The sequence below is a fragment of the Nicotiana sylvestris genome, chromosome 7 (assembly GCF_000393655.2).
Source record: "Nicotiana sylvestris chromosome 7, ASM39365v2, whole genome shotgun sequence".
Classification (NCBI taxonomy): Eukaryota; Viridiplantae; Streptophyta; class Magnoliopsida; order Solanales; family Solanaceae; genus Nicotiana; species Nicotiana sylvestris.
Genome location: NC_091063.1, coordinates 152749064 through 152821152, shown reverse-complemented (window position 1 = coordinate 152821152; position 72089 = coordinate 152749064). Strand labels below are relative to the sequence as shown.

General features: G+C 36.9%; 2 protein-coding genes across 10 annotated transcripts; both read left to right on the top strand.

The window, feature by feature from the left end:
- The first annotated feature begins 24534 nt into the window (after positions 1–24534).
- LOC104246728 (probable disease resistance protein RXW24L) lies at positions 24535–49272 on the top strand. Of its 9 annotated transcripts, none has more exons than XR_011400971.1 (7): positions 24535–26883; positions 28248–28679; positions 31129–31191; positions 31307–31364; positions 31543–31696; positions 33745–33769; positions 34013–34186. XR_011400971.1 is itself a non-coding variant. In XM_009802607.2 (2 exons), exon 1 carries the CDS (start codon positions 24620–24622, stop codon positions 26867–26869), a length of 2250 nt encoding a protein of 749 aa, XP_009800909.1. In that variant the 5' UTR covers positions 24535–24619; the 3' UTR covers positions 26870–26883; positions 28248–31036. The 9 variants fall into 9 exon arrangements, 1 of the variants encoding a protein (XP_009800909.1); XR_011400970.1 differs by having other exon boundaries at positions 33650–33769; XR_011400969.1 differs by lacking the exon at positions 33745–33769.
- On the top strand, positions 28504–38565 carry LOC138873971 (uncharacterized). The gene is made up of 4 exons (XM_070152467.1): positions 28504–28679; positions 31307–31364; positions 33745–33769; positions 37919–38565. The coding sequence occupies exons 1-4, from the start codon at positions 28504–28506 to the stop codon at positions 38563–38565; spliced, it is 906 nt and encodes a 301-aa protein (XP_070008568.1).
- Positions 49273–72089: the final 22817 nt, after the last annotated feature.

Genomic DNA, 72089 nt, shown 5'->3' with positions numbered 1-72089 from the left:
TCACTGTAGATGCATTTGTAGAGCCAACAATGGTGCTTCTGGCCAATGTGTAAAGGTCGTTCTCCAGCTTGCCTTTCAGCATGACTAAAGAAACTTTAGTCACCTTTATAGTTCCTGCTTCGCTCATGTACCTGTAGCCTTGTTCATCCAAAGTACTCAGGGACATCCAATTCTTCTTCAGATCAGGAACATGATGGACTTGTGTAATAGTCCTCACGACTTCATCATGGCAGCGAACCCGAACTGAGCCAATGCCAACTATTGCACAAGTTGCATTATTGCCCATTACTACGGTTCCTCCACTTTTCTCATAGTTGCTAAACTAGTATTTTCGGAACATCATATGCAGAGTTTAACACCCATTTATTTCCATAACTACTATTTGTGAGCACATGATTTTTGCCCTAAAAAATGATTAGTCCCAAAATCCCAAACAAAAAATTTTCCTTTATTTTTTACAATTTTTTGTGCATTTTGGTGTCATTTTCTGATAAGTGTTGCATTCTATTTGTGCATGTTAATTCTATAAAGTACAAAAATATGCATTTTGCGTTTAGGTTTTAGTATCAATTAAGGGTTAATTGTGTTAAAAAAACAAAATATGAAAATCACAAAAATTAGTCACTTTCGCATTTTAATGATTTTTACTATGAATTTGTCATGAAATAGTTCTTAAAATTTTTTAGGCATTAGTCAGTTTAGGTTTGAAGTATATTAGGATTTTTATTTTAATTGTTGCAATTCTATAAAATCAGAAAATATAATTACAAAATTACAAAGTGGAAAATAAATAGATAAAATGAAATAAAAAAAACAAGGAAGGAAATTGAGTGAGAGGCAAAGGGCTGGCAAATTTTGGGCCAATTTAAAAGAATTTTTAGGCCCAAACGCCTTAAACCCATTCCAAATCAGCCCAGCCCAAGTCCCCAACCCGGTCCCCCTCCTAGTAAGTCCAAACGACGTCGTTTCCCCATCATCTAACCACAACCGTTGGATCTCATCAATCCAACGGTCCGGATCTAACTAGGTTACCTATATATAAATGTCCGAAACTTCCCCTCCTACCCCCATTTGCCTCGTCTTCCTCACCCCACCCCTCCTCTCAAAACCTAATCCGCGCCGCCCTAAATCCCTCGCCGGCGGTGAACGCAACCTACGCCGTTCACCCCTAGATTAACACCACAGATCCTCATCACTCTCCTCTTTCCATTGCACCCACTGGTTCCCCTCGAATAAGGTCGGAGCTCGTCGAATCTTCGATTGAAGTTTCCAGTCAAATCGAAGGTTCATCCAAATCAGCCCAAAATCACACCACACAACCCCCGGCCCTCCCTCAACACCATCCATGTTTATTTTCCTTCAAATCACTATGAAACGGTTCGAATCTTAGATCTGAGAATCTCTGGCCAAAACCCTAAACCAAATCTTTGTGATTTCGAACCGTAGTATCCTTAACCATGTGTTCTCTTGTAAGAACACATGGTTAGGGATGTTACGCGTCAAAAATCTGAAAGGATTTAGACGTTTCTGACTGGCCGGAGTTCCTTGTGCCTCTGTGAGTTTTACTGTTTCCTTTTTACTCGCATGTTTGAAGTTTTATTTACAGTTTTTGTTTCGTTAATTTTTCTGATAATTTTACGATTTATTTGTATTAGTTTAGTTCTGTCAATTGTTGATTAGTTCTGAGTTGATATTTGTTTGAATGATTGTGAGTTTACGAGTTAAGAATTAATGTCAGTTCATTTAATGTTGTTCATGTTAGCTTAAGCTTAGTTTGATTTCATTTAGTTTGATTGAGTTAATATAATTGAACAATTGGGTTTGGTCAGTTGATTAATTGTTTTCTGAGTGCTAGTTAATCATTCTCAGTTAGTTTTAGATTGGATTAGGGTATTGGTTATAGCTGTTAAGGATGAGGGTAGGTTCAGTAACTTTGAGGGGCTTTCAGGGGTAATCTGGGTATGGAAAAAGGTAGTTCTGATAGGAATAGTAATATCAAGGTATATAGAAGGGCAGTATAGGTATTGTATGGGTAGAGGAATACCCGAGGGCCTTCTAGAATGGGGTACAAGTGTAGATTTTAATAATTGTAATGCATTTACTTGTTTAGCAAGTTAAGAATAGAGGGACCAAACTGAAAATAGGGAGGGACTGATTAGAAAATCAGAATCTGATCTATTCTCTTTGGGGTTGCCTATAAAAGGGCATGAAATGCCTTGGGAAAGGGGGCTGCTTCTGCTTCTGCCTTTCAGCTCTAAGCTCAAAACCCCCCACCAAAAACTCTCCTCCCTGCTTTCAATTTCAGCTGACATTTTAATTCCAAGTCTATTCAGAAAACAAAACATCAAAAAATGAAGCAATCAAAAACAATCTTATAGTTTCATTATTAGTTGGATTTCAGCTGGGTTTTGGGTTTAACAGTATCGCAGAGGAGTTTGGGTGCAGCTGTGAGGGTTAAGAGTATATTTGAAGTATGTGTTGAATTGATCTGTGGAGGCTGCCTGTATTTCTGATTTTCAAAAGTATTTTCTGGCCTGTCTTGTGGTATATATTGCTGAGTTTGCTGCTATTGTTGTTGCAAGTAGCTAACTCCTCTCCTTCTCTCTATTTACATTTCAATTTCCAGGTACTTGTTCTGTAGCTCTCAAGTCTATGGAATTGAAGTAAACATGTTGTCTGAAGTTGATCTCTGAATTCTTCATGTTTTTGTTTGACTTAATGTATAAAACAATTAGCTTACTCATGTCATTTGGGTACTAGACTAATCCTGGTTTGTATAAATTGGACTGATGAACTGTCAAGCATGAGTTTGTTCATTTTGATTAGTAAGTGGGCACTTGGGTATTTAGATTCATGTATGTAATCAAGGTTGTGGACTGTTTAGACTGTGCATTTCATGTTTATGCAATTGTAGTTTTCAGTTTGTTAAGTTCCACAGTCTGCTGAAGTTAAATCTGCAAAGTTGTAATTGATTTTGAGTTCAATACACATGACTGCTTTTAATTTTGGTCTAATATGAATTGTACATTCAACAGCTTCATACTGGGCCAGTTTTGGGCCTGGCGTATTAACAGGTAGCCCAGATTTTGGTTAGGTGATAAATCGAATTAGGGCCTAGGTGCATTAAAGTTTAAGAATTTAGTTAAATGAAAAGGTGCCCCAAGGGCTCGATCCCTGGGCTGTACAATGGCTTGTCAATAAGTTAAAAGTCTGGCCTGCGTTAGGCCTGGTGCTTAGAGCTCCAGAAGTCTGCGCCTGCAGCATATGCAATGACAGGATTTGGACCTTATGGGCTTAGAGCCCATTTTCTCAGCATTTCTGCCTGAATGTTCAAATTCAAAGTTAACGAAATATTGGCCTTAACCAATTAGGATCCTTAAGTAATTAATAGCATAATTATCTCACTGTTTAGATTTGGAAAGGTTGTTTAGCGAATTTCACCACCTTCCTCAAAATAACAATACGTTAGAATCTTTAGGCGCGATTTTAATTAAAGTACCTTCTTAAACTCGGGTGCGCATTGATGCGACCCAAATCCAAATCTCGATGAAGTCAAAATGTGTTGGCAATTACGGGCGCATTGATTGCGACGGGGTTCGAAAAGCGTTTTCGCGACATCGTAATTCTTAAAAAAAATAATAATAATAAAAGCGGTTTACAAATAAAAACACATAAGTTAACATGTATTAAAATCAGATAAAATCAAATACAACAGTTAAGCGACCGTGCTAGAACCACGGAGCCCGGGAATGCCTAACACCTTCTCCCGGGTTAACAGAATTCCTTACTCGGATTTCTGGTTCGCGGACTGTTAACAGAGTCATATTTTTCCTCGATTCGGGATTCAACCGGTGACTTGGGACACCATTAATCTCCCAAGTGGCGACTCTAAATAATTAATAATTAAATCTCATTCCGATTGTCCTTTAAATGGAAAAACTCCTTTACACTTTTCCGGGGGTGTAGGTGTAAAAAAAAGGTGTGACACTATTATTATTACACGATGTTGTTAGTACATAATCATTATCAAAATCACGTACCTGTTCAACTGTAGATGCACTCGCCTTTTCCTTGGACTTTGGCATTGGGCAATCTCGTTCAAAGTGCCTCTTCTTGTTACAACCCCAACACTCTGTATTCTTCTTGTTCACACGAGACATTGATATGTGCTTTGATTTGCTCTTTCCCTATTGGCTAGTCCGGCCTCTCACAAAGAGCCCACTTGCCTGGTCATCTCTATCTCCTTCAATGTGCCTCCGCACATCACTAGAGTTAAGTGCCTGCCGCACTTGCTCAAGCTTGATAGGCTCCTTGCTATACATCATTGAATTCTCAATATCACGATATCCTGAAGTCAATGAAAATAGCAAAGCACATGCAAGCGTCTCCTCCTCCCTTTTTAATTCCTGCAATCTGTAAGTCCATGACAAGTTTATTGAACGCATCTAAATGATCTTGTAACGAAGTACCTGACCCCATCTTAAATGTGTGAAGACGCCGTTGTAACAACATCCTTGTTGTCACTGATCGGTCTTGGTATAGCCCTTCTAGCTTTTCCCATAACTGTTTGGCCGTCTCTTCGGTACCCGTACTCACTTCACAAAGCACGTTAGGTGCAAGGGATAGTTGGATTGCACTCAATGCATCCCCTTCAATCTTCTCCTTGTCGGGAGCTGATATATCCTTAGGATACTTTCCGTCAATAGCATGGATTGAACCTTCCCTCCGCAGTAACGCCATCATCTGGATCTTCCAGATATTGAAGTTGTTGCGTCCACTGAATCTATCAATTTCAAACTTCATGGAACTCATCTTTGCTTGTTCTTCCTCCTTGGATCGTTAAAGAATCATGTTGCTCTGATACCAATTGTTAGCGAAAACGTAAAAGAAAGAACACAAGATTTAACGTGGTTCGGATCAAAATAATCCTACATCCACCAGAGAACAGTTGCCTTTTTTATTATTAACAAAGGAAGGGGAGAGTTCCCAAGTACACTTAAGAGAATTTCTCTCTTAACTCTCTACTCACTACAATGTATTGTATTATTTTTGGGATGGTTTCTACAAATGAAGGAGTGCATCTATTTATAGAGGTAAAGACCTCCTCTTGATGTCATTGGTGACATCAAACTACCTCCTCTTGATGTCATGGGTGACATCAAAGGAGGAAGCTTCCTCCTAGCATCCACACCAACTCTTTCCACCAACTCTTCCAATTGGCATGTCATTGTTGACTAAACATAAACCAATACTTTCAAGAACTTTTTATTTCCACCAAAAAAGGGTCTATGCTCTTTGTATATGCTTCTTAATGTTAGTTGATGATAACGTACTCTCTCATGCATCAATTGTGCTTATAAAAAGTGAGACCTCTCTCATGAATTAGTGATAATTTTATTTTCCCAGAAAAGAAAGTTACAACAGGCGTGGTACTCATTTGGATAAGAATTAGTCATCAATTCTCAAATATTATTGGTTGTCCACTATCTTTGAAAAAATCAAGAATTACAACTTCCTGCTCCTTCAATCCCACTAAATTACAACACTTGTGTTTTATGAAAGATTTGCACACAGTAGTAAACCAGACACATAATCTGATCCACAACCATTACATTATATGAGATTAAAGAAGATCATAACGTGTATACAAACACCACTAGCAAAATTTAGTAATAAAACGTCGCAGTATATATAATTTTCCCTTGTGCTTGAGTTTTGACATTCATATAGTATTTTGCCAAAATAAAATACAATATAATACAAAATGTTGCGCATGTGCTTGCACATGCTTATCTTGTCTATTTAGTATATATTTAAGTGTAAAAATTGCATGAGGCGCCCTATTTGGTCGCCCCCTTTTTAACTTATACTAGTCTTGTATTTTCGTTTGCATCCGTACTCATTTTTTTGTTAAAAGTATTTTAAAAAGATGATTTTGTTCTTCTTTAATAAAAAATTATTGACAAACTATAGGACAAAAACTTAAGCATGTTTAGGCTGAAGTTTTAGCAAATTAACTAAAAAACTTCAGCTTGTTTAGAGTGAAGTATCAGATAAAACTCAAGATAATATTGCAGACTGTGTTACAAAACTTCAGCATATTGGTATGAAGTTTTAACAAATGAACTAAATAACTTCAGTATCCATTAGCAAATACTCTTTAGAAAATACTGCAAGACAAAAACTTAAGCATGTTTAGTCTGAAGTTTCAGCAAATATGTTTAGTCTGAAGTTTTAGCAAATGAACTAAAAAACTTAAGCATGTTTAGTATGAAGTTTTAGCAAATGAACTAATAAGCATGTTTAGTCTGAAGTTTTAGCAATGAACTAAATAACTTCAGCATGTTTAGACTGAAGTTTCAGATAAAACTCATGACAAACTGTAAATTGCAGGATATATAACTTCAGCATGCATTAGCATGAAGTTTTAGCTTCAACAAGAAACAACTTCATGCTATATTAGCATGAAGTTTTAGCTTCAACAAGAAACAACTTCATGCTACATTAGCATGAAGTTTTAGCTTCAATGTGAAACAACATCATGCAATTGTGATTCTGAAGATGAATCTGGATACGTTTCTAATTTTTTGATAAAGCTGCTGAGAGGAGAGGAGGAGATCTTTTTTCACGAATGAGGTTGCAGATCACGCGATTAATGCGTGATGCAGGTTTTATATCTTTTGTCAGGTACGGATTTTTCGCCAACTGGCTACCAAATCAATAATTTTAAAAAATATGGTACATGTTAAAAGGTTTCAGAAATATAGGGTATGGTTGCGAATCCCTCTATATAAGTGTGAAGCCACAAAGTAAAAGGTAAAAGAACAAATTGTCCATTAAAAGTTGAATGACCTTTCTATCCTTCAATCAAGCATTAATATAACTTTTTGTACAAAAATGTAATTATTCATTCTAATAATATTCCATTAGATATAAATATTATATAATAAACTAGTAAATTTACTCGCGGTTCGTGCGATTAAAAAAAAATAAAAAAATATCAATCTTGATTAATCAAATAGTTTTTTCATGATTTTTCAAGGAACTATTATAATCGGCAAAACTACATTAACATTTAATAATTAAAAATCTTTTACACTACCCGTGTATATCAATTAAAACTCTCAATTTTACTCACTTGAAAGTGAAGGCCCAAAATTCATGTCAAGTCTGAAGCTTCATCCAAATGAAGTGATTCCTCCATATTTTTGTACTTTTAAAAAAAATATATATATGTATATGTATATAATTTATACATGAGAAACAAAAATACTGTAAATAACAAATTAAAAAATAAGAATTAGAAAATATGCATTGTATTATACTAATGAAATTTTGTTTGAGGAATCAGAAGGAAAGACTGGGTTGAGAATTTGCGAAGAAACTTAAAGAGGGTAGGCAAGGAAGAAAGAGATAACGACGCTAAAAGAAAAATAGCTCCAATTTTTGTCTTCTTACTGTTATGGGTGTACATGGATCAGGTTAGTTTGGTTTTTATTAAAACCAAACCAAACCAACTATATCAGTTTGGATTGGTTCGGTTTTGTCGGGTTTTTCGTGTTTTTCTGTTACATGAATATTATTTCCATCTTACTTTGTTAAAATTATAGATAAAGCTTTGATAAGTGAATATATGTTTAGTAAATATGGAAAAAAATTGACAAACATATGATCTATTAAAATATTCTAATGAGAGAATTGTTTTAGTAACACATGATAGTTATTTTCTTAGTTGTCTAACAATAATTTTTCGTTAATTTACGCTTTCAAGGTTAATACATGAGAGGATCCTAAATATTTCTATATTTTCTAAAGATTATTTACTATAAAAGTCTTAAAAATATAAATAAAATTTATATATTTATATGTCGGTTTGGTTCAGATTTTTTTTACTCAATACGAAACCAAATCAAACCAAATCTAGTCAGGTTTTTTAATCGGTTTGGTTTGATTTTTCGATTTGGTGCGGTTTTCCGGTTCGGTTTGAACACCCCTACATACAGTAAAAGACGAAAGATGAAAAAGGCACCCAACAAAAAGATTATAACAAAAACTTGTACATATAGTGAAAAGTTCCCTAGTTAAACTGATTTGTTCAAATTTAGTCTTTGGTGCTTCGGTTGCTATTGATGATTCTTCTTCCTCTCCAAATATTGCTTCACTATTCTCAGTCCCAGCCTCTGCAGGAGCAAAAGCTGCGTGGTGTTATTGATGATGTTTCTTCCAAAGGGTCGGGTTCTTGATAGACTTGTGAAGATCCTAATTAGTATATATAATTTATCATCAAATATATTTGTGTATAAATTGATTCATCGACTTATAACTTACTTAGATGCATCGTTGAATATTAAAAACAAAACGTCTGACCTATATCTTTTTAACAAACTTGGACAGCTGGCTGTCCCTCATTGGCTTCTGTACTTTGTGCTAACCAAATTAGGTCAGCTGCCCCTATTCTAGAACATTCCAACATGGTCTTATCTCATTCATACTTACCCACTCTTCAAACAAATCCCTTATATTTTTTTACTGTTCAATTAACCCCTACATGTTCTTAATGACTTACAAACTATGGCAAACAAAAACAAATAAGCAAATATCAATAGATGAATCAAACAGCAAGCAAAGCTAAAAGTGTGAACATCTGGAAACTTAAAATAAATCTAAAATGACCCAATTTCATGATGAATTTCAGAAATCTAATTCAACAGCTAATGACAAACTAACTCAAACAATAGCAAAATATTACACAACAGATTGAATCTAGGAGACTGGCATAGAACAATCAAATCAAATACGAAATAACCTACATAACCTAAAGCGTGCAACTAAACAACAATTATGAAAAGAACATGAAAAAAAGAAACAGAACAGGAAAAAAAATATCATGAGAAATCTAGCCTAAATAGTTAAGAATCCAAATTAATCTAAGCAAGTAGATAATAAAATTAATTTAAAAAAATAAAAGAAAAAACAGAAAGCAAAACAAAACAAAAAAAATAAAGAGGAGGGTACTGTTTTTTTTTAAATCGGAATGAACATGTCGCCTGAAGCAAGTCAATGAGTAATGAGGGTGACGAGCTTTGCTGGGCATCAATGGCCTTGGTTGGAAGTCGGCGACTCTCGAAACGAACCAAGACCAGCGCAAATCAATCGTTCTTATCAAGAACAATTGCTTAACGCGAGTCTCGAGTCAAATCGTGCCTTGGAAGCATAGAAACCAGAGTTAGAACGAATTAGGGTTTTTTTAGAATTTTGGATTTGAAATTAAGGAAAATGGGTGAGGATTCAAAGGAAACTAGTGGCAGATTTGTGCTAAAGGGGGTATGAGGATTATAGGATAAGAATTTGGGGTTATTTGCTCAACTTAGGGTTTAGGGTGTGATTTTTAGATTTGAAATTGGGGGATTTGGGGTGATGATTTGGGACAAACTAATGAGGGATTAGTATTTGGGAGGGGCTTAGGATTAAATGGTGTGAATTTGAGGTGATTTAGAGGTGCTCCGCCGCCGTAAATGATTTTCGGGCGGTAGAGAAGGCGGAGCCGGTGAGGAGATTTACAGGGCAGCTAGCGTTTCTGTTTAGAGAGATGAAGAGGAGTGTGGGGAGGATCTGAGGGGTTTCGGGGGGGTTTGGACAGTTATATGGGATGTGGGTATTAAGTTCCCAACTGTTTGATCAAAGGAGATCAACAGCTGGGATTTGACTAAGGGAAACTGGGTCGTTTCGGGTAAGGCTGAGGTTGGACCGGGTATGGGGAAATTGGGCTGGGCGGAACTAAGGCAAAAATGAGAATTGAAGTTGGGCTAGTTAACAAATAAGCCCAATGTATCAAGACCAAGTCTTTTTTCCATTTTTTTTCTTTTTATTTATTTTCTTTTTCCTTTTCTTTAATTAATTAAAATCCTAAATTAAATCTTAAATTAATATAATTTACAAAATTAAACTAATTATCTAATTATAATATTTACAAAATTAGTTGATCCTAAATTAAAGAAAAGAAAATTACTAAATTAGCATTAAAAGATAAAATGTAAAATGAAAAATATTTTTTGTGATTTTCATTTTTATAAAGCAATTAATTAACTAATTAATCTTAAAATATGAATACAAAATCTAAATGCAATGCATGATATTTTTTCATGATTTTAACAGAATTAGACGTGCACAAAAATGCAAACAATTAACAAAATTCTACAAAAATCCTATATAATTGCAAACAATTTGGGAAAAATCTATTTCTTTAATTTGTAGGAGTATTTCACATAGGGCAAAAATCACGTGCTCACACCCATATTAAGTCGATCACTTCTTTTTCCTAACCTTTTCGAAGGCTTGTGCTTCAACCCATTTAGAAAAATAGTCAGTCATAAATAATATGAACTTAGCTTTACCTGGGGCCGATGGCATAGGACCGACGATGTCCATTCCTCATTTCATGAATGGTCATAGGATAGGACCGAGTGAAGTTGTTCACCGGGCTGGTGGATCATCGGTGTGAACCTTTGACATTTGTCGCATCTTCGAACGAACTCCTTAGAGTCTTTTTCCATGCTATCCAAATAGTATCCCGCTCTGATGACCTTTCGAACTAGTGACTTGGTGCCAGAATGGTTTCCACAAGTGCCTTTGTGGATTTCCCGTAGAACATAATCAGTATGTCCTGGTCCCAAGCATACCGCCGATGGACCATCGAACGTTCTCCTGTATAATATTTTGTCTTTGTTTAACGTGAATCGAGCGGTTTTAGTTCGTAAGATCCTCGATTCTTTGGGATCCGATGGTAGCTTCTCGTTCTTCAAGTATTCGATGTATTTGTTCCTCCAGTCCCAGGTTAAGCTTGTAGAATTAATTTTAGCACGCCCTTCCTCGATCACAGACCTCGAGAGTTGGATGACAGTCCCCGAGCTGATCTCATCTTCTTCGACCGATGACCCCAAATTGGCAAATGCGTCGGCCTCGGCATTTTTCTCTTGAGGCACGTGTTTTAGAGCCCACTTTTTAAAACTGTGTAAGATTATGTGCAATTTGTCTAAGTACCTTTGCATCCGATCCTCTCAAACTTCGAAAGTTTTGTTTACCTAGTTTACCACTAGTAGAGAGTCACACTTAGCTTCGATTACTTCCGCCCCCAAGCTTTTAGCTAGCTCGAGACCTGCAATCATGGCCTCATACTCGGCCTCATTGTTAGTCAATTTGGCAATTTTAATAGATTGTCTAATATTGTTTCCGTAGGTGATTTCAAAACAATACCGAGCCCAGACCCTTTCACATTCGAGGCACCATCCGTGAAGAGGGTCCATACCCCCGATGAAGTACCTGATCTAAGTAGAAGTTCCTTTTCCACTTCAGGTACGAGGGTTGGTATAAAATCGACAACAAAGTCTACTAAAATTTGAGACTTAATGGACGTTCAGGGTTGATATTCGATATCATACCCGCCAAGTTCGACGGACCACTTGGCCAATCGACCCGATAATTCGGGCTTGTGTAAAACATTTTGGAGTTGATAAGTGGTGATCACACATATGGGATGACACTAAAAATATGTCTTTAGTTTTCTAGATGCGCTTATTAATGCAAGTGCTAATTTCTCTAAGTGTTGATACCTAGTTTCAGCATCTCCTAAGGTCCGACTTACGTAACAAACAGGAAATTGCGTACCTTGTTCTTCTCGAACTAACACACCACTTACCGCTATCTCGGATAATGCCAAGTATAGGTACAACTTCTCATCTGTCTTGGCAAGTATGGAGCAAAGGTGGGCTCGATAGGTATCGTTTCAATTCCTTTAATGCTTGTTGACATACCGGGGTCCACATAAAATTATTTTTCTTTTTGAGTAAGGAAAATAACCTGTGGCTTTGGTCTAATAACCTCGAAATGAATCAGCCTAGGGCAGCTATCCGTCCGGTTAGCCTCTGAGCGGCTTTCATGTTGTCCACGATGGTGATGTCCTCAATGGCCTTAATCTTATCGGGGTTGATCTCGATTCCCCGATTTGACACCATAAGTCCGAGGAATTTGCCCGACCCGACCCCAAAAGCACACTTTTCGAGGTTAATCTTCATGTTAAACTTCCTCAAGATTTCGAATGTCTCCTGCAAATGGGTTAAATGGTCCTCTACGCGCAGGGACTTAACTAACATATCATCAATGTAAACTTCCATTGATTTACCTATCTGTTCTTCGAACATCTTGTTAACTAGGCATTGATATGTAGCTCCCGCATTTTTTAGTTCGAAGGGCATTACATTATAACAGTAGGTCCTAGACTTAGAGATAAAATAAGTCTTTTCCTGATCCTTCGGGTCCATTTGGATCTGATTGTACCTAGAATACGCATCGAGAAAGATAAGTATCCCGTGGCTGGCTATGGCATCGATCAAATGATCGATGTTAGGCAAGGGAAAAGAGTCTTCTGGACACGCTTTATTCAAGTCCTTATAGTCTATACACATTCTAAGTTCCCCCTTTTTTGGGGACCACGCTACGTTAGCTAACCATTCGGGATACTTTACTTCCCGAATGGACCCTATTTTAAGAAGCTTGGTTACCTCATCTTTTATGAAGGTGTGCTTTACCTCGGACTGAGGCCTTCTCTTTTGATTTACCAGTCTAAACTTGGGATCCAGGCTCAGCCAGTGAGTCGTTATCTCGGGTGGAATTCCTGTCATGTCTAAATGGGACCATGTAAAGCAGTCCATGTTATCAATTAGAAATTGAATAAGTGTTTTCCTGAGCTTGGGGGTAAACCACGTTCCTAGGTATACCTTTCGTTCGGGTAGATACTCGATCAGTATCACCTATTCCAGCTCCTCGACCATTGACTTAGTTGCATCCGATTCTTATGAAAGTTCGAGAAGTGAGAAAATCCTCTTCTTCTTCTTCGATTACCTATTTATCCGATTCGATCGAGGCTGGGAACAGTGATTGCTATTTGGCCACTTGTTTATCTTTGGTGCTCGACTTTTCTGAGGTCGAAGGTGCTGATATCGGTGTCACCTCATTGACTGCAAATATTTCCCTTGTAGCATGTTGTTCCCTATCACACCACCCACTGTTGGGAACTTCATCATTTAGTGAAGGGTTGATGGTACTTCCCTCATGTTGTAGATCTATGGCCTTCCGAGCAGTGCATTATACCTCATATCGCCTTCGATGACATGAAATTTAGTGTCTTGGATGGTCCCAGCCACGTTCACTGATAGGATTATCTTCCCCTTTGTCATTTCACTAGCCATGTTGAAGTCGTTTAGGACTCGAGATGAGTTACAATCTGGTCTAGTAAGCCGAGTTGTTCTACGACCCTCGATCTGATTATGTTTGCCGAACTACTTGGATCCACTAGAGAACGTTTAACTTGAATTTTATTTAATAAAATAGAAATTACCGGGGCGTCATTGTGTGGTTGAGAGATGCCCTCTGCTTCTTCGTCACTGAACGATAGAGTGTATTTGGGCATATAGTCTCGAGTCCGTTTTTCTCTGGTGATCGACACCTTGGTACGTTTGAATATAGTTACTTGTAGGATGTCGACCCCGCCGACGATCATGTGAATAACATGTTGAGGTTCTTCTTGCTCATTCTTTCTGTTGACGTCTCTTTTCCTGAAGTGATTTTTGGCTCGATCACTAAGGAACTCTCAAAGGTCACTCTCGTTGAATAATCGAGCTACCTCCTCTCTCAACTGTCTGCAGTCTTTGGTCCTATGGCCATGGGAACAATGATACTTACACATTAAGTTTGGGTTCCTTTGAGAGGGATCTGTCTGTATAGGCCTGGGCCACCTGGTGTCTTTGATCCTTCCGATGGCCGTTACAATCCCCGATGCATCGACACTAAAATTGTACTCCGATAATCAAGGCCCTTCTATGGGATCTGCATATTTGTCGAAGCCAGTTTTACTCATTAGTCCCCGAGAATTCTGCCCTCGATTACTCTTCCGACCGTTTGAAGCAGAGTTACGTCTTGAACCATTATTCCTTCAATCTAAAACATACGGTTGATACCGATATTTATTCGGCCTCGATTATCTATCAATATCTCTCTGATTTTTACTTGTCGACCGATTTGGATGTACTGAACCCGAAGGAGCTCCTAATTGGTCATCCTTGACCCTAACTTTGATTGATATCGGTTGGGAACATCTGCTCAAGTCACAGTCGGGTACTCGATCAAGTTCTGTTTCAATTGGCATGATGCGATGGAACTCCACTCATTTAATCCTTGGGTGAAAGCTTGAATAGCCCAATCATCAGTGACTGGTGGTAATTCCATACATTCCATTTGGAATCGAGATACGAACTCTTTTAGAATCTCGTTATCCCTTTGCTTTACTTTAAAGAGGCCTGATTTTCTCGTTGCAACCTTTATGGCACCAACGTGTGCTTTTACAAATGAATCCGCCAATATGGAGAACGAATCAATGGAGTTCGGTGGCAAGTTTTGATACCAAATCATAGCTCCCTTCGAGAGGGTCTCCCTGAATTTCTTTAGCAATACAGACTCGGTTTCGTCATCCTCCAAATCATTACCTTTTATGGCACACGTATAAGAAGTAACATGCTCATTGAGGTCCGAGGTCCCGTTGTATTTAGGTATATCAGGCATTCAGAACTTCTTTGGGATGGGCTTCAGAGACGCACTTTAGGGGAATGGTTTTTGCACAAACTTCTTGGAGTCCATTCCCTTTAAGATCGATGGTGCCCCCAGTATCTAACAACTCGAGAGTTATAGCTTTCCACCTTCTTGTCGTTGGTCTCGATTTTCTTTTCTCCCGATTCTATTCTCTTAGTAAGCTCCTCGAGCATTCTCATCATAGCAGGGCTAACTGTTGAGGTATTATCACCCGATCTTTCGGGCACTGGCTCGGTACGACGAGTAACCTCTTGTTCGACCCTATTCGGTGCCTTGTGCTGATTTTACAACTGAGCAATGGTGTTTTGTTGGGCTTGAAACATTTCAAATATAACTTGGAGACTAACACCTTCGTCTCCTCTACCCTGCGTTCCTCGACCGTCAGTTCGACCATCTCTGCGTACACTTCCCTCGAGGTCTGCGCCCAAATCCGCATTCAAGGCAACATGAGAACTAACATCAATCGGGTTGACACTCCTCTGAGGTCATTCTGTGGAACCTCGATTCCTGGGGCGATAACATTCATTTTTTCTCCGTGAAGTCCGAGACCGTTGTCGCCATGTGTAGTTGTGTTTTGTGAGTTTGACATGATCTTAACTTGAAAACAAAATTATTGACAAGAAACAAGTGTAAATAGTATGTTATACCAGGATTAGCACTGAACAATCACTATTATCCTTAGCCCCATAGTGGGCGCCAAACTATTTGCCTCGAAATACGAGTAATAATTAAACTTGTAATGTGGTTATAAGGATACATGGTCTAATTAAATTCCAATTGATAAATATCTAAATAAGTAAAGGAATTAAATGATTGTAATAGATCAAACAAGGGTCGTTTGCAAGTTATCGACCTCGGCTTGGAATAGTTTCGAGATGGAACGTTAAGATCCAGAAGAGCAATAAGAATAATAAGAACAATAAGAATAATATGGACAATAAGAACAGTAGAGAATTAAGAGCGAGTAAAAGAGCAGAGTGTTTGTAGTTCTCAGTAATTGCGTCTATGATTCATCTGTGTCTGCCAACTCCGATATTCTCGCAGAGATTGGTGGTCGATTGCGGATATCTCGTTATTTCATTACTTTAGTGTCGATTTAGTCTGATCTCGATCCCTTAGTCTTCGTGTTCTTCGATCCCGAACTTGCTTCGATATGGGCTCACTCTCGATGAAGACCTTCGAGCCCGTAAAATCGGGTGTGGTCGATTTTAACCGTATACAAAATATAATCATTAGGCTTGAGAATACACTTTGACTTCTACGTGGCATTGTTATTGCCACAGTCATATCCTTTTAGTTTCGTTGTCAGTGCTTGTTCCTTTATTCTGTATTTGATACAAATTCAATTACTTGTAGTAGTCCTGGTTTATTCCAACTACAACACAAGAGACGTAAATTCTGAGAGGATATGAGGCTAATTTCGAGTCTGAATTGAATAAGGGAATGTTTAGCCACCTTATTGCATCTGATCCCACATCGAAATAACCTCTTTTCAGTCGTCTTTTAATACTTATATAAATATAGCCTCATGCACTCATATTATGGGCCTCAATTTGCAGCGCTCTCGAGTAGTTTCAAGTCCGCTTACAGCGTTCACCCCTGAAGGTATTTTCTTCTCTTGTATTTTTTTTTCTTTTTGGCTTTTTGTAGGTCAAGCAAGAAGGATGTATACTTGTTTAATGATATGATTCATGCATGAAGAAGACAATCTTAGGGTGTGAGAGGAAGAGTATTCATCTTTACCCAAATATCGGAGAGATTACTCTCAAGGTAGAGAGGTAGAGGGTAACCTAAGAAGTATTAGGGAGAAGTGATCAGACAGGACATGGCGTGACTTAGGATTACTGAAGACATGGCCCTTGACAGAGAATTATGGAGGTCGAGCATTAAGGTTGTAGGTTAGGGAAAAGTGTGAATATTTCAACAGCACAATAGAGTGAGACTAGCCAGTTAGGAGTTAGACTAGGAATGTCATTGGTAGTCTATTGATGCAGGGCTTTACCTTCTAGTTTTACTATACCAGCCATCTATTTCGTATTTCGTATTCTGTATTTCATATCTCTTATATTGTTGTTACTTTATTATGCATTTTATGATACTAATATATCGGCTCCTATTGTGTTTTTTTTAGCCGATGGTCTCCTGAAAACAGCCTCTCTACCCTTCGGGGTAGGGGTAAGGTCTGCGTACATATTACCCTCGCCAGACCCCACTTGTGGGATTATACTGGGTCGTTGTTGTTGTTGTTGTTGTACTCTCAGAGATTACTCCCAATGTGGCCCGACTATCGGAGAGATTACTCTTAAGGTGACTCGACTATTAGAGAGATTACTCTCAATGTAGCCCGACTATTGGAGAGATTACTCTCAAAGCGACATGAATATCGTAGAGATTACTCTCAAAGTAACCCGACTATCGGAGAGGTTAACATATTCACCTTAAGAATAGATCCTTTTAAGGACAAACCCACAAAGAGACCAACTTAAGGTGTAAAGGGACTTAAATGTCCACCTCAAGATTGGAAAATTATTGTTCCTTTTAAGGACAAACCCACGAAGAGGCAAACTTAAGGTGCAAAGGGACTTAAATGTCCACCTTAAGATTGGAAAATTATTGTTCCTTTTAAGGAGAAATCCATGAACATGCCAACTTAAGGTCCAAAGGGACTTATATGTCTACCTTAAGATTGGAAAATTATAAAGCTTCAACTCGAACACTTCGTGGACTTGATGACATCGAGTTGAACACTTGGAAAACTTTGAAGATTTGGCGGACCATGCAGACTTCAACTTGAAATGTGGTTTGACTTTTATAATTCAACTTGAAAAATTAGCAGACTTGACGACTTCAACTTGAAGATTTTGAGGGCTTAAACAATTCAACTTTAAGACTGGCAAATTTGAAGACTTCAATTTAAAGACCAATAGACTTGAAGACTTCAACTTGGAGACTTAAAGGGCTTAAATATTTCAACTTGAAGAATGGCGAACATGAAGACTTCAACTTGAAGACCGACGAACTTGAAGATTTCAACTTGGAGACTTCAACTTGAAGACCGACGAACTTGAGGACTTCAACTTGGAAACTTGGAGGGCTTAATTATTTGAACTTAAATAGTGGCGGATGTGAAGACTTCAATATGAAGACCGACGGACTTGAAGATTTCAACTTGAAGACCGACGGACTTTAACTTGGAGACTTGGAGGGCTTAAATATTTCAACTTGAAGAGCAACAAACTTGAAGACTGGAGGACTTAAAGATTTGGTGAACATGAAGACATAGCGAATCCCTGAACTTTAGTGCAAATACTCGGTAGCCTCCTAAAAGACTATAATCTCCCCATTGAAAACATTGGTTTATCATGGAGTCTTGCCCCCTTAAGTCATATGAGATCCAAAATTCAATAGAAGAATGATATATCAGCCCGACTTTCAAGTGCTGGTTGAATGAATTACTTCCATCATACTTCATTTGGACAAAGATTGGGCAATATGTATCTTTTGAACTTATGTGACTGAACTTAGAATGAAATTATAAGCTGCCTATGTGCCTCGGTGAAGAGGATCAAGTCATATCGTAGTTCAAAATTGGTGTTTTTTTTAATTTTTTAATATCCTAAATTTTTCCTAGGCCGCCTCCTTCGAGGTTTTCGACCTAGCAGACTTTTGTTTTCGGGCCAGACATAGTTTATACTCTTGCTGGCCAGGAGTAACATGCAGTATATGCTCTTGCATTAATGAGCGTAGTAACTTGCAGTTTAAGCTCGTATTTTAGGGAGCTTTGTGACTTGTAGATTTTGCTCAAACTTGAAGAGCTTCATGACATGCAGTTTAGGCTCGTACATCGAGGAGCATTACAACTTGAAGATTTAGCTTACAATTTGAAGTACATCTCGAATTTCAAGAGCTTCATTACTTGAAGATTTAGCTCACAGTTGAAGAGCTTTGTAGCTTGAATAGTTTGCTTGAATTTTAAGAGCTTTACATCTTGAAAACTTTGCTCAAATTTTAAAAGCCTTACATTTTAAAGTTTGGCTCTAATTTTAAAAGTTTTGCGACTTGAAGTCTTTGCTCGATTTTGAAGAGCTTTCGACTTGAGTCTTTTCTCGAATTTGAAGAGATTTTCAACTTGAAGACTTTGCTCGATTTTTAAGAGCTTTACATCTTAAATTTTTAGTTCAAAATTGGGGAGCTTCGTGACATATAATACAGAATCATGTGCCAAGGAGTATTACAACTTGCAGTTTAGGGTCGTGCGTTGGGGAGCATTATAACTTGTAGTTTAGGCTCGTGCATTAAAGAGCATTCCAACATGCATGAACTCTTCAGCTTTATCTTCGGACGAATACTTGCCCCATTCTCAGCATCATCTGCTTCTATTTCATCATGAGACTCAAAGCCAGGAAACCTTTGATCTCCATTTGCAGCCATACTCAATTCCATATCATGTGCACGAGTTGCTAGTTCTTCAAATATTGTGGGCTTTATGCCTTGTAACATATAGCGAAGACTCCAATGCATGAGTTGAATGCATATTTTGATGCCAGAAGTCTCGCTAAGGTGATCTTTGCAGTTGAGGATTAAGCTCCCCCAGCAGTTGATGAAGTCAATAATTGGCTCATCCTTTCCTTGATGAGTGTTTTTAAGATCAATCATGCTTAAGATGTGTCTTGTGCTATAGAAGCGATTGAGAAACTCTTGCTCTAACTACTCCCAACTATCTGTGTACCAATTGAATGCATTACCTTTGAGAGAACGAACGAACAAATTGTTTGACAAGATGATCACCATAAGTCTCAGCGTTGTTGCATGTCTCGATGAAATGCGCCACATGTTGCTTGGGATTTCCTTTTCCATCAAAATGTTGAAGCTTTGGAGGTTGATATCCAGTAGGCATCTTCAAGCTATCAATCCATTGTGTGTATGACTTTGCATATGCGATGGAAATTTAATCGGAGGATCAATTTTATCTTCAATCGTCCCCATAATGAAGTCTTTCAATTGATCAACATCAATTAGACCTTCTCAAGAAACTTGGATCTCTTTGACCACGATCGTTTGCCTCGTAGCGGATTCTCCCCCTTCTTTATCTTCGGAAAGCTCCACAAGTGCTTGATTGATTTTACTTTTGCTAAGCTCTCAATCTCACTTGATAACTTTTAGAGGCGAGTATCTCGATCCTCCATATATTTGGTCAACTTCTCAAGTGCTTTGGTCAAATTTGCAAGTTGTTCTTCCATGGTCGAATTGTTAAATCTTGTTCTTGAACTTGAAAAAGAAGATATGAGAGGTAGAGATTGTCCCACTGGGCGTGCCAGAATTTGTAGAAAATAAATTTACGTCGAGAAAATAAAATCAAGACCAAAAAATTCAACAATCGTAGTATTTTATTTCAGATATTTGAGTGTTACAATCTCTATGAACCTTCTGATTCTACTTTACAACAGTAAATAAAAGAGCCTTCGAGTTTAATCTTGAATTTTATTTATTTTAATCCAAGTGTTTGAGGTCTGATCTTGATCTTGACGTATTTTTAATATAAGGGCTTGCAGCTTGTTCTTGAATCTTTATCTTGAACTTTTAATCCTTAGAACACTTGAATGCTTGTAGCTTTTAGAGAAATCTGCGGCGTTTGATCCACGAGCTCTCTCTTGCTTCTTGTTATAACTTCTGGTGTCTTTTCTGAGTTATGAAGACCCCTATTTATAGTTGTGGGAGGGAAGAGTTATGATAAGAACAAACTCTATCCGACCAATCAAATTGAAATGTGACAAGGCGGCATTTGGTTGGCCAGAACATGTCACTTGCACATGTGTCGCGGTTTCATTGGCCTTTTAATGTGACTTGGCATGCCTTGTTATTTTGACACGTGGCATGATCTTATTGGCTCTTCCGCTTGACTTGGCGTGCCACGTCATTTGACATGTGGCACCAAACTGGGCCTCTAGGAAGATGACATTTTGGGCCTAATGAAGCGGATTCATCACTTTTAGCCCAATTAAATGGGTTAGCCCAACACATTTGGACGTATTTATTAAATCGATATTTATTGAATTTGAATAATTAATCCAAATATATTAGTCCATAATATTTATTTGGACCGAAATATATTTAATTCAAATTAAATCCAAATTTCTTATGGGTTTAAATTCAATAAAATTGTAATTGCCTACACTGCTCAGATGTGTTTTTCAAATTAATTAACCAAACGCAAATTGATTCTCACCAAAAGTATTTTTGAGAACAACACTTCTCAAAATAAGTTGGCATGTTTGGCCAAGCTTCTAAATTCAGCTTATTTTGAGAAGTGTTTTTCTTAAAAGGTTTTAATAGGCAAAATACCTAAAGCTAAACATCTAATAACAAAATTATTTTGATTTGATAAATAAATATCATACAAACTATTTTCCTATTTATATAGCCAATTTCCTCAAGGCTTAATAGCACGATACTCCTTAGTGAAATGTTGTTCGTCTTTTTTACTCTTTTTAAAAATAAAGTTTACACTAGACAAAATAGTCATTTGATTATTACTCTTATATTTAAGAATAGTCATTTAATTATATTTTAAATATTTTAAAAAGTCATTTAGTTATTTTTTTAATATTTAAGACTTGGCTTTTCAATGCCTTACTATTCTAAAATTCCTACACTTTTCAATTCACAATATGTTTCGACCACTTTATAGTCCTTTTAGGTTTAGGAAACTTTTTAAATTAATAAATTTTTGACATATTAATTTTTTATAAAAATATGTTAGGATATTGTAACGACCCGTTCAGTTGTTCCGAGAGTTTTAGCCCAGTATCCCCCATTTCTACTTCTTTATGCGTTATTCAGCTTTATTTTGTTGCATCGGGTTGGTTGGTTTGGGTCTGGAGTGGCTTTGGAGTGGAATGAGACACTTAGTCGAAGGTTAAGTTGGAAAAGTCAACATGATGTTGACTTATGAGTAAACGATATCGGAACTCGAATTGGGGTTTTTATGGTTCTGGTAGCTCCGTTAGGTGATTTTGGACTTAGGAGCGTGTTCGGAATGTAATTTGGAGATCCGTGGTAGAATTAGGCTTGAATTGGCGAAATTGGAAATTTGGCGATTTCCGATCAGCAGTGGAAAATTAGGTATCGGGATCGGAATGGAATTTCGAAAGTTGGAGTAGGTTATAGAGTCATATGTGTTGTATGTGCAAAATTAGGGGTTATTCGGACGAGGTTTGGTAGGTTTCGGCGTCGTTTGGGGAGATTTGGAAGTTTAGGAATTCTTAGGCTTGAATCCGAGGTTGATTTGATGTTTTGATGTTGTTTTGAGTGTTCTGAAGGCTCGACTTAGTTCATATATTGTTATGTGACTTGTTGGTATTGTTGGTGGAGGTCCAGAAGGTCTCGAGTATGTTTTGGATGGTTCACGGGTTTTTTGGTGTTGAAGAGCTGTTGGTTTGGGAACTGCTGGTGTTTTCCGTACCTGCGTAAGGGGGAGCGCAGGTGTCGAGGTCGCAGGTGTGGATATGGGTCGCAAATGCGGAAGTTGGGAGGTTGGGCTTCGAGCACAGGTGCGGAGTTTTGGTCGCACTTGCGAGCCCGCATGTGCGAAGGAGGATGAGGTGCGATGTCTAAGCGGATAAGTGATTTCCGTAGGTGCGAGAAAATAGGTCGCAGGTGCGAGATGCCTGGGCAGGAGGTATAAAAGGAACTCTTCGCGAATTTTCGCTAATATGTGGTGATTTTACTATTTATTTTAGTCTCTTTTATTTATATTTTGCGTCCTTTAATTATAATAGATAATTATAATATATATATATATATATATGTATATAGAGAGAGATAGAGAGAAAGGGGGGAAGCCCCAAATCTAAAAGTTGAAAGATCAAATTACCCTTTTAATAATATATATTTATATTTATTTTTAATAACAATAATCAATTAAAACTGAAAATATTTTGTATTGTGCATTTTCTAAATAGGTGTGTTCTAAATGGTGACACAACCATAGCGAAAATGAGGTAAATAGCGGATATTTTATTTGGGTCTCCTTTCAATTGTGGAAGAGTTTATTAATTACACTTTCCTAGATAATTTCTTTAGGACAAAAATCTACCTGCAGTTGAAAAAAAATACTTTACCGAAAATTTTCTAAATGACAAAGCGATATGTGTACAGTTTTGATGGCTTGTACCAATTACTATGTTAGAAATTATATTGATGATGTATGTTGACTGTGATTTCTTTGTCTTGGAGTCCTTCTGGAAAGGCTTCTTCAGAAATCACTTTATCTCTGCCATGTTAGGAAACCCATTGTTGACTCTGGCTCATGACCAATATTACAACACATTGAACTAACAACTTCTACTTTATTTGCTCTACCCATTCGTTAATTTCCTATTCTGTGTTATTTTTGTCAAAATTCAATTTCTTTATGTTCGGATAAATATTAATTACTTGACCGAAAAAAGAAGATAAATATTAATTATGTGATGATCTCATGATATAATATTGTGTTTTACAATGCGTGTTTTGGTTAGGAATAACATATATTTAAGGTTATAGTTGTTTTCCTCGGAGAAATTCAAAATAGTGTATATATATATATATACAACAACAACGACAACGACCCAGTATAATCTCACAAGTGGGGTCTGAGGAGGGTAATATGTTTTCAGGAGACCCTCGGCTCAAGAAAGCAACAAGAAATGATATATATATATATATATATATATATATACTATTTTGAATTTCTATGCCAACGATGTACATGGACCGGATTGATTCTGTTTTTATCAAAACCAAACCAAACCAACTATATCGGTTTGGATTGGTTCGGTTTTGTCGGGTTTTTCGGGTTTTTTTTGTTACATGAATATTATTTCAATCTTACTTTGTTAAAATTATAGATAAAGCTTTGATAAGTAATTATATGTTTAGTAAATATGGAAAAAATTGACAAACATATGATCTATTAAAATATTCTAATGGAAGAATTTTTTTAGTAACACATGATAGTTATTTTCTTAGCCCGTCTAACAATAATTTTCCGTTAATTTACGCTTTCAAGGTTAATACATAAGAGGATACCCAAATATTTCTACATTTTCTAAAGAAAATTCACTATAAAGTCTTAAAAATATAAATAAAATTTATATATTTATATGTCGGTTTAGTTCGGATTATTTTACTCAATACCAAACCAAGTCAAACCAAACCTAATCAGGTTTTTTAATCGGTTCGGTTTGATTTTTCGGTTCGGTTTGAATACCCCTACCAACATATATTTAAGGTTACAATTTTGGCACATATAGTATTTTATATTCAATCTTATTCACATTATATATGTTATATACATAAAATCATGTCGATTTTATTTTTAAATTGCGGAAATGAACTTCAAAGGATTAAAATTTTTGGATAACTTCTTCAACTTAACATTTTTATGTTATTTAATGTGAATAATATAATGCTCTCTCCAAAAGATTAAGATTTAATATTTTTTGTTCATGAGTTAATGCTATTAATTTGATGCATTTGTGTATATATGAAATCAAATATGCATTAATGCGTTATCATTATTTTCACTTTCTTTCGTTCATTGTTTGCTCTTTTATTTTTTTGGCAAATTAAAGAGCATACTACAACATGATCGAAATAGACCTCGTTCACGGGGTACTTGAACGATTTTTTTGTCTTTCATAATAGTTGATATGTTCTTCAATATCTTATCTATACTCATAAAATTATCTTTATTTTTGTTGATTTAGTGCATATTATTTTATTTGTTTATTTAAATAGTTTATATGTTTAAATAATCAAAATATTAATAAGTTTTAAATAATTTAGAAAATATATAATATTAAAAGCGCGTTAACGCGCCACCTAAACCGACGAAAAATAGGACTGCCCCGGGCCCTTCCCCACATATAATCAATCTTAGCCCTAGTTTGTTTGTTTGTTTCAATGCTCTTTACTTTTTTATTATCAGAAAAGAAAGATGGGTTACGGTAGTGTGTTGTTGCTGTTGGAAAATCTTGAGCGGATGCTGAATGAAGTGAAATTTTTAGAGGGAACGGTGGAGGAGTTCAAGTCGGAACTGTTGCAAACCAAAGGGTTGGTGAAAGATGCTAAAGTGGGTGACGAGAGGGTTATTGAAATTGTGGATGAATTCCGAAAAATCCTTGTTGAAACTGAAGATGTAATCGATACTTACGCTGTTGATGTCGGAGGATCATCAGGTATCTTAAAATGCGTAAATTGTATCTCTACTGTATATGGCCGCCGGAAGTTGGAGTCCCAACTGGTGTTTATCATGGAGCAGATCCATTATTTCAATGAAAAGTTGGCAAATTGCTGCAGTGTTAGGCAGGCCCTGATCCCAGTGAGCAATCATACTGATTCCAATTGCAGTGATTACCGTTTTGCTTACCCGTTTAACAAGGATGTTCTTGTTGGCTTGGAAGAAAAGAAAAGGACGCTGCAATCCCTTTTCCAGTATGGATTTAAGGAATCCCCAGTTATCGCTATTTGCGGTATGGGAGGGATCGGCAAAACAACTCTTGCATGGGCGATGTACGATGAGCTATTTTTTTTTGGCCAAAGATTTGATGCTTTCGCTTACATTGTTCTGCCCCATGATTTCCATATCGATATGGATTTCCTCTTGCGCGATATCCTTACACGGCTTAACCGCTCGAGTAAAAAACAACAAGTGTTAGAGTGCAAAGGTCGAATAGAGTTAGCCCATAAAGTTTACGAGTCTCTAGAGTCAAATAAATGCTTCCTTGTTCTGGAGGATATGTGGTCAATGGATGCTTGGGTTAACCTGAGTGCATATTTACCAACTGCCAAATCGGCTAGTAGAATACTGGTCACCACTCGTAATGGAGATGTGGCAAAGAGCATTGCTGAGAAGGGGGTCTCTTTTGAGATGAAGAGATTATCTGCCGATGAATGTTGGGAGGTCCTTTTGAAGAGACAGCCTTCCTTCCTAAATTTTTTTAAAGCCAACCAAGTTTTGGAAGAAATCGCCAAGGCTGTGGTCAGCAAGTGCTTTGGCTTACCATTAGCAGTTGTCTGTGCTGGTAGCGTCTTGGCCAGGGAGCACTCCGTTGCTCATTGGAAGTCTGTGCTTCAAAATTTTGACTCATATCTATACCTCGAGAAAGATACCTTAGTATTTTCCAAGATACCAAAGACCTTGCTCTTGACCTACCATTACTTGCCCTACCATTTGCAGAGTTGCTTTCTTTATTTGGGCCTATTCCCAAAAGGAGTAGACATAGAAGCAGAAAAGTTATTCAATCTCTGGGTAGCTGAGGGCTTTGTAGCATCAGAAAATGGAGAAAGTGAAACAACATTGATTGACAGAGCAGAGCATTATCTGTATCAATTGGTAGCCAGAAACTTGATTTGCATGCAAGAAGAGGAGGGCATGGAGAGAGTAGTTCGAAATTGCCCTATTAATGACCTGCTGCGGGAGCACTGCTTATTGAAGGGAAAGGAAGAGAACGTTTTTGAAGTGCTTCATCTAGCATATGGACCGCGAAAGGATTCTTATGGTACAACAAGAAGACTTTCCGTGTTCCTTGACGAGTGTGAAGCTGGAAATGATGTTTGCTTGCAGCAGAAAGTATCCAGTAAAGTTCGATCTCTCTTATTTCTGAATCCTTACCCAAATCGACATGCTTTATCGTGGCCTCGATCCTTTAGTCTCAAGAATTTCAGATTGCTTAGAGTCTTGGACTTCGAGGATATTAGATTTCAGGGGAAAGGGCTTCCTGAAGGAATTGAAAAACTTACTAATCTGAAATACCTAAGTCTAAGAAACTGTTATGTGAAGGAGTTGCCATCATTTATTGGCGAATTGTCAAACTTGCGGACTCTTGATTTACGGGTAAATGATGTGATGACCATACCTAATGTCTTGTGGAAGCTGAAAAAACTTAGGCATCTGTACCTTCCATATTCTTTTCAAGTCTGCGGAGTTGATAAATTGCGATTGGAGAGTATGTTACTGGAGACTCTGAAGAATTATCGTTCGTATTATTGTGATGCCAAAGATCTCTTCAACCTGCACAATCTTTGCAATCTTCGCTACCTGGGAGCATCAGTTACAGAGATGCGACTTCATATTATTGTGATGCCAAAGATCTCCTCAAACTGCACAATCTTCGCTACCTGGGAGCATCAGTTACAGAGAGGCAAGGGCGGCTCTAGGGTAAGGCAGGTGAAGCCCTTGCCGTAGTGCTACGAGCCAAGGTAGCCTTCACTAGCTATACGTGCATAATATGGCTATCAATTGAAGACTACATGTAATGAGTCTATAGTTATAATAAGTGATAGATTAAAGGTATTTAGGTCTTGTTAGCTGTATACCCTCCCTAGTATAAATAGCACTTAAGGCTTTCATTTTAAGGTTAGACTATTTTATTAAGTGATTGCTTCTGATGGTTTGAGTTTGAGCTGGTTTTCTGGGTGTGGAAAAGAGGGAGAAAATAAGAAGGAAAAAGGTAGCCCGTTGAGGATTTGATTTGTTCGTCAAAGTTCCTATTTTTAGTAGGTGTAAAAACTTAATAGTTTATCCACACCATATAAATACGGGTACTTTTATTTTTGAGTTTTTAAAAATGTTATACTAATGCCAAATAAATTTGGTATGTTTCGATTTTCATTTTATACTTTAAGATTAAACTAATTTAGAATTATGTTTCGATTTTCATTTTATACTTTAAGATTAAACTAATTTAGAATAATAATTCAAGTTTGTAATCATGCGCCATCAAACTGTGATTTTTCAGATTTAATGATTAAATCCAGTAAGAAATCAAAATAATCTAAAAGAGGACGATGACGACATCATCAACAACAACAACCCAGTATAATCCCACTTAGTGGGGTCTGGGGAGGGTAGTGTGTACGCAGACCTTACCCCTACCCTGGGGTAGAGTGGCTGTTTCCAAATAAACCCCCGGCATCCTTCCCTCCAAGAACTTCCCACCTTGTTCTTGGGGAGACTCGAACTCACAACCTCTCGGTTGGAATTGGGGGTTGCTTACCATCGGAGCAACCCCTCACTGTTGTTGTTGTTGTTGTTGTTGTTGTTGTTGTTGTTGTTGTTGTTGTTGTTGTTGGTGGTGGTGGTGGTATATCTCACTGTTATTTTGGCTAGGGTAGATGAGTAAACGTGGAATATAAAGTACTCGTGTTCTTGCTATGGTTACTTTATGTTTGGGGAACAACGTTTAGTCTGTCCTATTGAGATAAAAAATAAAAAATTCTTCGCTGGATTACTGTGCTTTCAGTATCGTCATGCTTGCTGAATTTGTCGCATTAATAATTGGAATTGGAGCTTTGACATACCTGCACTCTGCTATCATTTAGGAATATTCTTCTTTGTCTTTGCACCCTATGCTCATCGCTCCGTCCTTTTCTGTTGACACAATCTCCTTTTATGTAAATATGATAATTCCAAAGACTAAGACAGTGGTTTGTCTTCTTTCTTTGCTTGATTGTTTTTGTAGTATTTTATGCATTTCTCGTATTATTTTAGAACTTAAAAGCTGACGGTTATATGTTAGATAGGTATCCTTTCTGAAACTGACTTATTTATCTCTCTTGTTCAGGTACAGTCATGAAACAAATTTTGCAGCTTGGTTGCTAGACTAGGAGTAGTGAAAGAAGAGGACTATCAATCTCTAGTGTCAAGGGTTTTTGTCATGTACTTGGAGGTGATGCAGAAGTTGCAATTAACATATAGCCTACAGCCTGCTGGGTCCCATGGAGTTTGGGGACTAGATGATTATCATTTTTTACCTTATATATTAGGGTCATCAGAGTTGATTGATCACAAGTACATGAAACCAAAGTCTATTCATACCGATGATATCTTGCATAAGGTCAGGGTCTGTTTGCAGAGTATTCTCCAATGTTGATGACATTAGTGGTGTCCCCAACTGGAACAAGGTTAACAGTGGCTTGCTTAAGATATACAAGGTCGAGGTGTTGAAGAAGGTCCCAACCATGCAGCATTTTCTCTTTGGCTCCATTATCAAATGGTATAAGTTGTTCTCACCATCTTTTATAAGCTTTCATAGATATGTGTGCATTTAGCAGAAGTATATCTATTTTGCATGATGATTTTCCTATTGCGGTTTGTTAGTCCTTGAATTGGTCAAACCTTCTTCAATTAGAGAGAGATAATTACCTCACACGATCTTGTCATGTCTTACTTGCACTAGTTGGTAGTAACACTATTGGGAGCCTCTAGTACTCATGAAAGATAACCGGTCACTCTTTGTCATAGTGGTTGAGGGAGTTTCCTCCACAACACTAGGTCAAGAGTTAAAGGCTGGTAAAGTCGCAAACAAAAAAAATTACTCGTGAAAGAAAATGATAGAAAGTTTGCATTTGGTGAAGTTTTAGGATAGAGTCATTCCTTTGGCACTTGGAAGGCTACATTTGTCATAGACCGGCATGCAATCCATACTGTTGCTGAATATTCAGCCCTCGACTAACTGAAAAAGGTGACTGATTGGCTGAATCATTGAAGCTGTTAATATGAAAGAAAATCTGTGCTGAAGGAGTTATAGATGCTTGATAGTTGTTTGAAACTTGAAAGAAGCAATGCAGGAAAAGATTCAATGGGCATGATGACAGTGACAAACCTTGGAACAAAGGGAGGAAGCCTTATTCGTGTCTTCTAGTCCCTTCGATCCAAGGGTCATTCTTAAAAAACAGTAGACAACCTATTGGGTGTAACCGTGTATCAAAATTGGTACTTTGACAAGGGGAATAGCCTAGTGGACAGGGCCATCCACCTCAATCATGGGCTTGGAGGTTCGAGTCACCAAGGAAGCAAAGTGAGAAAAAACAACTCTTTGGCTCCTGGGTGTTGAGGGATTTACCATAAACCAAAAAGAAAAACGGAGTATCGAGATGGTACATTTGGACTCCATGACCATATCATAGTCTACTTAGAAGACGCTGGTTGAGCCATTCTCATTTTTGTAGATTTTCTGTCACCAACTTAGTGTGACGTTATTGTAATGGTACTTGACATTCAAACAAATGATTCCGTTGTTAGCTAGAGTATCTTACCGATTATACAACTGAAATATCAAAAGTTTCACTTCGTTCCGTAGAATCCTCAAATTTCCTGTCAATAGGACCCTGGAGTTAAACAAGATAGCGCTAATCTTGATACACACTACAGCAAAAATGAATTTTACCGACTATTATTTAGCGGCAATAAACTTATTGCCGATATAGTATTCCTAAAATTGAGATATTAGCGGTAGATCGATATTTACCGGGAAAAGGTGCTCTTTTAGCGGCAATGAATGGAATGGCCACCAAATTCAATAATTAAATGCAATTTTCATTATTTCATCTTTCCCACCCATTTTTTTTCACAACTATCACCCATTACCTCCAAATATTTTCCCTGTAAATGGAATGGATTCAATTAAAGAAAAATCTTAGACAGAAGAAATAAGCAAAAGGGATTTTATCTCTCTCAGTCACTCCGCTGCCAATCCCATCTTTCTCCATCATCTCCGACCACCATCCCAAGGTAACCCAACTCATCTCTCTCACTATCTCAGTCACACACGCACAAAATCTTAATCTCTCCCTCTTTCCCTCTCTCTACTTCTTTTATATTATGGGTTGATGAGATAAGATTTGATGGAGTATGTAAAGATTCATGGAGAAGGGAATCGAAATACACTTTAGAGGATTTTATGGTTGATGAGATATGAAAAAGTTTCTAGGTTAATGAGCTAATGTGACATTTTGTTTTCTAGAAAATTTATTTTTATAAAGGTCTAATTTTTTAGGCTTGATGGGTTCCAAAATTTAGAGAAAGGAGATGAATCTGGAATCATGAAGGGTGTTTCAAATGATGTTTTCCATTAATTCGATAAAATGAATTAAAATAAAAGGTAATTTAGAGATAAAGCTTTCGAAACAATAGGTTTCCTGAATTCTAAGGTTCTATGGTAAGTTAAGATATCTAATTTTAATTTGCAAGGTAACCTGATTACAGATTTCGTAAACAGCAGAGATTTGAAGGCATTAGTCACAAGGTCTAGTATGAAAATGTATTAGTTTACTAAAATCAGGGAATTGCAACTTTTGTTCATATTTTAAATTTTTTCATGAATTTGCTCAGCAGAGGATGGTGGATATTTTATCCGACATGTTTCAAATTAGAACACCTTGACTAATGCTCTTGGAACATCTCTAGTCACTATGACCCGGTAAATAACTTGAATATTGTATCACCCAAAATCATGTATTGATGTTAGCATCTCTAATAGAATTAAAATTCACAATGCAGGTTTTGTTTTGTCGGTTACAGTGCCTTCTTTTATAATTGCGTCTGGGTACCATACATTTAATTACTTCAAAATATTTTCTTCTAACTTTGTAATCTTAAAAGGCTTTCGGCTTCTATTCTGTAGAGTGATAACTAATTTTGTGGCTCATGTTTTCTTTCCATAGTAATGACTTCTTGTTGCTCTTTCTCAATGAGACAACATCATATTCATCTGGGCAATTCTAAAGGTAACCACTTAAATTTTTAATATTTGCTGCTTGGCTTTTTTATCGTATAAGAATTACATTTTCCCCTTAACCTCTTTGTTATGGTGGCCTATTTTTTCTTCATAATATTTCTTAGGCAAAGAGAATGCTTGAAAGTTGCAGAGCTAAGAAAGATGTTTCTTTTTATTGAAAAGGTAAGTCATCAACAAAGTAATTAATCCCTCATTTTCTACATAATTTTTGAGGCTAACTCGATTATGCTTGTAATCTAATTATGCACAAGTTAGCAAGGAAAATCATATTTTAGAGACATGATGTGGTTGGGAAAGTTTAATTTACGACTCTTATTTTATTCTTGGTGGCGAGCCTCAGCTTTTGGGGAGGGCTTCTAGTATTGGAGCATTTATAAAACGCGGGGAGGAGTCAGGGTACATCAAGATTTCCTTGAGAGGGGAAACCAAGGAGGAACAGTTAACTATCAGGCGGAAAATAGATACACGGAACAAATCTGAGTGGATTTTTAATGGTAAAGAATTCTTTATCTATAATGAGTGCTTCAATTAGAAAGTTGTTTAACTTGCTATTTTTGTGATGATGGGCAACTCGAATGGTACAACTCTTTCTGATTTGCTTTACTCTTTTTATGTCATAATATGTTATAGATTAAGGTTATAAGTGGATGGCTTCTTGCATTTATCCATACGAGTGAAAATGAAGGCTTCTATTTCCTGGAACTTTCTCATTCTTTTCAACATGGATGATGCATATTTTCCGACCCTTAAATTCTTTTTATCTTTTGATTGTCAGATTTCAAATTTAGGAGCTTGGGCGTATTCACGTGCTATCCTTTTCAACTCTCTTTTTTCTATCCCAATTTCCTCTTTCCTTTGCCTTCTTTCCTTAGAAGGCTAAGATTCCTACCAGAACTGTTCTCTGTAGAAGTTAGGCTAATTATTAATATTCTTCTTTTGTGTAATTAGGTTCAAATCTCTTTCAGTCTGTTATGCTTCAAGTTTATGAATTTGGAGTTTTTCTTGCTTCTGCTTAGAGTATCAATGGCTTTTATATAGTTCAAAGCTTTGGCAGTAGTTTAGGAACGAGATTGGAAGGTTGTTATTTCTGTGTTGGTGGTACTTTAGGGAGGAGATCATAAGCTGTCACTTTGATGTTGCTTCATTGCATTTCACCATATTTCTTTAATCAAATATTCCAAGGACGCTATTTAGATTAGCACAACAGTGAAACCGTTTTAATTCTTTGTTTTCTATACTAGCAGATCTCTTCCTAGTTCTGTCAATATTTTTTATTATCATCTTAAGAATTTCATGTTCCTCAACTGGAAAATCCGACATATGATTGGTTGAAGTTCTTTGAATCGTAAGTAGGTTCTTTATTCTACTCTCTGTAATGCCATGTCTCTCTTTGGGCGGATAAACACTTTTGGGGATTAGATAAGGATGTCGTTAATTAGTTGAAAAGAAAATGTAAATTAACATGACTAACTGACGTTTCTTTCATTGTTGATCACCTTACTATCTGGTTGTTTTTATCCTGCTTTTATATGGCTTCTTGGTACTGTGCCTTCTCGTCTATATTTTCATTAATGTGGTGCTTATGTTTTCCTAAGCCGAGGGTCTATTAGAAATAGCCTCTCTATCCTCACAAGGTAGAGGTAAGTTCTGCGTATACACTATCCTCCCCAGACCCCACGGTGTGGGATATTACTGGATATTATATTGTTGTTGTTGTTTTATTCTAGGTATGGCTCCATACTCTCTAAACTTGACTAAGAGAAATGCTAGATAATTTTATTATCTAGAATAATTAGATTTGTTACAATGTTCAGTATTAAACTTGGTTGTACCTTAGTGTTTGTTTCGCATCTCAATTTTTGTTGTCAAATAGTTGTCTCTATTATTTCTAAAAGGTGCTTATCTGCTATTGTTCTGCTCGATTTTCCCAAATGCATCTAGTGGTCAGCTGATTTACATGATTAAGCTTGTGCTAAGTTGATCTTTAACTATAGTGATAAAATTGAGTTGTCTGATACATTTATGGTTTTATGTGCGTCATTGAAAAGAAGAATTGAAAAGGTTGGTTATGACTAGAGGAACAACGATATCCCATGAAATAAAGCTGCGCATTTTGGACGATTGCTTTGGAAAATGGAAAACGATAGGTTATTTATAGAAGAGGAGTGTAGAGAGTTGAATTTAACAGAGCAATTCAGTTTTTAAAAGTTCATTGTGGGAACTGAATGGAAATGTGCGTGACGGATATTTTTATGTTATATCTGGAGCTTATGAGTACAGTGTGGTGTGGCCTCTAACAAAAGCTAAGTTCTGTTATTTTTTTCTCGATACTGAACTAGCAGTGAGTTTATCTATTTTATTATCTACATGCTGATGGCGATTTCTTATTAGCTGCATCAGATTCGCATGCTCTTGCACGTAGTGATAAGTACATTTTCTTTGTCCAGTATGCCTTCTCAATCTAGACGTCATTCGACCTCAAATAAATCATATGGGCAAGTTAAATTGACATGGTTGTGATACTTTTTCATATTATATGCAGTGTCAGTGGGATATTGCTTTGCCAGGTATATTTTCTGATTCTTAGCTCGGTGGTACTATCTTCCTGGTTATGTTGTTATTATTCTATTGTCGCCTTTCATCTTTTTGTGCCGAGGGTCTATGGGAAACATCTTCTCTACCCTAGGGTAGGGGTAAGATCTGCGTACACACTACCCTCCACAGACCTCATTTGTGGGATTATACTCGGTTGTTATTGTTGTTGTTGTCACTTGATTTCATCTTTTAACATACTTCTATTGTTATTTCAGGTCATATACTAATGATGTCCAAAAATTTAGCATTTGGAATATTTCAATACGTTGAAGAGCTACGGAAATTGTTTGTGGACTTTTGTATCTATTATTTTATTATTGTAGGCATTCAATAGGATTAGTTGTAATGACATTAGTTATCTAATTCAAAAAATATAATTTTATCTTTTATGTCGTTGATACATTCATAATATCGATTAAGACTTGCTTTATTGCCTAGATTTAACAAAATATTATGTTCTTGTTAATTATTCTATTTCCCAATTCAAAGAAAGTTTTAATTACAGTAATAAGGTTGTTAAATTGTACCTTTCATCTGCCGCTAAAAGGGTCATATTTTTCTATAATATAATTGGATTTATCAATAATAAAAATGAACGTATTGCAAACTAAATCATTACCCAGATGAATTTAGCAGCCATTATAATAGTTGCTAAAGTATGTAATTTTTAGCAGCAATTTAATTTAATTTATCGGTAATAAAACTAGGCGCTAAAAGAGCAAACTTTGCAATTCTGAAAATGGATTTAGCAGCCATCATAACGGCCGCAAATAATTACCGTTAAAGCTAATAGGTTTTAGCGGCAATAAGTTATATCTTTTACCAGCATTTGTAAGAATGGCTACTAAAGCCTTTGCCGACCCCGGATTCAGCGGCTAAAGACCAATGACCGGCAAATGATATAGCGACAATTAGTATTGCCGCTAATGACCTTTTTTATTGCCGCTAATGTCCCTTTTTGTTGTAGTGACAATGATGTTATGTCTCGGAACTAATAAACAAAATGAAAAGGAAAAGACGAATGTTCTATAAGTATTTAAAATGCATTAGAAGCCATAATACTTAGTCTAAGTTACTGAATGATTCTGATAATTGGACAGCAAAACACCTCTTGATTATCCTAAGCTGACTGAACTAAACACATCTCTTCTTATTAACAAAAAATAAGAATCTTTACATTTGTACCTTCTTGGCTGACGTTTTATCCTCTGTCCTGCATCCAATGTCGTTGGAGAAACCAAATGTTGACAGAATAAAATAAATCGGGCCATAACAAGAAATCTTGCTTGCTTTCTCCAGAAAAGAAGACAAGAAATCTTGATTTTTTAACCCTTTCAGGCCAACCGGATCAATCTCTTTTGTGATCTGTTCAGTCAAAGATTGGAAGAAATAGTTGCCACACTGAAAGTTGTAGAAAACTTTGTTATTGATGAGCAAGCTGGTTTAAGGATTAGCTTAAAAAACGAACCAGAATAAGAGGTTTCAATTACAGATGAAGCTATTAATGCGCTCATTTCTGACATTTGATCTTCTTTTTACGGTCATGACTGACCCCTAGACTTTTAGCTCTTTGCGATACTCATTGAAAGTTCTCTCTCCAACTACGTCCTTTAATCATTAAACTCCAAGCTGGTTTCTTCATATATGAGTGCTACATTGGGATGTTGATGGCGTTATGGCGCATGTTTCCTTGATGCATGGCTTTCCTAATTGATCTTGATTTTTCCTAAGGCTTTTACTTATGGTTAGTACTCTGTCAAATTAGAATTTTCTTACAGGAAAGAAACAAAAAATGGGTTCTTGAATTGATGTCCAAAATGTAGACCAGTACAAGCTGGTCCAACTGCTTAGATCATCATTCAATGGTTTATCCAGGTCTGTTTACAAGTAAAAAATAATACAGCTCCAGAAGCATCTTAAAGTTTTTCAAATTTTTGAAAGCTTGTTGAACTGCTGGATCTTGAACTTATTGCGATTAGAGATGACACACCCAACCCCCAAAAACTTGACTCCTCTCTGTGCATATCAAAATTATTTTACCTTTACTTATCCAAAAAACCTCCTAGGGTAGGGGTAAGGTCTGCATACACATTACCCTCCCCAGACCCCACTTGTGGGAACTTACTCGGTTTGTTGTTATTGTTGTTGTTATCCAAAAGAATTCTGCATCAGAATTATTTCACCAGTGATATCCATCACTTCAAAGAGATACTTATATCACCTCCCTAAAATAACCTAGTGTCTTGCATTAGAAGAAGGGGGAAAATACAACGCAGCTAATGCAAGAAAATGACTTTTAATCTAAACAGATAAAGGGGAAGGGAGGTGTTTGGTTTGATATGGTACGATTATCATGTCAGATTTGGATAGACATGTGTTTAAGACCGTAGTTTGAAACATGGATTTCTAATAGTTAATAGGTAAAATGTCACATCAAGATCAAGATAATATAAACTAGTTTAAATGATTTAAATGCTTAGAGAATGAAAGCGTGAAAGAATTACTAAAGTTGGAGAGGTGAAAAGGAAAGCATGTCTAATAATGTGGTAGCATAGAACCTGAAACTTTACAACAAAGAAAGTGAACTGAAAGACCCAAAAATATTGAAGAAATTATTAAAGGGAAACAAACAGATCGTAGGGTGGGCGTCGGTCCGGGAGGTTCGGTTTATTTGGTTTTTGGTTTATGATTTTAATAATCAAAACCAAATCGTAATAACTTCGGTTCAATTCGGTTTATTCATGTTTTGTTCGGTTTTAATAGATTCGGTTTTCGGTTTCAAGCCATGACAAGAATGGTAACCAAACAACGAAAATAGATTTCTTATTGGCAGAAAAATTCAAAAGAAATAATAAATCCCATCAAATACACGAAAAAGAAAGAATCTTTATGCAAGAAAAATCATTCTACTTTCTAAAAACAGAAAGAAAAGAGTATTATGCCCAACCCTATATAAGGTACCTTAATTATCATGACTGAATAAAAAAACTTCATGTCTGAATAAGATACTTTAATTTCTATTATGCCTCTGTTGCATTTTTTTTTGTTTTGGAAATGGCCCCTGTTTGCATATTTATGGGTTAATTGACTCCGAGAGGCATCATAAAGTAATTACCTTATTTGCATTAATATGTGATGTTCTGGTACCCAAGATTGTGCAGGCTATGTCTCTCCTTTAAAACTTAGTTTTGAAATACTACTGTAATACTGTTGGATGAGCTTTTGTCAGTAATGCATTATTAGTTTATTGCTTCTGAAGCTCTTGCTTCATTTGCTTTGTTGCAACTGACAACACTTTCATGTTAGTTAAAATTATCGGGCTTGCTTGGAGTCTTGGACTGCACACCACTAAGATATTAGCTGCGGTTACTCGCTATCACTAAACTTCGATTTTTCGGTTTAACCGAAACCGAACCCTTAAAACCGATAACCAAACTGAACACCTACTGAGTAAATCGGAAAACCGAGACCAAATAAACCGAAATATTCGATTACGCTGGTTTTTCGGTTCGGTCGGTATTACGCCCATCCCATCGCAACACACATGTGATAGTGGTTCCATTAGCTCCAATACCAATTGGATGGGGTTGGTAGCCCAAAACTTTTAAGTTTCTGATGTAGTTATGAGAATGGGGGTTTCAATTTCTTACCTAAATTTAGTCTTTGATGTGGGGACCTTGGGATCAATCCCTCAGTGGCTGGTGCTTTCTAAATTTCTAAAAAGTTGGCCAGAATATGAAATGAGTATTGAGCTGTCCAAAAATTATTGCTTATGACCACTTTTCCCAGTCCATCCCAGGGGAAGCTTTTGATTCTTCTGAAATAGGACAGCTGCTCAGAACATGCAGCCAGCCATTTCTTAGCTTTTGAGAGGTTTTCATCTTCTTATTCCCATGAGAGATGCACTTGTAAGATTTGCACCACTTGTCTGAAGTGAGACAAACAACAAACATATTGAACTTTGTACTTCCTTTGTTCCAATTATGTGGCATTATTTCATTATTAGTTCGTTTGAAAGAGAATGTCACCTTTCTATATTTGGAAACAGTTAATTTTAAGTATTTCATTTCATCCTTAAGGACATGCTTTTATAGCCACACAGATATTATGGCATGTTTAAGAGGAACTCGAAGGCCAAGGTGGGGATAAGAGGTTGTTTAGGTTAGCCAAGGCGCGAGAAAGGAAGGCGCGTGACTTGGACCAAGTGAAGTGCATCAAGGACGAAGAAGGTAGAGTTTTGTTGGATGAGGGGCTTGTCCGTCGGAGATGGCATACCTGTTTCCATAGTCTCTTGAACGGGGAGGGGGACATGAGCATTGTACTGGGTGATTTGGAACTCTCCGGGAGTCGCTGTGACTTTGGGTATTGTAGGAGGATTAGAGTTGATGAAGTTGAGGGGGCTATGCGTAAGATGAGAATAGGCAAAGCGACCAGGCCGGATGAAATTCTGGTGGAGTTTTGGAAGAGTGCGGGCAAGGCAAGCTTGGAGTGGCTCACTAGGTTATTTAATGTCATTTTTAGAACAAAGAAGATGCCCGAAGAGTGGAGGTCGAGCACGATGGTTCCTGTATACAAGAACAAGGGTGATATCCAAAATTGCAATAACTATCGGGGTATCAAGCTGTTTAGCCATACTATGAAAGTTTGGGAGAGAGTGGTAGAGCTAAGGGTGAGAAGGAATGTGTCTATTTCTGAGAACAAGTTTGGGTTTATGTCGGAGTGTTCGACTACAGAAGCCATCCACATTGTCAGGAGATTGATGGAGTAGTATAGGGAGAGAAAGAAGGACTTGTATATAGTATTCATCGACTTAGAAAAGGCGTACGATAAAGTTCCGAGGGAGGTTTTGTGGAGATGTTTGGAGGCTAGAGGTGTACATGTTGCCTACGTTAGGTTGATTAAGGACATGTATGATGGAGTAAAGACCCGAGTGAGGACGGTGGGTGGGGACTCGGACCATTTTCTAGTTATGATGGGGTTGCATCAGGGGTCGGCTCTCAGTCCTTTTTTGTTTGCTTTGGTGATAGATGGACGTACTAACATGCCACATCCAAGGGGAGGTGCCATGGTGTATGCTATTTGCAGATGATATTGTATTGATCGACGAGACGCGAGACGATGTGAACACGCAATTAGAGATATGGAGGCAGAATCTGGAATCTAAAGGTTTCAAGTTGAGCAGGACCAAGACAGAATACTTGGAGTGTAAGTTCAGTGGCGAGACTCAAGGAGGGGAAGAGGAGGTGAGGGTGGACTCGCAGGTCATCCCTAGGAGAGGGCGTTTTAAGTACCTTGAGTCTATTATTCAGGGGGATAGGGAGATTGATTAAGATGTCACACATCGTATTGGGGCGGGATGGATGAAATAGAGACTAGATTCTGGTGTTTTGTGTGACAAGAAGGTGCCACCGAAACTTAAGGGTAAATGCTACAGAGTGGTGGTCGGACCAACGGTGTTGTATGAAGCTGAGTGTTGGCCAGTCAAGATCGCTCATGTCCAGAAGATGAAGGTAGTAGAGTTGAGGATGTTGAGATGAATGTGCGGGCATACCCGGTTAGATAGGATTAGAAATGAGGTATCGTGACAAGGTGGGTGTGGCTCCTACTGAGGACAAGATGCGGGAAGCACGACTTAGGTGGTTTGGTCATGTGAGGAGGAGGAGCACAGACTCCCCGGTGAGGAGGTGTGAGAGGTTGACATTGGAGGGCCTACGGAGAGGTAGAGGTAGGCCTAAGAAGAGGTGATTAGGCAAGACATGACGCAACTTCGGCTGACGGAGGACATGCCCTCGATAGAAAGGTATAAAGGTCGAGGATTAGGGTAGTAGAGTAGGTAGTCTAGAGTGTTCATAACAATAGTATTGACACTCAGTCTCGCTTTCTGTTGATAGTAGATCTTTGAGGCATTTTCAAAGCCTACTTTTTCTCCACAAACGTATAGTACAAAAACTTGGGACCCACAATTTAGTGAACAAAGGAAATTTTGGTGAATGTTCGACAGATGCATAGTATATCTAAACGTGGGACCCATCTGAACACATATTTACCCAAGGCTTCTCACATATGCAAAGTACAAAATGTCACACCACTGTTCCTTGAAAGTTGCATCCGTTTATAAGCACATAATACAAATACTTCAACCAAATCTAAGGTTTTCTAAATCAAGTATAATTGGCAGCTCATTTATTTCAAGCACATAAATTGAATTTGAATTCAATTAAATATATAAGTTTTATGCAATTAGGAGATAACTAATTGGTGAGTTTGAATAGCAAATATGTTATATCAATAGTTAAGCTTGAATAAATAAAATTGACAAGTTAAAACGTAGCAAAATAAATTCACTAAATAAAAGAATGTAGCAGACTAAATTCATTAAATAAAGAATAATTTTTATATAAAAATATATGCTAGGTTTGAGTTCAACCTATGTCAATAAGTTAATAATTAATATTTATATTCATCTAAAACTTTAAACATTATAAATTCATGAAAGAAAGTAAATACAATACTATAACATTTTGCAATTTAAGTTGTTTGTAATGCTTTCAAATAGTAGTACAATTATTTGGGCGCCAACTCTTTCAATACGAAGGAATATACATACCATTTTTATAATATTATGTAAATAAAATTTATTGTAGAATTTTACATTAATTTTGCAACTTTAAAATTAGCTTCTAATTTAAATTTTAGATATTATTTCTAACTTATTAACCCTTATATTGTCATAAGTTTATTTATTTTTAAATACTAGCATTCAAGCTAATTACTAATATAGCTATTAACTTAATTTATATTTGCTATTTACCCTAAATAATGGACCAAATCACTAGAGTATATATTATGGGAAAAATCGACAATTTACAACATTTTAATTTAGTTAATTCTTGAGTTGCAAGTGATATGTCTATTTGCATTACTACCATTTGAAACTGACTCTATCCCGCGAAAATAAAAAATGATGGAAACTTTTGTTAATATTTCGTCGAAAAATATTTTTTACACTCACTTATTATTTATTAATTTTTTTTTGATATCATACGTGAAATTTAAATATAATAATTATATCTAAAAGTTTAGTTAAAATAATTGAATTGGATGATATATAGTGTTCAATCTCGAGAAAATTGACTCATTAAGGATATTCAAGTAGTAGATAATTAATAACTAAGCAGTTAAATATTTGAAAATTTCCCTTAATACTTGAGAATATTGATTAAAAATTAAAATTATTTACATGTATATTCTATGAAATTACCAGTTAAAATATTACTATAATATTAGAATATTCTTCTTTCATAACAGTTTTAATTGCAATATTGGGACCGTGCGACAGCACTAGCTTTACTTCCGCTAGTATAGAATAGCACAGAAGCAGCTCTCCCCTTTCCGGCAGAGGGTAATTTGGTATTTGTAGTGCTCCTATATTAGGAAAATTACTGTTATGTCCCTGCACTAGCTGATTTGTATTGTTCATGGAAAGACTATTTACTTAATTTGGCACTCCACTGCCACCGTTTAATTTTGCTCTACTTTACCATAATACCGTAATTTTGTTCTGCTTCACCCTCTTGCTTTCTGCAAAATTCGCCCATCTTCTCCTTCTTCGTCGCTTAACCCTCGTGATTTTTATGGTGCTTTTTGCTTTCTTAAACTGAATATCAATTTCTGGAATATAAAGTGATATTTTAACAGGAGATTGAGTTTTTCGCAGATTCACATTTTTTTGATGAAGTAAGATAATATCATTGAAAGGGCACATGGAAGATGCCAAATTACAAGAACATAAATTTTGTTAGCTCCCGTACAAAAGATAAAAAACATTGTAGACTCCAGTACAAGAGTACCTATGCTTAGAACCAGGGAGCTAACAAAATCCAAAAAAGTGTCAACGCTATTAAGAGGGGAAAGAAAGTTCCAACTGAACAAACTAACTAAACATCTAGCTTTTAGGGAATGTGTTGGAGTTGATATTCCATCAAAACATCTGCCATTTCTTTCCTTCCAAACAATCCAAAATATGACTGCTGGGATCATTCTCCATATTCTTTTGATGGCTTTGTCAACTCTCCAAAAAATTCAGCTAATGTAGGCTTCCTTGATGGTGTGAGGCATGATCCAAGTTATACCAAAAATGGATAGGAAGAAGTTTCAAATATCAGCAGTGACTAGGCAATGAAGAAACAGATGGTTAACACTTTCTGATCTCTGTTGGCACATATACCATATGTTGACTAAAGTAATGCTCCTTCTACTAAGATTGTCCTATGTTAAAACAGCTTCATTGAGGGCAGTCCATGTGATGCATGCTACTTTGAGTGGCATTCTGGTCCTCCAGACATGTTTCCAGGGCCAGTCCTTTAGTATTCCATTATGTGAGTAGATAAGGTTGTAGCCCTCTTTGACTGTGTACTTTCCTTCTTTTGAATTCCCCCAGATGATTATGTCTGGTTGTTGATCTTCCGTGATGAAATCTCCCAGTGTGGCTAAGAGAGCAAGTAAGTTATTGATTTCCCAATCCGGAAGATTTCTTCTAGACACTGGATTATAAATGTTGTTCTCTTTGTTTTGAGCAATATTTAAGTCCTGGTTGCAGGCTATTAGGAATAGACCTGGGTATGAATCCTTTAGTGTTGTATTACCAAGCCATATGTCTTTCCAGAATTTCACATGAACACCACTACCAACTTTGAAAGATGTATTCTGAAAGAAATCATTTTGAAAGCTGTTGATGTGTTTCCATAAACCCACTCCATGAGGTGCTGGACTTTTCTTGGGGATCCAGTGATTCTAAATTCCATATTTGGCGTCAATAATCTCCTTCCAGTAAACTGCTTCAGTTTGTCCATACCTCCATAGCCATTTCATTAGCATACATTTGTTGTGAAGCCTAAGATTCCCGATACCCAATCCCCCATAAGACTTTGGATGAGTTACTTTTGCCCACCTAACAAGTGAAAATTTGTGAGTCTCACTGTTTCCTTCAATAAAAACCTTCTTATTAGTCGGTCTAGTTGTTTCAGGACTGAGCTTGGCATAGGAAACAAAGACATGTAATAAGTTGGTATGTTATCAAGGACACTACTGATCAGTGTGAGTCTGCCCCCCGTCGAGAGATATTGCATTTGCTAAGTTGCTAATCTCTTTTCAACTTTTTCAATGACTCCATTCCAAATTCCAGTGGATTTGAATTTGGCTCTCGGGGGAGTCCTAGATAAGTTGTGGGGAAGGAGCCAGTTTTGCAGCTAAGTATTTAAGCTAATTCCTTCAAATTTTGAACCTCATTCACTGGATGAATAATACTTTTAAGCATATTGATGTGTAGCCCAGACAATGCTTCAAAAATAAGTAAGATGAGGTTGAGATTGATTACTTGTGACCTTTCTGCACCACAGAAGATCAATGTGTCATCTGCTTATAATAGGTGTGATACATTGGCTGAATTTGCAGGATTATTCCCAACCTGAAAACCTTGTATCCATTGAAGCTCCTTTGTCATTCCTAGCATCTGCAAGAGACCCTCAATTGCCAATGTAAAGAGAAAAGGAGAGAGTGCATCTCCTGAGGCCTTTTTGAGGAGAAAAGAAACCTACAGGACTTTTATTAACCAACATGGAATATTTCATAGTTGATATGCAGAATTTTATCCACCTTATCCACCTATCTCCAAATCCCATCTTCTTTAAGATGTTGATGAGATATGCCCAACTCAATTGATCAAAAGCTTTTTCAATGTCTAATTTGCACAACAAACCTGTTTCACCACTTTTGATTCTCCAATCCAAGACCTCATTGGCAATCAGGGAGGCATCTGTGATCTACTTGATTTTATTAAAAGCACTTTGTTGCCCCGAGATCAACTTGGCAATGACCTTCTTTAATCTTTCAGCTAAAATTTTTTTAGCTATCTTGTAAACACTCCCTATTAAACCGATAGGTCTATAGTCCCTTAATTCTATTGCTCCTTTCTTTTTGGGGATAAGAGCAATAAATGCAACATTGTACGATTTGACCATATGACAGCTATGATAGAAGTGATTGAGAGCCTCCATGATATCTGTTTTAATGAAGTCCCATGCCTTTTGAAAGAAGGCCATAGTGAACCCATCGGGGCATGGTGCTTTATCAGGAGCACAAGACTTTAAGGTTGCCAAGACTTCTGATTCCTCAAAAGGTGATTCTAGATCAACACATTCATCTGCAGATAATGAGGGTAACCCTCAAACTCTGTTGTAGGTCTCCAGCATTCCATCTCCTTGTACAAAGCTTGATAATAATCCAGTATTTCCTGTTTGATCTGCTCCTTATCTTCAACTAGACTAGATTTTCTCCCACCTTGAGCCTATCAATGCAATTATTCCTCCTTTGAGATTAGCAATTTTTTGAAAATACTTTGTGTTTTTGTCTCCCTCCTTTAGCCATAAGCATCTAGATTTTTGTCTCCAAGAGACTTCTTCAGCTAGTGCAATCTGTTGAAGTTCCAATTTGAGATTGAAAGTCCTCAGCTTTTCCTCTGGATAATGTATCCTATGTTCAGCCACTTGATCCAAGAGTCTTAACTCATCAAGTACCTTGTTCCTCCTGTCTTCCAACATGCCATTCACCTCTCTTTTCCAGGTTGTCAAGTCCTTTTTTAAGGTTCTCAACTTCTGGATGAGAATATAGTCTGGAAAGCCAATGATTGTATAAGATTACCACCATTCCTTTATCATGTCCATAAACCCTTCAGTTTGTAGCCACATATTTTCAAACTTGAAGTAAGATGGTGTCGGTTCCCAGTCTCCACTTTCTAGGAGGATTGGTTTTTGGTCTAAAATTACCCTGGGCATTGCTAGCTGCTTCACTGCTTTAAATGAATCACCCCATTAAGTTGAATGCAAAAATCTATCAATTTCTGGATGCTTGTGTAAAGTTCTCCCCTCTTGATCATGTGTATTGAGATCCATTAAGAGGAGGATCAATCAAGCCTAGCTCCGATATAAAATTTGAGAAGTCAATCATTTCCCTAGATTTTCTAGAGCAATCAAGTCTTTCACTTTCATATCTGTATGCGTTGAAATATCCGCCGATTACCCATTGGTCTGACCATAAACTACTAATTGTTGCCAATTCATGCCAAAATTCCTTCCTTTCTGGGTTGGTATGAGGACCATATACCTCTGTGTAAGACCATATGAAATCTTCAGTTAAACTCTCAAATCTGCAGGTTATTGAGAAGTCTCTTGATTGAGTATCAACACAATGCCACAACCTTCTATTCCACATAATAATGACCCCGCCTTTACTTCCCCAAGCCTTGAGTTCTTCCCATGATACCCATCTGTTGCCCCATATTTGCCTGGACAGAGATTATTTCCAATCCTCAACTTCAGTTTCCTGAATACAAAGGATGTCTACTCTCCATTTACGAATCAGAGACTCCAAAGTACTTCTATTATTCTTGTCATTTAGGCCTTGCACATTCCAGCTTAGGATTTTGACCTTCATGCAGAATGAGATTGGTGAGACCTGCCCCTAACCTTTCCGCCACTGCCTTCTTGAAGACCCCAAGCCAGTTTCTTAAGTTCTGCTTCCCCTTTATTCTTCCCTTTTTTTGGGCTTGCTACTGCCTTAGCCTGTTGTTGTTGTCGAAGCAGTAGGTGAGCCTTTCTTCTCTCCTCCATCCTTAAAATGATACCCAAGATGTCATGTTTGAATCCTGCCGCATTTACACCAAAAGCTTTGCAAACTTTTACCAATGCAATTTTGGCCCACCTTGATGTTTATACCTCTGTTAGTTTCTCCATCATTTGCATGGTAAGATCTAGTCGATCATGCCATGGGAGAGGAAGAAAGTTATTGAAAGACTGTGTGGAGAAGTCTGATTCTGAGTCACTTACCTTAGCTGATTCTGAGAGTAAAAATAATTGCGAAGTAGGTGGCTCAACTTTATCATTTGCATCGAATTAGGTGTGAGATGTTTCACCCATTGCTTCTTTGGTCATGTGAGTGAAAACTTGGATCTCCTCAGACAGAGGGTCGAAATAATTTTTAATCTGTCATATGACCCTTTAGAAGACATGGGTCATTATTATTCCTTAGCACCTTGCATGTATTACAATTGTTGGGCCTTTTAAAATGTTTCTTCTGCTTTGGCCCACTTGAATAGTACCCATTATAAATGCTCAGTGTTTTGGCTTTATGGGTCTTAATATTTGTAGTTACAAGTAGTAGTTGTAACTGGGCCTTTTAATTTGCAGCTGGCCCCTTCACATGTAAAATCCCAAGCTGATTTTTAAAATTGAAGTTGGTCCCTACATTAGACATATCCTTGCTGACCTGCACAAGATTCGAGATCTCAGAGCCCACATGGTCCTCTGTTACCTCTTCTGCTGGCCGCACTGCTACAGAGGGTAATGTGTTTGAACTGTTGGGTATTGGAGTTGGTTGGTTCTCCGCTATTATCGAGATTTCTAATCTCAAACCTCCCCAATCTATTCCAACCTTCACCGGAAGTTGCTTGCCGGAGTTCCTGATGTAAATTCGAGCCCAGAAAAAATGCTTTCTGCTCTTTGTATCTGCATCTATTCCAACATAGCCACCACACTGATCTCCAATTTGTTTAAAGATTTCGAATGTCCAAGCATGGATGGGGATCCCAAAAGTTTTCACCCATAAAACTTCCGGGCAGCTATCAACAGAAATAGTTCCATAATACGGCGTCCACCGTTGTAAATGTAGATGTCGACCGCTCCAGAACCAATTCCCTGTACTGATTCTAACAGCCTCCTGTCTCGATGGGTACTCGAACAGGAAACGATTGTGGTCTATGGGAGTAACTTTAAGTCCTGCACTGATTTTCCATCTGCCAAGGAACCAATTCTGAATGATTTCTGTGCTTGGGCTATTGTTGAATGGGTCGTTGAAAGTTCCAAACAGACATCTAGAGAGTGGGTGTTTAACTTATTCAACCTTTGTAGATGGGGGGATCGGAATGTCTGGCCAACTCTCAATCTTTGCATCTTTGAAGTAGCTCCTAAGTAATGGAGATGGTGGTCGTACAGGACCATTACTACTGTGGCTTCCTAAAAGTCGGAGGATTTTTTCAGCAATATCAACCCAACCACTATTATAATCTGCTTCCGGAATAATCACCGCTGATTTTTTGCTTCCTTGCCACACTTCTATTCTTACAAATCTGCCATGGATATTATAATTCTGATAGACTCTGTGAAGATATTGTTGTTGTTTCCTCTCCCATCTTCTGTAAAGATCTCCTCTCCCCTTGATGCTTGCTTCAAAGCGTCACATACCCATCGTAAATTATTCTCGTCGATACTAATTTTGCTAGTAAAACGACTGCTTCTTTCAATGAGTGAATACCACCTAATCTGAGCATCCCCAATGTTAATGAGTTCAAAGGATTTTTCCTCTGAAATGAAAAAGTATGTTCCCCCATAGAAAAATCCAATATTGCCTGAAGCAGGCCTTACTAGAAAATTTCAAAAGGATAGAGAAAGAAAGGCCACATTTTCCAAGTCAACTATGTTTTCATCATTTTCGCAGATTAACATTTGCTCCGCTAAGATAATCACATGGTTGAAAGGTTAGTTATACTGTTCTATTTCTTCTCCTTCTTGTGGGTGACTCTAATTATTTTGTTTCAGGGTATTTGTTGGTTTGTTGTTTGTGAAACTGAAAGAAGAGCTTGAAAAGAAACTAGGGTTTGGGCCGATAATCTGACAATTTTCCATCTTTGTTTGTATTTGAATGTTTTTTCATTTTTTAATTGGAGATTTCAAAATGGATGGGCCTCTAATTTTCTCGTATTTGAGCCACAATTCTAATATGCTTCTGATTTATTTCACTTTGTTTCTCTGTGTTTACATGGATAGAAGGGAAGATGTTTTCTTCAGCTCACTTCATCTTAATAATGTCTAAGGAATCATTTTGGTTGGCAAAAATAGAGCTATACAGTACTTAAGCCTATACTGGGAGAGACATTTATAAATCTCACTAATTATTAGAAAAGAAACATGTCTAATTTTTTTGATTATGTGGTCCTGAATGACCAGGTTTATCTCCCTACATTTCTCTGTAGGCCACTCTCCTCTTTATGCCTATCAATTTAACTTAAGTTTTACTAAATCTGACCATATCTTCAATATTATCTTCTAGCTAAAAAACTTGAAATGACACTCTTTCGTTTTTTGTTTTGCTTTAATTTTTAATGTTATTTCATGATTTCAATGTAATCATCCTTCTTTTTTCCAATTTCCATGCTTTTTCCTTCTCAAATCATTCTTCTTTTTCTTGGAATAAGAATCAGAAATAGCTAGATCGTCAAAGATTAAGGATCATTCTAGGACTTTGATGTTGTCTTGACTCCGGAAAAAAATGATTCAATGCGAGATGTGCCAAGATGAAGAATTGGATTCCAATTTGGAGACTTCATGAAACGAGGATCCGAGTAGATTAGCTAAGGCAAATGTGAGTTCAACAATTTCTCATTCAGATCTTTCTATCAATCATGCCACGAAAGTTTGTTGTATTCCTGAAGCCAAAATAGTATTAGCCAAAATAGAAGTATCCTCTGAGGCCTACATATATATATATATATATATATATATATATATATATATATATATATATATATATATATATATATATATATATATATATAAATTTTGTCCTCAAAACACCTAGAACCAGTCATTTTTTATTAGATTATAGTTTATAATGTTGAAAATTGATTTTAACTTAAGCGATCAAACCATTCTATGTAAATACAGGTGTGTCAACTAACAATAAGCACTCTTTCATGAGAGTTCTCTGATTAGGTCAGTCAGTACCAACTTTCGGTCAACTCTAAGTCATTTAGTTGTTGTCTAATAGCTCATCTGAATAACGTGATGGCACTTGGTGTTTACTTGCATTGTCATCTTTGTTTTATTGAAAAGCTTGAATCTTTTAATTACGCCTATATTTGAAATTATAAGTTTATTGCAATGCCATTATTTAAATGGGACTCTTAATCATATCTTTACCTCATGAGTAAATCATCAGGGTAAGAAAACACCGGAGTAAATTTAGGCTTTTACATTAAAATCACAATTTCAAATAGGTCATATTTTAACAGCAATCTTTAAAAAACTTTAGCATATTTTTTTGTCAGACTACATAGTCTCATATATTTCTTTGTGTTATCAGTAGTAAAACTTCAACAACACTGCTCAATGTTATCTAAGCCATCTTCTATTACCATGGATTATCAATATTCCGGTCTATTCTTACATTCTTCTTTGATTTGTTCTCCTTTAGCTGATACATTAAGACAACGTACGACTTTTGACTTTTGGTGCAGGTATTCTCTTATAATTTTGTTGTTCAAGGAAGATTATCTTGGTGATGCAGTTTGCTTCTCTGGCATCCAATTTCCCGCCTCCTCTTTTGTTTTCCTCTCCGTTTTTATGGAGATCTCTTGTTGTTATTAGGCACTTGAACGTCTTTAACATGTACAATCAAATAGTACATCTATCGATTAGATCATACACAAGGGATTACAAAGAAAAGAACACGTGAAGGAGTATGAGTGTATGTTTATTGTGCTACTGGTGTCAATATTATGGTTCAGCTAACGACAACCAATTAATTTCTTTCCCCATTTATAACTTCTGATATATGCTTGGAATTTTAGTTTCTAATATACTTTAGAAATTTGAGTGTAACTCTTTGTAAGGTACCAGGCTGCGCTTAGAAGGTGTTTTGTTGTGGCTTGCGATGGGCATACATAACATAGAGGTAAATTGGTTATGGTGCATGATGGCTAGAGCAGCTATATAGAAGATAGGCAAAGCACGTGCAACTATGGTCTATCACATATGGAAGGCCAAATGAATCTCTATGGTTGCAAAAAGTACCAAAACCATAGAAGATAATGGAACTGATCAAGTTCAAGTGTAAATATGGATGCGTTGATTTTATAAAGAGAGGAAAACATAGCAATGGGACAAGCTGGATAGAAGTCTTGTACAAATAGGCAAAGTATAGTAGTATAGATTCAAAATGTATAGATGAATGAAGGGGAGGGGACATGCAGATTCATAGGATGGGATTGACTGGCTGGGTTCTGTTATGGAATTTTGATGACTATTTGATGGCCGTAAATGTATTTGTTTCGTGGTGACTAATAGAGTTGTTAGCGGAAATGTAAAAGAAAGAACACAAGATTTAACGTGGTTCGGATCAAAATAGTCTTACGTCCACCAGAGAACAGTTGCCTTTTTATTATTAACAAAGGAATGGGAGAGTTTCCAATTACACTTAAGAGAATTTCTCTCTTAACTCTCTACTCACTACACTGTATTGTATTATTTTTGGGATGGTTTCTACAAATGAAGGAGTGCATCTATTTATAGAGGTAAAGACCTCCTCTTGATGTCTTGGATTACATCAAATGAGGAAGCTTCCTCCTAGCATCCACACCAACGCTTTCCACCAACTCTTCCAATTGGCATGCCATTGTTGACTAAACATAAACCAACACTTTCAATTTCCACCTTGGTTTGCGTTTCGAGCATGCGTGTGAACAACTCTGGCCAAAACTTCTAAGCTTACTGGGCAACCCCGTTGTAAGAAACAAGAAGAATCAAACCATTGTTGAACATACCACTTCCACCTAACAACTGTTCTCTTCAGAGTTGCATCAGTTGATGTACACCCCCGCCAAGTCCTTGCAATGTGCAAACTTAGCGAGCGGGACTATCTTGGACAACATGTCTACAGCATTATCGTATGTGATAACCTTCACGACCTTGATAGTTCCCTCTTCAACAATATCTCGAATAAAATGAAATCTGACATCAATGTGTTTATTGCGCTCATGAAATCTCTGATTTTTTATTAGATGAATAGCACTCTGACTATCACATCTAAGAGTTGATTCCAGCTTAACCAAACTCAATTCTGCTACTAAACCTTTCAACCAGATAGCTTCCTTCACCGCCTCCACTGCTGCCATATATTCTGCTTCTGTCGTAGACAAAGCGACAATCAACTGTAGAGTCGACTTCTAACTAACGACACTGCCAACGAGGGTAAAGATGTATCCAATTGTGGACCTTCTTATGTCAAGATTTTCTGCATAGTCAGAATCTACATAACCGAGAATTGAAATACCTCCACCACTTTTTTGAAAGGTCAGACCAATACTAGAAGCTCCTTTGAGATATCTCAATATCCACTTGACAGCTTCCCAATGCCTCTTTCCTGGGCTGGACATGTATCTACTTACCACACTTACAGATTGAGCAATATCTGGACGTGTACATACCATAGCATACATAATGCTACCGACTGCACTGGCATAAGGAATCTTTGACATATGCTCCACCTCATCCTTGGACTGAGGCATTTGTAACTCTGAAAGTTTAAAATGAGGAGCTAATGGTGTACTTACAGGCTTGCACGTATGCATATTGAATCTCTCGAGAACCCTTTCAATATACCTCTTCTGAAAAAGATGTACAACATTATCTTCTCTTGAAATCTCCATACCAAGGATTTTCTTTGCATCTCCTAAATCCTTCATGTCAAATTCCTTACTCAACAGTTTCTTCAAAGCATTTATCTCTGTAATGTTGTTAGCAGCAATAAGCATATCATCAACATACAACAGTAAATAAATCATTAAGTTATCAGACATCTTTTTGTGTTATACACAACTATCAAATACACTCCTTAAGAATTCATGTGTAGTCATGAATGCATTAAACCTCTTGTACCACTGTCTAGGGGATTGGTTCAAACCATACAAAGACTTCTTTAGTTGGCATACGTGATCTTCTTTTCCCTCAGCTAGGAAACCTTCAGGCTGATCCATATAGATTGTCTCTTTTAGATCACCGTGTGAGAAAGCAGTTTTGACATCAAACTGTTGAAGCTCCAAGTCAAATTGGGCAACCAATGCTAGTAGCACACGAATTGAGCTATGTTTCACGAGTGGAGAGAAAATCTCATTGTAGTCAATTCCCTCCTTCTGACTGAAACATTTTGCAACCAATCTCGCTTTGAACCTAGCATCTTCCACTTTAGGAATTCCCTTTTTCTTTCGGTAGACCCACTTGCATCCAACTGTCCTCTTCCCCTTTTGTCTTTTCACTAAGACCCATGTCTGATTCTTGTGAAGAGACTCCATTTCTTCAGTCATGGCTAACCGCCATTGTACAGCATCCTTGCAAGAAGTTGCTTCAATATACGAGGAGGGCTCCAGATCCTTAATCTCTTCTTGTGCAGCTACGAACGCATATGCAATCAAGTTTGCTTGATCTATAAGGCGTTCCGGTTCTCGTGTCTGCCTCTTCTCCCTCCCCTTCGCAATTGTGTATGGTTCATTGACAGCAAGTTATTCAAGGTCTACATCTTCTGACTCATCTTTAACCTGAGTCTCTTGATCCTTTTCCTTGGCAAGCTCCACCAGAAGCTCTACCTGCTCGTCGTTCTTGTTTCCTGAAAACTCCACGGACACTTTACGGGGATCAAGTATAGAGGATTCATCGAAGGTGACATCTTTACTAACTATAAATTTGAGTAAAGACAAACACCAAAGTTTGAACCCTTTTACTCCATCCACATATCCTACGAATATGGACTTCTTAGCCTTTGGTTTAAGCTTTCCTTCATTAACGTGATAGTAAGCTGGACACTCAAATACTCGTAAGTATGAATAGTTAGAGGGTTCACCTGACCATACCTCATTCGGAGTCTTAAAGTCAATTGTCGATGCTGGAGATCGATTGACAATATGAGCAACAGGGTGAACTGCTTCAGCCCAAAATACTTTGGACATTTTGGCTTGTAGGAGCATACAACGAGCCTTTTCAAGAAGAGTTCTGTTCATTCTCTCGGCAGCTCCATTCTGTTGTGGGGTATGCCTGATAGTCCTATGTCTTGAGATCCCATGAGCCTTGCAGAATTCATTAAACGCTTCATTGCAAAACTCCAAGCCATTGTCTGTGCGAAAATACTTGATTTTCCGCTCCATTTGATTTTCAACCAAAATCTTCCACTCTTTAAATGTTTCAAAAGCATCACTTTTTGCCTTCAAAAAATGCACCCAAACCTTTCGTGAGAAATCATCAATAAAAGTGAGAAGATACCTCTTTCTGCCCTTCGATGGAAGTTTAGAGGGACCCCATAAATCTGAATGGATGTAGTCTAGCACTCCTCTTGTCTTGTGTTTGTCAGTGCTTCTTCTGACCTTCTTCTGCTTCCCTAGAACACAGTGCTCACAGAAGTCAAGTGTGCTGATCTTCTCACCTTCCAAAAGGTTACGATTGCTCAACATCTCCTGTCCACATGCGCTCATATGACCTAGTCTCATGTGCGATAGTCTTGCCTTGTCATCATTAGATAACTTCACTGTAGATGTATTTATAGAGCCAACAATGGTGCTTTCGGCCAATGTGTAAAGGCCGTTCTCCAGCTTGCCTTTCAGCATGACTAAAGAAACTTTAGTCACCTTTATAATTCCTGCTTCGCTCATGTACCTGTAGCCTTGTTCATCCAGAGTACTCAAGGAGATCAAATTCTTCTTCAGATCAGGAACATGATGGACTTGTGTAATAGTCCTCACGACTCCATCATGGCAGCGAACCCGAACTGAGCCAATGCCAACTATTGCACAAGTTGCATTATTGCCCATTACTACGGTTCCTCCACTTTTTTCATAGTTGCTAAACTAGTCTTTTCGGAACGTCATATGCAGAGTACAAGCAGAGTTTAACACCCATTTATTTCCATAACTACTATTATTATTACACGATGTTGTTAGTACATAATCATTGTGAGCACGTGATTTTTGCTTCACGAAAACTACTCCAAAAGAAATCAAAGATAAAACAAATTCTCTTGGTGTGCAATTTGTAGGATTTATGTGGCATTTTTGGATAATTATTTGTGTTAATTACGTAAATGTTTACCTTGTTATAGTTAATTGAAAAATAAAATAAAAAAATACATGTTGCATGCATATCTAGAATTTAATTATGCCTTTAAGAATTATTTAAACCATTATTTGGCTCTAAAAGGAAAATCATAAAAATATGTGTGTTATTCTATTTGTTGTCGTTGTGTGATTTTATTTTAAGGTTTTAATTTGTGTGTTAATTGTTGTAAGTGTTAATTAATGTTTGTGTTAGTTTTATTTTTGATTTTACAAATTAATTAGGAATTGTGTTTAAATTGGAAAATTAAGGAAGGAAAAGGAAAAGAGTTCAAAAATATGAAGAAATTCGGACCGGGCCAGTTTTTTTAAAAAGAAGTCAGGCCCAATATCACACCCAACCCAGGCCCAACCGACCAGTCTCAGAATCCAACCAAATGACGCCTTTTTGCATCTCAAATCTGGGCCATTGATTTGTCTCAATCAAACGGTCCAGTTCAGCCCCGGCTAAGTTGAAACGACGCCGTTTTAGGCAAATTGATCTGAGCCGTTCATATCGTTTAATCATACGGTCCCCAACACATCTTATGACCCGACCCATTCTCAATTGAGACCGACCCAGTCTCACAGCTGAGCCAAACGACGTCGTTCCTTTAATTGAATTGATCTAGGCCATTGATCTCTCTTGATCGAACGGCCGAGATCAAACCACCCCACCCCTATATAAATTCAATTCCTAACCCAGCCCCCTAACCAAACACCCCCCTCGTCTTCCTGTTCATCATCGTCTCTGAGACGATGCCCCCTCCAAACCCTAGCCGCCCTAGTTCCCCTTCGCCTGAAACCCGGCGGCAACTACGCCGCCGGCCACCACCTTAACAACCCTGAATCACCTCGACCTCCTCTTTCCAACCATCACCATAACTCCCCTCGAATTTGGTCCCAACTCTTCGAATCTTAAATCAAAGGTTGGCCTGAAAACCCAATCGTCTCCGATGATCACAAACTAACACCCTGTGACCTTCCAACCACCCCCAACATAAATCCTCAAACCGTTTGGCTCGAATCATCTCAGAGCTTCTCGAATCTTCATTTGAAGATTCGAGCCAAACATGAACTTACCCAGATCCGTTCCAAATTCATACCAGGTGACCCCCAGGCCTCCCTCACCCCTAAACCACCATTGGTTCCCTTCGAATCTAGCTAGAAACACTCGAACCCCAAATCGAAACAAACAAAACCCTAGAAAAAACCAAAACTATTTTCTGTCCGAATTTTAAAAGGTTTTGGGTGTTTAACTGACCTTAGTCGAAGTGTTCTCAGTTGAGAACACTCAATTAAGGTCCGTTTGACCTCAAAAGAAGTTCGAATCTGAGTCGATTCAAGTCTGTCTGCTCTTTGTTCTATGTAAGGTATTTTTCCTTTTTCCTTTTTCTTTTATTTTTATTTTTCTAATGTTTTAGGTGTCTGTTTATGTGTTTAGTATTGTTATATTTATTTTTCAGTTTTGTTGATTCTTCTTTCCTTCTCCATCAGACCCTTTTATTTGGTAGAATTTGTTTCTGTTCTTTGTTGTGTAAAATTATAGGCTGCATAATCAATTCAAATAAGTTTTGTCGATTAGTCATTTTATTATAAACCTCTGTTCTTGTCAATACTGATTGAAATTGCCTGATTGTCTGTTTTCAGGATGATTGTTATCAATTGTTATAGATAATCGGTTAATTAGTTCTCGTCGATTAATTCGTTCTTGTTTGTAAACCAATAAGCTCGTCAAATGTTTGTGGTGTATGCTTGATCTGTGAACACTTAGCTTCATGGCATTGTCAGTAGGCTGACAATGAACCTACATTCATGTTGATATTGATTCAATGTTTCAATTTTAGTTTAAATGATTCTGTTGAGTTCTGTGTGTTGATTTAAATTCATTTCAGTTTGTTTCAATTGGGATTCAACCTTAGTCATTTAGCTATCAATAAGTTTGGTTATAGCTGTTAGTCAGAATTAGTTTTAGATAACTGTTAGTTTGAATAGATTTTATAATTAAAAGTTTTAATACACTTGAATAATTGTATTAAGAAGTCAGTAATATCAAAGGGTTTTCAAGGGTGATTTAGGAATGAAATAGTTAGGATTATACTTTATTGTTAGTGCTTTGTTAATGGGGGTATTAATTAATACACTAATGGGGAACAAAAGGGAATGGGGGTGCTGAAAATAAGTAAAAAAGCTTCCTTAGTGAGGTTTAAAGTAAAAAATCAGATTTTAGTGGAAAAATTCTGATTTGAGTAAGGAAAAGGGGGGCAGATTTGTATAAAAGGGGTTGGGGACTGATTTTAAGAGGGGGGAGAAGTTTGAAGAAAGAAAAATAATCTAAAAGGAACACTTTGAGTTTTTGAACTAGTTTTAAGAAAGAAAGTTTAAGTAAAGATATAAGCTGAAATTTTCAGAGGGAAATTGGAGAGAGCAGATTTTCAGAAATAAAACAAAAACAGAAATAGGGCTTTTGAACCTTAAAAAATTCCAGAGTTTGAGATTTTAGACTGGGGAGATCTACTTTCTTTCACTATTGAAAGTCAGAATCAGTTTGTTACTGTTTAAATTGAGAGGCTAGTGTCTTTATTTGGGAGCCGAAAGAACGGAAATCAGAAAATCTATTGTCATATTTCATTTCTGAATACATTCTGTTTTTTTTGCTTGTGATATTGTCGGTATTTTGGTATCATTCTTGAGTTTCTGGTATATCTGTTGGGTTTTTCTGAAAATCACAAGTTGGTTTTCCAATACTATTGGGATTTCTGATTACTAGTTTAGCAATTACTGTTGTGGCTGTTGCGTTGTTGTTTGTTGCACACTTCCTGCTACTCTTCCTCTTTTCTTCTTGTGTCCATACCAGGTACACTTCTACAAACTATTTTGATGTACACTTTGAAGATGAAATGAGATGGCAGAATTTTAGCATGTTTTGTATCTTAGATAGACTTTAATTATGTGTTTTATGTTAAATGAATGTTAGACATTTGTATAAGTAGGACTGTTTCTTTTATAATATCATTTTATTAGCAATAATTGATAAGTAACATTAGATTGTGGAACTGAATTCCTTGAAAAGGTATGAGCATCAATTAGTATAATATGTGTGTTCAATTTGAGTAAGCTGTAGGTTTATGAACTTTTAAGTCTCGCGTGAGTTTCATAGTTAAATAATGTTAGTTTTGTTAATGCGTGTTATCAAATACCTTAGTTCGGAATCATTTTGGCAAATAATCCAGGTAGGATATCAATTTAATAGTGGTTGGTTAACAAAAAGCTAGCTTTGAACTCGCGGACATTAGAATAGAAGTAATTCGCAATTTTGTAATTGTTGAATCTTTAAGTAACAAAGACCCGCAAATTTAGGCAAACATAGGGACCCTTAACTTGTAGAATTAGCGGGTTTAGCATATTTGAAGAGTGAATCAATATAGCAAGGCTAAGAACATTAATCCAATAGGCATGAGTCGAGTAAAAATGAGTTAATATTGAAGTTCAATATTTTTTCGAAAGAGCATTAATAATTAAAAGTTAATTCTAGCTGCCAATATTTGTAAGTAGTTAATACCCATGGTTTGTTCATTAAACAAAATGGGCTTAGGATAGTTATAAGATGTTTAGTTTCTTTTGAAAAATACTACTTGTTAATTTTGTACTTTATTTACAATTTCAATTTTGGTGATGTTTATTTTTCGTCAACAATGGTCGTAAGTTGGTGAATAATAAACAACGGCCCGATTAAGCATGTAATTAATTAAGATTTTTTTTCTCTTTCACCTTTAGAGACGAACTTAATTAGCAAAATGTAGTCACTCTAGGATTACCCTTTAAAAAAAATGAGGCGTGCCTCGCCAAAAAAAAAAATAATAATAAATTACAAATTGCGGGGCCCTCACAAATGTATATATTAATTACTTAGAACTCGGGATCGGCCACTTAGCGAATTTCATGGCCTTTTTCCAAAAAATAATAACACGATAGTCTCTTTAGGCGCGCGCTTAATAATCTTACTTTCTTAAAATCGGGTGTGTATTTATGCGACCCAAATCCAAATCTCAACGGAGTCAAAATGTGTCAACAACCACGGGTGCATTGATTACGACGTGGTTCGAAATGCATTTTCACAACGTTGCAATTCTATAATAATAAAAGCGGTTTAAAGTTGATAAAAGCACATGAATTATAATATGTATTAAAATCAGATATCTAGCCATTACAATAGTTTAAGTGACCGTGCTAGAACCATGGGATTCAGGGGTGCCTAACACCTTCCCTCGGGTCAACAAAATTCTTTACTTAGAATTTTTGGTTCGCAGACTTCATTTGGAAATTCGAATATTTTCCTCGATTCGGGATTCAATCGGTGACTTGGGACACCACAAATCTCCCAAGTGGCGACTCTGAATTAAATAAACAAATCCCGTTTCGATTGTCCTTTAATTGGAAAAATTCCCTTATACCCTTACGGGTAGGAAAAAGGAGGTGTGACAATCATTATCAAAATCACGTACCTGTTCAACTGTAGATGCACTCGCCTTTTCCTTGGACTTTGACATTGGGCAATCTCGTTCAAAGTGCCCCTTCTTGCCACAACCCCAACACTCTGTATTCTTCTTGTTCACACGAGACTTTGATCTGTGCTTTGATTTGCTCTTTCCCTGTTGGCTAGTCCGGCCTCTCACAAAGAGCCCACTTGCCTGGTCATCTCTATCTCCTTCAATGTGCCTCCGCACATCACTAGAGTTAAGTGCCTACCGCACTTGCTCAAGTTTGATAGGCTCCCTGCTATATATCATTGAATTCTCAATATCACGATATCTTGAAGTCAATGAAAATAGCAAAGCACATGCAAGCGTCTCCTCCTCCTTTTTAATTCCTGTAATCTGTAAGTCTATGATAAGTTTATTGAACGCATCTAAATGATCTTGTAACGAAGTACCTGACCCCATCTTAAATGTGTGATGACGCCGTTGTAACAACATCCTTATTGTCACTGATCGGTCTTGGTATAGCCCTTCTAGCTTTTTCCATAACTGTTTGGCCGTCTCTTCGGTACCCGTACTCACTTCATAAAGCACGTTAGGTGCAAGGGATAGTTGGATTGCACTCAATTCATCCCCTTCAATCTTCTCCTTGTCGGGAGCTGATATATCCTTAGGATACTTTCTGTCAATAGCATGGATTGAACCTTCCCTCCGTAGTAACGCCATCATCTGGATCTTCCAGATATTGAAGTTGTTGCGTCCACTGAATCTATCAATTTCAAACTTCATGGAACTCATCTTTGTTTGTTCTTCCTCCTTGGATCGTTAAAGAATCCAGTTGCTCTGATACCAATTATTAGCGAAAATGTAAAAGAAAGAACACAAGATTTAACGTGGTTCAGATCAAAATAATCCTACGTCCACCAGAGAACAGTTGCCTTTTTATTATTAACAAAGGAAGGGGAGAGTTCCCAAGTACACTTAAGAGAATTTCTCTCTTAACTCTCTACTCACTACAATGTATTGATATTATTTTTGGGATGGTTTCTATAAATGAAGGAGTGCATCTATTTATAGAGGTAAAGACCTCCTCTTGATATCATTGGTGACATCAAACTACCTCCTCTTGATGACATGAGTGACATCAAAGGAGGAAGCTTCCTCCTAGCATCCACACCAACTCTTTCCACCAACTCTTCCAATTGTCATGTCATTATTGACTAAACATAAACCAATACTTTCAAGAACTTTTTATTTCCACCAAAAAAGGGTCTATGCTCTCTGTATATGCTTCTTAATATTAGTTGATGATAATGTACTCTCTCATGCATCAGTTGTGCTTATAAAAAGTGAGACCTCACTAATGAATTAGTGATAATTTTATTTTCCCAGAAAAGAAAGTTACAACAGGCGTGGTACTCATTTGGATAAGAATTATTCATCAATTATCAAATATTATTGGTTGTCCACTATCTTTGAAAAAATCAAGAATTACAACTTCCTGCTCCTTCAATCCCACTAAATTACATCACTTGTGTTTTATGAAAGATTTGCACACAGTAGTAAACCATACACATAATCTGATCCACAACCATTACATTATATGAGATTAAAGAAGATCATAACGTGTATACAAACACCACTAGCAAAATTTAGTAATAAAACGTCTCAGTATATATAATTTTCCCTTGTGCTTGAGTTTTGACATTCATATAGTATTTTGCCAAAATAAAATACAGTATAATACAAAATGTTGCGCCTGTGCTTTCACATGCTTATCTTATCTATTTAGTATATATTTAAGTGTAAAAATTACATGAGGCGCCCTATTTGGTCGCCCCCTTTTTAACTTATACCTGTCTTGTATTTTCGTTTGCATCCGTACTCATTTTTTTGTTAAAAGTATTTTAAAAAGATGATTTTGCCCTTCTTTAATAAAAAACTATTGACAAACTACATGACAAAAATTTAAGCATGTTTAGGCTGAAGTTTTAGCAAATGAACTAAAAAACTTCAGCTTGTTTAGAGTGAAGTTTCGGATAAAACTCAAGACAATATTGCAGACTGCGTTACAAAACTTCAGCATATTTTGGTATGAAGTTTTAGCAAATGAACTAAATAACTTCAGCATCCATTAGCAAAAACTCTTTAGAAAATACTGCAAGACAAAAACTTAAGCATGTTTAGTCTGAAGTTTCAGCAAATATGTTTAGTTTGAAGTTTTAGCAAATGAACTAAAAAACTTAAGCATGTTTAGTATGAAATTTTAGCAAATGAACTAATAAGCATGTTTAGTCTGAAGTTTTAGCAATGAACTAAATAACTTCAGCATGTTTAGACTGAAGTTTCAGATAAAACTCAGGACAAACTATAAATTGCAGGATATATAACTTCAGCATGCATTAGCATGAAGTTTTAGCTTCAACAAGAAACAACTTCATGCTACATTAGCATGAAGTTTTAGCTTCAATGTGAAACAACATCATGCAATTGTGATTCTGAAAATGAATCTGGATACGTTTCTAATTTTTTGATAAAGCTGCTGAGAGGAGAGGAGGAGATCTTTTTTCACGAATGAGGTTGCAGATCACGCGATTAATGCGTGATGCAGGTTTTATATCTTTTGTCAGGTACGGATTTTTCGCCAACTGGCTACCAAATCAATAATTTTAAAAAATAGGGTACATGTTAAAAGGTTTCAGAAATATAGGGTATGGTTGCGAATCCCTCTATATAAGTGTGAAGCCACAAAGTAAAAGGTAAAAGACCAAATTGTCCATTAAAAGTTAAATGACCTTTCTATCCTTCAATCAAGCATTAATATAACTTTTTGTACAAAAATGTAATTATTCATTCTAATAATATTCCATTAGATATAAATATTATATAATAAACTAGTAAATTTACTCGCGGTTCGCGCGATTATAAAAAAATAAAAAAATATCAATCTTGATTAATCAAATAGTTTTTCATGATTTTTCAAGGAACTATTATAATGGGCAAAACTACATTAACATTTAATAATTAAAAATCTTTTACACTACCCGTGTATATCAATTAAAACTCTCAATTTTACTCACTTGAAAGTGAAGGCCCAAAATTCATGTCAAGTCTGAAGCTTCATCCAAATGAAGTGATTCCTCCATATTTTTGTACTTTTTAAAAAAATATATATATGTATATGTATATAATTTATACATGAGAAACAAAAATACTGTAAATAACAACTTAAAAAATAAGAATTAGAAAATATGCATTGTATTATACTAATGAAATTTTGTTTGAGGAATCAGAAGGAAAGACTGGGTTGAGAATTTGCGAAAAAACATAAAGAGGGTAGGCAAGGAAGAAAGAGATAACGACGCTAAAAGAAAAATAGCTCCAATTTTTGTCTTCTTACAGTTACAGTTAGGGGTGTACATGGATCAGGTTGGTTTGGTTTTTATTAAAACCAAACCAAACCAACTATATTGGTTTGGATTGGTTCGATTTTGTCGGGTTTTTCGTATTTTTTTGTTACATGAATATTATTTCAATCTTACTTTATTAAAATTATAGATAAAGCTTTGATAAGTGAATATATGTTTAGTAAATATGGAAAAAAATTGACAAACATATGATCTATTAAAATATTCTAATGGGAGAATTTTTTTTAGTATTACATGATAGTTATTTTCTTAGTTGTCTAACAATAATTTTTCGTTAATTTACGCTTTCAAGGTTACATGAGAGAATCCTAAATATTTCTATATTTTCTAAAGATTATTTACTATAAAAGTCTTAAAAATATAAATAAAATTTATATATTTATATGTCGGTTTGGTTTGAATTTTTTTTTTACTCAATACCAAACCAAGTTAAACCAAACCTAGTCAGGTTTTTTAATCGGTTTGGTTTGATTTTTCGATTTGGTGCGGTTTTCCGGTTATGTTTGAACACCCCTACATACAGTAAAAGACGAAAGATGAAAAATGCACCCAACAAAAAAGATTGCAACAAAAACTTGTACATATAGTGAAAAGTTCCCCAGTTAAACTGATTTGTTCAAATTTAGTCTTTGGTGCTTCGGTTTCTATTGATGATGCTTCTTCCTCTCCTAATATTGCTTCACTATTCTCAGTCCCTGCCTCTGCAGGAGCAAAAGCTGCATGGTGTTATTGATGATGCTTCTTCCAAAGGGTCGGGTTCTTGATAGACTTGTGAAGATCCTAATTAGTATATATAATTTATCATCAAATATATTTGTGTATAAATTGATTCATCGACTTATAACTTACTTAGATGCATCATTGAATATTAAAAACAAAACGTCTAACCTATATCTTTTTAACAAATTTGGACAGCTGGTTGTCCCTCATTGACTTCTGTACTTTGTGCTAACCAAATGAGGTCAGCTGCCCCTATTCTAGAACATTCCAACATGGTCTTATCTCATTCATACTTACCCACTCTTCAAACAAATCCCTTAAGTTTTTTTACTGTTCAATTAACCCCTACAAGCAAATAAAAACAAATAAGCAAATATCAATAGATGAATCAAACAGCAAGCAAAGCTAAAAGTGTGAACATCTGGAAACTTAAAATAAACCTAAAATGACCCAATTTCATGATGAATTTCAGAAATCTAATTCAATGGCTAATGACAAACTAACTCAAACCATAACAAAATATTACACAACAGATTGAATCTAGGAGACTGGCATGGAACAATCAAATCAAATATGAAATAACCTACATAACCTAAAGCATGCAACTAAACAACAATTATGAAAAGAACATGAAAAAAGGAACATAACAGGAAAAGAAAATATCATGAGAAATCTAGCCTAAATAGTTAAGAATCCAAATTAATCTAAGCAAGTAGATAATAAAATTAATTTAAAAAAATAAAAGAAAAATCAGAAAGCAAAACAAAACAAAGAAAATAAAGAGGAGGGTACTAGTTTTTTTTAAAACCGGAATGAACATGTCGCCTGAAGCAAGTCAACGAGTAATGAGGGTGACAAACTTTGTTGGGCATCAGTGGCCTTGGTTGGAAGTCGGCGACTCTCGAAACGAACCAAGACCAGCGCAAATCAATCGTTCTTATCAAGAACAATTGCTTAACGCAAGTCTCGAGTCAAATCGTGCCTTGGAAGCATAAAAACCAGAGTTAGAATGAATTAGGGTTTTTTCAGAATTTCGGATTTGAAATTAAGGAAAATGGGTGGGGATTCAAAGGAAACTAATGGCAGATTTGTGCTAAAGGGGGTATGAGGATTATAGGATAAGAATTTGGGGTTATTTGCTCGACTTAGGGTTTAGGGTGTGATTTTTAGATTTGAAATTGGGGGATTTGGGGTGATGATTTGGGACAAACTAATGAGGGATTAGTATTTGGGAGGGGCTTAGGATTAAATGGTGTGAATTTGAGGTGATTTAGAGGTGCTCCGCCACCGTAAACGATTTTCGGGCGGCGGAGAAGGCGAAGCCGGTGAGGAGATTTACAGGGAAGCTAGCGTTTCTGTTTAGAGAGATGAAGAGGAGTGTGGGGAGGATCTGAGGGGTTTGGGAGGTGTTTGGATAGTTATATGGGATGGGGGTATTAAGTTCCCAACCGTTTGATCAAAAGAGATCAACAACTGGGATATAACTAAGGGAAACAGGGTCGTTTCGGGTAAGACTGGGGTTGGACCGGGTAGTTGAACTCGTAATCAAATGGGTCATCGAATTTTTTGAGTTTCATTGGGTTCTAAGGCGCGAGCGTGAGTTGGGCTTTTGGATTAATTTTGGGCTTTTGAATAAAGATTCGACCTTTATTATTTAGAATTGTTTCCTTGGACTCTTTTGATGTTTTTGAGTTGCTTTTGGCTATTTTTGAGCCGTTCAGAGGTCGGTACACGCAGGATGGCATTATGGAGCATCGTTTGGCTTGCTCGGTTTTGGATTTGGCTTGTTCGAGGTAAGTAATACTTCTAAACTTGGTGCTGAGGGTATGAAACCCTAAATTACGTGTTATGTATTTGGTGTTGAGGTGACGCACATGCTAGGTGATAGACATATGGGCGTGCTCCGTGTTAATTGTGACTCCATTAATTCTGTGGTATGGTGTAGTTACCTGATCTTATTCGTAACCATGAAATCTCTACGTACTAGAGCTATTGAGATGTGATCCATGTTATAAACCATATTTAAGCTACATGTTTATTCTGTTGGGACCCACTGAGGTCATTATTACTATTGCATTATTTTCTTACATTGCTATTTCATACTGAGTCATGTTCATTCATTTCATATCATATCTTAGTCTCTTTTGCTACATATTGACACATTCTATCAACATTTTAGGTCTAGTTTCGTGGTGTTGCGAGCTCGAGAGACTGGAGAGATTGATAATTGAGTGAAGCCGAGGGCCTAATTGTGAGTTATATTATGGGATCGGGCTACACGACACAACGTTTTATATTAATTTATGCCTGAATTTGGCTTATTATAGCGCTTGGGCTAAAGGAGCCTCTATGGAGTCTGCACACACCCCAGTGAGCGTAGTTGATTTATATTGAGGGATAAATCTTTTCTAGACATTGTCACGACCCAAATTCCCAACCCTTGGGATCGTGATGACGCCTAACACCATACTTGCTAGGCAAGCCAATGTTAGAAATTTACCTAACCCTTTCTTCTAAAAGTTACTTAAACACAATAGAACAATTTTAAAATAAAAAGGAAATCTAATACTTTCCAATAAATGCAATCAGGAGTAATATTCGATAAGATTAAACGAACCACGAACTAATACTAACTATATAACTACCCAGGGTCTGGTGTCATAATTCATGAACTACTAAAGAATACTACAAATAATTAGGCAGAAAGAAATGTATCTCTATTTTGAATGAAATAAAACAGTATCTAAATAAATGGGAGAAAAGTCCAGGAATCTGTGGACGCTAGCAGATCTACCTCGTGTCTCCGTGCGAATGATATCAGCTACTACTTTCACCTAGCCCTAGCCGGTACTTGGATCTGCACAAGAAGTGCAGAGTATAGTATTAGTACAACCGACCCCATGTACTAAGTAAGTGCCGAGCCTAACATCGATGAAGTAGTGACGAGGCTACAGCGAGGCATTCATAATATAACATGTGAACAATGTATAATAAAGCAAGAAGGAAATTCTAAACTAAACAAAACAATAATCTATAGTAATAAATAAAATAACTCAGACATTTTTTCCAGGTCTCAACTATAACCAATTCTCACATAAGTTTCTGAATTTCCAATTTTCACTTTAAAATAACTGTAAGTGCATAATATGAGAAACAATAAAGTAAAATAGTAAGTTTTCAAATCTTTGTGTTTAAAATCAGTAAAACATAAATGTCCTCCCTTATTGCTCCTTGTTGCGGTGCGCAACTCGCTCCCACCTGTCCACCCTTATTGCTCCTCCCTATATATATCACCCTTATTTCTCCTGTTGCGGCGTGCAACCAGATCCCACCCGTCCACCCTTATAAATCCTTGTTGCGGCATGAAACCCGCTCCCACCGGACAGTTACATCTCATTATTTATAATAAAAGGGTTCCACAAATTAGATCAAAGTTTTTCACAATATTTATGTCTCAGCAATCGTAAACAGAAAACTGTGCAATTAAGAAACTTCACAAATTATTAATCACATATTAAATAAACATGAATATTCTTCCTTATTACTCCTTATTGCGGCGTGCAACCCGATCCCACCTGTCCACCCTTATTACTCCTCAATATATATCACCCTTATTCCTCCTGTTGCGGCGTGCAACCCGATCTCACCTGTCCACTCTTATCACTCCTTGTTGCGGCGTGCAACCCGCTCCCACCAGACAATCACATCTATTTATTTAGAAAGAAGATTTCACAATTTAAGTCAAAGCCTTTCACAATATTTTTGTATCAACAATTGTAAACAGAAAGCTGTACTACTCATAAACTTCATCAATTATCATTCCACAATAAAATCAACCGGAATATATAGTAAAACACTGTCATCCAGCTCACCCTTTTATGTAACACAATGAAGCCAAGGGAACAACCAACACTTCCAAAATACTTGAAACAATACTTAACAACAAGTTGACGAAACCAAGTAGACATGTAGGCATCAATGATCATAAAACAATTAAGCCAGGGGTCAATTAAATTAGAAACAGGGAAGGGAACCATGTTCAACAGATAGTTTGGTGGTGCATAGATACTCGTCACCTCACCTATACACCACACACATGCAAATTCACATAGCATTTAAGTTGGGGATTCCTATTCCCTCACGTCAAGGTTAAACCAAGCACTTACCTCGAATTCGCAGGCCACTCACTGCTCAAGCACAATTTTTCCTTTAGAATTGGCCTTCAACTCACTCGAATCTAATCATAATTAGTTCAATGTTATTAATTAATGCTAAAGGAACTAACTTTAATGCCAAACTATGGTTTTCCTAAGTTTTCTTAAAAAAGGTTAAAAACCGACCCCGAACCCACTTGGTCCAAACTCGGGGTTCAGACCAAATTCCGTTTACTCATTCACCCCCGAGTTCGAGTATGCAATTAGTTTCGAAATCCGACCCCAATTCGAGGTCAAAATTCGATTTTACAAAATTCTTTAATTCTACCCAAACCCCCAATTTCTACCATGAAAACTCTTAATTTTTGATTGAAAAGTGATGAAAAATATTGGGTAATTGAAAGGAAATAGTTTAGAATCGTTTACCAACACTTTGGGGATGAACTTGTGTGAAGAAAATCGCCTCTAGGTCGTTTTAGTTCGAAAATATGAAAAAACTAGTTGTTGCCCGAGTTGGTTCTGTGAAGGGAGGAATTGGTATTTTAATAGGTTATGGTTGCTGTGATTTTTTTTTTTGAAGAAAAAGCTTGGAGAACCAGTGCACCAGAAACTGTTATGACAGCAGATTTGTTTTTACAAGTTAAAAACATCCCGAAACCTACCCTAAACTCACCCGAGCCCTCGGGGCTCTATACCAAATATGCACGCAAATCTAAAAATATCATACGGACTTGCTTGTGCGATCAAATTACAAAAATAACATCTAAAACTATGAATTTGACCTCAAAACTCATGATTTATCTCAAGAACACTTCAATTTCACTATTTCTCAACCGGGAGTCTGAATCATGTCAAATCAACTCTGATTCTCACCAAATTTCACAAAAAATATGTAAACATTGTAACTAACCTGTACTGAGCTCCAAAACCAAAATATGGACCCGATACCAATGAGTTAAAATATTAATTCTTTTCTTTATCTCATTCAAATTCAGCAAAATAATTTTCATTAAAAATTGATTTCTAAAGCTAGGGACCTTAGAATTAAATTTCGGGCATATGCCCAAGTCCCATATTTTATTGCGGACCTCCTGGAACTGTCAGAATATGGATCCAGATCCGTTTACTCAAAATATTGACCAAAGTCAACTAAAAATCAAATATTAACTCTCAAAAATTATAAATTCTTATATTTCAACATAACAACTTTCCTGATTCATGCCCGGATTGCTTACACAAATCGACGTAAATAGAATTAAATGTTTCTAAGGCTAGTGAGCCTGGAATGATGTCTTAAATCATAAGATGACCCCTTTTAGGTCATCATAGACTTTGATCTTGTCCGAATCATTTATACCTAGGGATGGATCTTCTTCACGGGCTAGATTCGCCCTACCCAGTACTGAGTAACTAATGGTCAGTTGATGTATATATTCTGGGATGAATCTTCCTTAGGATGGATTGTCCATATACAGTAGTGAGTGACTGAACATCATGAGTGGAAAGTGTGAGACAGTGAGATTGAGTACTCAGAGAGTGTGAGTACATGAGAGTATTCAGAGAGTGTGAGTACATGAGTTCATCTCTGAGATACATTGCAACACGCACACTTGACATACAGGCATAGAGATGCATTTTTCCTCATGTTGTACGACATTGCGTCATTCATGATTTCACCTGCATAGTGACATGTAGGCATAGAGATGTACTTTCCTCATGCGATTTGAAAAATGAAACATCTTAAGTATTGTTGAATATTTTTGGGTAAAATCACAGTTTCATACACCTACTCATATTTTTAGTGATTTCGGCAAAGAATTTGAGTTTTACTGTATACTTGAAAAGAAGCATTTATTTTACAGAATTCTGTATGAGCTGAGCATTTATTTATTGAGTTATTTCTTGCACCATGTTTACTATATTGCTATGAACTATTGTTGGTTATTGGAGTTGGACTCTAACACTTGTCCCTCGTCGCTACTTTCAACCTAAGGATAGGTTATTACTTATTGAGTACATGAGGTCGGTTGTACTCACATTATACTTCTGTACCTTGCATGTAGATTTTGGATGGTGATGTTATTATGATCGACGGAAGCTGGATTTGAAGACGTACCTGCGTTACGATCGCAAATGCTTCTTGTTCATGACAACCTTCAGATTTATAAAAATTTGTTTATGTACATTTCTGACAGATGATGTATTTATTTCATATCAGCTTTGTAAATTATAATCTTAGAAGCTCATTATTTGTACTACCAGTCCTTGGGGAATGTATAAGATTCAGATATTTTCGTTCACTTAATTGTCTCATTAAATTTCATTGGAATTGGGTAGTTGTTAATTGGCTTACCTAGCGAGTTGGGTTAAGTGCCATCACGACTAGTTGGATTTTAGGTCGTGACAAGGTGGTATCAGAGCTCTAGGTTCATATGTTCTACAAGTCATGAGCAAGTATCTAGTAGAGTCTTGCGGATCAGTATGATGACGTCCATACCTATCTTCGAGAGGCTACATGGCATTTAGGATAATTTCCATCTTTTTTTCCTTATCATGCGGAATAGATTTCGCTTGAAGCATAACTCTTTGAATTCCTTACACGCATTCGTATGCGCATGTGAGCGCTAGGTATCAGTTGTGCATCGATAGCTTGTGATTCCAGGGATGAGGTACAAGGTGTTTGGCACGATGATGATGGGCCAGTCTATATGACTTGAGGCCGGGTTTTGACTGTAGCTTGAGCATGGGCATTTTAGTTGTATGAGTATATGAACTTGTACTTATATGTCCGGTGATGTCCCTATGAGTGTAATTTATGGCTCAGTGAGTCGTTGGTAGCTATATGACGAAATATGATGTGATTGCGGGATGTGTTCAGATGGATTGAATATGATGAGAATAGTTTGGTTGAAAGGTAAAAAGGTCAATTGGGTGCTTGATTCCTATGTTGATATGACGTATAGTCTCGAGTTATGAGCATGTTGGCGGATCTTTTAGGTTTTTTAATTGAGGAACGAAGTAGATTTTCATGTCTTGTTGATGAGTTCAGACTCAAGAAAATTAAGCGATTGCATAGTAGTTGTGGCTATGAAAAGGGGTAAAGATATGTCAGCTTGGGGCTAAGCAGGTGGGTTATCTCCTGCGGAGTAATCTACGGAGGTGTAATCCTTATAATGTTGTGTAGAGAGTTCTTTTCTAACAGCGGGGTAGATTTGTTGGCGATTTGAATTTGAATTTGGTTAAGAAAGTTGACATGATCATCATTTGGATGGTTGCGAGCTTAGTAGATGATTTGAGGTAATATATGGTTTGTGTTAAGTGAGCTTATGAAGGATTTAGTTGAACTTCGGTGCGGGATTATGGCAGTAATAGAGTAAGGGTATTATGAGTTATCGAGTGTTTTGTTCTATGGCTTTGAGCCAAGTGGTGGAGTCTGCTATCGACGATTGGATTGCTTGGTTATGTGGTGTACCATTGTTTTGGTTTGAGGCATACTTGTGAATCAGATATGACTTATAGAGGTCGGTTTTGAGGATGACTTGAGTAAGGAATTTTGAGATGCATGATGTATTTCACTTTATGGGTATATGGAAATCGTGGAATGATTGAGTTGTTATGTGTGAAGGATGTAGTGTGTATGGAGTATGAAATTAATCGGTTGTGTTAAGGCAATGTTACTTCCTTGGGTGTTGTTGTACTAATGGGGCACATGTTGTTTGACCCGTTTGGGTGGTACAATTGAGATTTGAGCAGAATGGATGACTCCCGAGAAGGTTCTAATGGATTCAAGATTAATAGGTAGCAATTGAGAATTTCGCGAATTTGTGTATGGCTAGAATCTGAGATTTAAGTTGAATGGTGTCGGAACTCGCGGTATTTCTATATCATTATGGATTATACATTTTAGTATTAGGAAGGTGAAGGTAATGACTTTAGATTCATAGAAGGTCTTTACAGAGTGGGTGTCTCGGTTGTGGTACTTTTGGGGTGCTTAAGAGGGAATACAACGGCTTATGGGCCTTAAGGCAGTGTGGGTTTATGCTAGGATCTCGTGAGGTGAATTTTGGTAAAGGATCGTGCTGTTCTAGCAAGGGAAGTGTCCGTTTGAGGGTAATTCGGGAGAAACTTAGAGAAATAGGACAACTTGGTAATAACTTGGATCAACACGGTAATGGATATGATCAGTTCTTTATACCTCTAATATGGTGAATCTCTACAGGTATTTTGTGGCAATAATCTTGGGTTTGGCAATAGTTTCGAGTCTAGAGCTGGCATTATCATTCAACCTGCTCAAAAAAATCATTTATTATCAAATGTCTCTAAATGTGAACTGAAGGATATATATAATCAATGCAATTATGTAGAACAAGATTAATAGTACACATTTTACGCATATTGGTTGTGCAATCATGTTGAAAGACATTCAAAATCAACTCAATCTTAAGCCACAATTGTCCATTAGAACAATGCTTAGAAGCAAATCAAGAAGCTATATATGATCTTTTGAACTCTTTCACAGCAGGTCAAAATTAGTTTAGTACTATCTTCAGTCTTCACCTAAAATATTCAGTCTATATATCTATATCTATATATATTATGCCATATTTCCTCTCAAATTTTATATGGTAGAAGTTTGGCCTAATCTCCCTCTCCGCAATGTGTATGTTGTTCGTTGATGATATAGTTCTGATTGATGAGACGCGAGGCGACATTAGTGGGAGAATGGAGGTATGGAGGCAAGCCTTGGAGTCTAAAGGTTTCAAGTTGAGTAGGACTAATACGGAATATGTGGAATGTAAGTTCAACGACGTGACAAGGGAAGCGGATGTGGAAGTCAGGCTTGACTCATAGGCCATCCTCAAGAGAGAAAGTTTCAATTCCTTAGGGTAAATTATCCAGGGAGATGGGGAGATCGACGAGAATGTTACGCACCGTATTAGGGTGGGGTGGATGAAATGAAGGTTAGCGTTTGGAGTCCTATGTGACAAGAATGTGCGACCGAAACTCAAAGGTAAGTTCTATAGACCGGTGGTTAGACCGGCCATGTTGTATGGAGCTGAGTGTTGGCCAGTCAAGAATTCACATATCCAGAAGATGAAAGTAGCAGAAATGAGGATGTTAAGATTGATGTATGGGCACACTAGGCTGGATAAGATTATGAATGAAGATATTCGGGAGAGGGTAGACGTGGATCCTATGGATGACAAGATGCGGGAAGCACGACTTAGATAGTTTAGACACACGCGGAGGAGAAGCCTAGAGGCACCAGTTAGGAGGTGTGAACGATTGACATTGGCAGGTACGATAAGAGGCAGAGGGCGGCCTAAGAAGTATTGGGGTGAGGTGATCAGGCAGGACATAGCGCGACTTAAGATTTCCGAGAACATGGCTCTTGATATGAACAAGTGGAGGTCGAGCATTAGGGTGGTAGGCTAGGGGTAGTCAAGAGTTCTTTCCCTCTTTGTACCAGATAGTCTAATAGAGTTTTGGTTAGGTTTTCTAGCGGTCTATTTTGTATTCACATTGTTGTTTTGCATAGTTTTGTTTTA

What these genes read in the sequence shown, in the direction of transcription:
- LOC138873971 (XM_070152467.1), top strand. Translation starts at nt 28,504, where the DNA reads ATGATATCTTGCATAAGGTCAGGGTCTGTTTGCAGAGTATTCTCCAAT. An exon ending in TGTTTCTTTTTATTGAAAAG is followed by an intron (nt 31,365 to 33,744) that starts GTAAGTCATCAA and finishes TATTATATGCAG; the next exon opens with TGTCAGTGGGATATTGCTTT. An exon ending in GTGGGATATTGCTTTGCCAG is followed by an intron (nt 33,770 to 37,918) that starts GTATATTTTCTG and finishes GGCATGTTTAAG; the next exon opens with AGGAACTCGAAGGCCAAGGT.
- LOC104246728 (XM_009802607.2), top strand. Translation starts at nt 24,620, where the DNA reads ATGGGTTACGGTAGTGTGTTGTTGCTGTTGGAAAATCTTGAGCGGATG.